The sequence below is a fragment of the Moschus berezovskii genome, chromosome 6, assembly GCF_049115385.1.
Source record: "Moschus berezovskii isolate FMDL1 chromosome 6, NW_MosBer_1.0, whole genome shotgun sequence".
NCBI lineage: Eukaryota > Metazoa > Chordata > Mammalia > Artiodactyla > Moschidae > Moschus > Moschus berezovskii.
The window spans coordinates 106,279,739-106,351,155 of record NC_142465.1 but is presented as its reverse complement, the minus strand read 5'-3'; the positions used below and the strand labels follow the sequence as shown (position 1 = coordinate 106,351,155).

General features: G+C 43.9%; 4 protein-coding genes and 1 pseudogene across 4 annotated transcripts in view; 2 read left to right on the top strand and 3 right to left on the bottom strand.

Moving 5' to 3' along the window:
- NECAP1 (NECAP endocytosis associated 1) overlaps positions 1-7,399 on the bottom strand; it is a 12,151-nt gene extending 4,752 nt beyond the window's left edge. Inside the window, exons 1-4 of the mRNA XM_055395828.2 lie at positions 7,282-7,399; positions 1,684-1,784; positions 1,423-1,527; positions 565-646 (exon numbers count right to left, since the gene is read on the bottom strand). Coding sequence (XP_055251803.2) covers positions 565-646; positions 1,423-1,527; positions 1,684-1,784; positions 7,282-7,376 — 383 coding nt within the window. The 5' untranslated portion in view covers positions 7,377-7,399. The remainder of the gene's footprint in view (positions 1-564; positions 647-1,422; positions 1,528-1,683; positions 1,785-7,281) is intronic.
- A 13,992-nt stretch (positions 7,400-21,391) lies between these two features.
- On the bottom strand, positions 21,392-22,584 carry LOC148777718 (high mobility group protein B1). Its single transcript, XM_088837369.1, has one exon. It carries the CDS (start codon positions 22,496-22,498, stop codon positions 21,881-21,883), a length of 618 nt encoding a protein of 205 aa, XP_088693495.1. The 5' UTR covers positions 22,499-22,584; the 3' UTR covers positions 21,392-21,880.
- Positions 22,585-27,425: 4,841 nt separating this feature from the next.
- C3AR1 (complement C3a receptor 1) lies at positions 27,426-35,699 on the top strand. Its single transcript, XM_055395164.2, has 2 exons — positions 27,426-27,618; positions 33,699-35,699. Exon 2 carries the CDS (start codon positions 33,710-33,712, stop codon positions 35,159-35,161), a length of 1,452 nt encoding a protein of 483 aa, XP_055251139.2. The 5' UTR covers positions 27,426-27,618; positions 33,699-33,709; the 3' UTR covers positions 35,162-35,699.
- A 2,426-nt stretch (positions 35,700-38,125) lies between these two features.
- On the bottom strand, positions 38,126-59,170 carry FOXJ2 (forkhead box J2). Its single transcript, XM_055395163.2, has 11 exons — positions 58,669-59,170; positions 51,425-51,771; positions 49,186-49,260; positions 48,179-48,247; positions 47,867-48,007; positions 47,186-47,381; positions 45,727-46,098; positions 45,084-45,185; positions 43,099-43,308; positions 42,122-42,223; positions 38,126-41,102 (listed from the first exon to the last, which is right to left on the bottom strand). Exons 2-11 carry the CDS (start codon positions 51,755-51,757, stop codon positions 41,014-41,016), a joined length of 1,689 nt encoding a protein of 562 aa, XP_055251138.1. The 5' UTR covers positions 51,758-51,771; positions 58,669-59,170; the 3' UTR covers positions 38,126-41,013.
- Positions 59,171-67,572: 8,402 nt separating this feature from the next.
- LOC148777717 (acylphosphatase-1 pseudogene) lies at positions 67,573-68,414 on the top strand (annotated as a pseudogene).
- Positions 68,415-71,417: the final 3,003 nt, after the last annotated feature.

The following is a 71,417-nucleotide window of genomic DNA, read 5'->3' as shown; positions in this document are numbered from 1 at the left end:
CCAATTCTCACCCCGTGATTGAGGACCACCCCTGACAGGGCAGGCCGGTTGCCCCCCTCACTGACTGAGTGGCTTTCCACAACTTCAGAAAGTTCTGAGGCAGAAAAATCTGCCCTTTTCTAACAGTGTGCATGGTGCTACTCACCACAGCTAACCCAAAAGCAAATGGGCTGAAGAAATACCGCAAAAGAACATGTCAAAAGAACAGAACATGTCAGTTACATGGTGACAAATCTGGCAGGTAACTCCCCACTATCTCACAGAAAGCCCTGCCATTACTGTTATGCCCCTCCTCAGCCCCCTGTGAGCTACGGGCAACTTCCCCAGAGGCATAAACAGCAGCATCTTCCCAAACCAGTGTACAGTGGATCAAAAACCTATTCCAGCTATAAGGACAGAATAGATACAAAGATAATGGAAGAAAACAGTGAACAGGACGATCCATAGTAACAAGATCTAGTCTACCAAGTAAAGAAAGCAGGAGTTAAGAGACAGTGCCCACTCAATGGAGGGGCAGCATTCCCCACACACTCAACCTGGTAACTCAGGACACGCTTCACTCACTTGAAGTGATCTTGCAGAGAGACATTGAAGTCAAAGGCATCACCCCGATCTGAGAAGCCAATGCCAATGAAAGCACTTCGCCCTGTGAAAAAGATAAGAATTCTCCCAACAGAAAGCATGCCTGGGGCAAATGCTACCCAATGAAAATATAATAGACACAACTAGACAACCTCTGTGAAAGTGAAAGATTCTCTCAGGATTGGCAAACTGTATGCAGCCCATGGGCCAAACGCTGCCAGAGCTTGTTTTTGTAAATAAAATTTCACTAAAACAAAGCCATGCCAGTTTGTCTACATATTATCCACAGCAGCTTTCACACCATGGTGACAGAACTGAGTAGCTGCGAGAGACCATGTGGCCCAGAAATGTTTATTATCTTGTGTCTTTAGAAAAAAGTCTGCCAGCCTCTGACTGGAGAAAAGATGCCTGCCACAAACACAGATGACGTAAAGTAGTCCCACAAAAAACCCTGCAACAATGAACAGACAGTATTTGCCAGTTCTTTGGTTAGACATATATTCTGATTTATTTACGTCTACTTTTAATCACTTATTGAACTTGTGTTTATAATTATTACAAATAACAGGTTAATCTTTCTCCTCTAGCAACTGCAATTAACTTTGGACAAAGAGAAGAAAAATTTTAGTAAACTGAAGTAAGATAATGAGTTTGAGTGAACTCCGGGAGTTGGTGATGGACAGGGAGGCCTGGCGTGCTGTGATTCATGGGGTCGCAAAGAGTCGGACATGACTGAGCGACTGAACTGAACTAATATAAATGCACTGGAACACACTTAAACGTTGATGTGCATTAACTATTTTCCGAATCTCAATTCATTCAAAATCCCCAATCCCTTACCAGTTCCATCCTGGATCCGGATTACAAAGTAGCGGCTGGAATCAGTCACTGTCTCCACGGCAATACCAGGATATTGTTCTACTGGTGCCTGAGCAAAGAGTTCCCCTGACAGGTAAAAAAAAAGATTTCTTTAAGCAAAGGAAGCAAAAAGTCTAAAATTCAATTAGCAAGTATTTCCACTCCAATCCCCAATTTGAAGATATTTATAAAAGAATACCAAATCAATATCCTTAATATGGTAGAGGGTCACCAGTAGATTACCTGAAACTTTATCCTCGAGTTTGATATAAGCAACCTTCCCTTTTGAGGTGATTCGGAGGCGACCAGTCCAATCAGGTTGATCTAATTTCCAGTCAGATGCCCTAGCATAGAAAAATGGAAAGTCTCACGCCTCGGGTCTATGTCTTTAATTTACCGAAAACCGACACACAATCATTTGCCATATTTCTATTTCCCTGTTCTGAATTACTTTTTCTGCCTATTAAATAGTCAAAAGACTAATTCATGATTCTCTCTACAAAGATGCCTCAGGTTACACACAGTCCAAAGCAAATAGAAGAAATGTTACTACTGAAGTACAATAAGTATCAATAAAAATATGTAAAATTACAAAAAAAAAGCAACTTAAAAATTTATCACAATGACACTATTTTCATACTGAGGATAGTACTTTATATAATAGTATTTTGCTGATCAGGGAACAACAAAGCCTACTAAATGAAATATACTGGGTAACAGAAGCCTCCCAAATCCCTAAATGTATTATCTTTCACTGATTTCAAACAATATTTACAGAGTGTGTATTAAGTCACAGGCAACATTCTAAGTATTTGGGATACAAGAGGGAACAAAGTTTAAAGCCATCAGGAAGCTTACAGTCTAACAGGAGATAGATAATAAGAAACAGTAAATATGTAAAATCATTAATAGCTCAGAAGGTGCTAAATGCTAAGGTAAAAAGAAAATGCCAGGGCAGAAAAAGGAGCTCAGGAAGATAGTGAGAGAATGAATAGGTTGCAGCTTTCAAAAGGGTGGTCAGGGCAAGCCTGACTAACAAGGTGAAATGTGAGCAAAATGTGAAGGAAGTAACAGTTACCCATGCAGATATCTGGAGAAAAAGCATTCCAGGTGTAGGAAACAGCTGGTGCAAAGATACTAAGATGGGAGCAGGCCTGCTATATTGCCCTCAAGCAAGGAAGCCGCTGTGATTAGAATACAGAAAGAGATGAGGTGGGAGAACTAACTGAGGGACAGATCATGGAGGGTCTCACAGGCCACTCTAAGAACTCTAGCTTTTAGTCTGAGTGAAGGAGAAGCCATTAAAGCAGAGATGTGACATGATCTCCCTTTTATTTCAAAAGGATTACTTTGCTGCACAGAGCAGAGATGCAGCAATATGAACGCTAAAGCTGGGAATTAGCTAAGAGACTAGTGTAGTAATCTGGGGGAGTCACCATGGTGACTAGGAAGAGAAAGGAGCAGAAGTGACTAGACGATGGATATATTTAAAGCAAAGGCAGCAGGATTTTCTAATGAATGGATGCAAGGTAGAAGAGAAAGAGAGACACCAAAGATGAAGTCAAGGATGACGCCAAGGTTTTTAGTCTGAACAGAGGAGTTGCCAATAACTGAGATAAGAAAGACTACTAGTACATCTCTGGAAAGAAAGATCAGTAGCTCGGCATTGGCTCTGTTAAGTCTGAGACGTCTAATAGATTTTCAAGAGGAGATACAGAGTATACATGTGAATATATGAAGCTGGACTTCAGGAAGACATGTAGATTTAGAGATACAAATGGAAACATTACAAAACACTGAATACTTATAATCTACGTTCTAGATGAATCTGAATGAAATCTAAGACATTATTTAAACATGAACCAATTTTACAAAACACTGCATTTGTGATTCTGTTTTGCAAACAGTGTGGAAAAGGAAGGGCAAGGTAAAAGTTAATAACTCATCCCCTGGGAACCTAGAGACTAGAACCTGCAGTTAAGAATGTAACAGTAAAGGATATCTGGGTAAACGTATGTTTAACAAGATGGTAAGCAAATGGTAGACAGAGAGACATGAAAATTTAAATTAGGACATATTCTGAACAGGACTTTACAACATACATCTTTGTCATGCCCTTCTCTCTTCATGTCCTGTCTCAAAGACCCCCAAGTACCTGAATCTGACCCAGTTCAGAATGTGCTCTAGAAGTCCTTGTCTATTAATTTTTTTTAAGAAGTCGTTACTCACTCCACTCTTCTGTCATGAGGCAGACATAGTGTGAATGGGCTACTGAAAATACTAGGAACAAGTTTACCAGATGCGCTTCTTTGGACAGGTTCCTTGATTCATTTGTATATCTGGCGGCCAATATTTAACAAATCCTCAGTAAGTGAATGGATATTCACACAGCAGTTTCCCTCAGCCCTGAACCTTAACTCCTCTCCAACTTCCCAGACCTAGCCAGGGGTACTCTTGGTTTTTACTGATCTTCGAAACTGACTTCACATATTTTCATCTACCTTGGCAACGAATCTGACAGCAGCTATATGGAATAGGCATGAAAGCTACTGTGTTGTTGCTGTTCACTCACTCAGTCGTGTCTGACTCTTTTGGGACTCCATAGACTGTAGCCCGACAGGCTCCTCTGTCCATGGGACTTCCCAAGCAAGAATATTAGAGTGGGTTACCATTTCCTTCTCCAGGGGATCTTTCCAACCCAGGTATCAAACTCGCATCTCCTGTACTGGCAGGGGGATTCTTTACCACTGAGACACCAGGGAAACTCAGTAAGAAGGCTGGAGGTTGAAAAAACTACTCTCTCTCTCTCTAAATGAAGAAAAGAACAATAGCACAGTAACAATCCTTAACTTCAAAGTCCAGTATTCTTTTCATTACGTTAAAACACGGTGTAGGGTTAGTACTGATTTAGTTGAGGAGATGGGTAATGATAAATAAAAAAAGATTTTACAGGTGATGAAACATTTTCTAATCATTTATAAGTTTCCCATCAACACAAATTCTCCTTCCATATGTCTGATCAGTGAAAGTCCAAGAAGTGACAGCTTTACAGGTGAATCGACAGTTTATACAGGTGAATCAAAGTCAATTATTCCCTCTCATCGCAAAGAAAGCATTTCTCCTGCTTCCTATAAAGTCCAGTTTTTCCTTTAACAGCAGCCTAAAGAATAAATCATGCTCATAATATAAAATGAGTTCTGGTAAACAACAAAAAAGATTACACAAAGACAGAAAAGCACTATATATCAAGCACCTGTTCCAGGAGTTATTATGCCCATTCTTGTGAAAACTGAAAGAATCTCACAAAGTGAATAATATTATATCCATCTCTATAGATGAGAAAACTAAAGTTCAGAAGATTTAAGTGACTTGCCAGAGGTAACCCAGCAAATAAATGAGACTCACAATTCAAATTTAATTCTGCTCTCTTCACTAAGAGTGGTTGATATAACAAGCCTCTTGTAGATAAAATGTCAGTAACAAGCATGGAAAACACAGAATGACGAGTAAAAGAGGAAAAGTAAGAAATTGCTTTGATGGCTCAGTGCAGTTAACTGACAATAAAGTAAAAGTGAAGAATGCAGATGGGTAAAAGCTGTTTTTAAAAGCATGAGGCAAAACAAAAAGGCTTCCCTGGTGGCTCAGTCGGTAAAGAATCTGTCTGCAATGCAGGAGACACAGGTTCAATCCCTGGGTAGGGAAGATCCACTGGAGAAGGGAATGGCAACCCACTCCAGCATTCTTGCCTGGAGAATTCCATGGACAGAGGAGCCTGGCAGGTTCATGGGGTCACAAAGAGTCGGACTGAAAAGAACTGAAACCCACTTCAATGTCTATCATAACTTTTGCTGCTGCTGCTGCTAAGTCACTTCAGTCGTGTCCGACTCTGTGTGACCCCATAGACGGAAGCCCACCAGACTCCCCTGTCCCTGGGATTCTCCAGGCAAGAACACTGGAGTGGGTTGCCATTTCCTTCTCCAATGTGTGAAAGTGAAGTTGCTCAGTCGTGTCCGACCCTTAGCGACGCCATGGACTGCAGCCTACCAGGCTCCTCCATTTATTTTCTAGGCAAGAGTACTGGAGTGGCTTGCCATTGCCTTCTCCGATCATATCTTTTAGAAGTCTTAATACCTAAGGTTAGAGGTCATTAGCTATTTTACCTTACTTAACAGATCAATCAATGCTAATTTAAGTGTAACCTATTAATTCTTTTCAGTCAACATTTACAGTGTCTCCACTATGTGCAGGAAACTGTGCTAGATCCTACAAAATGTTTAAAAGATCTTCCAAGTTTAAGAAGACCTCAAGTTGTTCATGGTCTCGTCTGGAGAACTGGGAGAACAACCAACCAATTAGAACACAGAAGGAAGGCAAGTGATAGAGTCAAAAACAGGTACTATGGAGGCACACAGAGCACACCTAAGCCAGAACAGAAAGGTCAAGGAAGGCTGGCCAAAGGAGGAGAGGTCTCAGCTGACTCACAGGTATTAGTCTCTGTGACTATCATCAAAAAGCATGTAGAGTCTTATTCACAGTCAGCTAGGGTCTGACTGAAAGCTTGAAATTAGGATTACCTTTTAAGGTACAATCCACAGGATCTAGTGCACAGGTCAGCAAGCACAAAGATACTGATTCAGGATGAATGAACCTCTGATAAGGAAATACAACATAAGACACAGGGAGAGGGTAATCTTTAAACCGAGGTAACAAATGCCAAGAGGAAAATCATGCTGGTGATGTGCGTCAGAGAGAGAAATCAAAATACTAATTTATAGACTGCTTTACTGTTTACTAAATTCTTTTTAGGAAATTCATTTTTAATTATTTTTCACATTTATTATGATTTCATTTAACCCTCCAAAGACTTCTAAAGGTACATAGCTAGAGCAGGTTTTATTATCACCCCTTCCCTTTTTTTTTTTTCCCTATCTTACAGATGAGAAAACTTAGGCTTGGAGAGGCTAAAAGATTTGTCCAAATTAAACAGCTGTTAAATTGCCAGGGCTCACACTCATATTTTTTAACAGGTAACCCAGTGAGTTGTATGTTAATTCTTTGGACTGCATGACCGTAACTTTTGACAGCATCCTCAGGCCCTCACAGTCACTGGATTACAAGGTGATTAGTTAGCCCTCCAGATAAAATGCTGCGTTAACTCTAAGTAAAAGCGATATGAGAAGTTAAGAGGGAAGAAAGGCTTGAAAATACTATAGTATCCCCTGGACTATAGTATCTTTAATACACAGAAAATACATTGAAGAGAAACAGACTAGACGACCACTGTAAAACTCACCATCATCTGCCCACTGACAAAAGAGCTGAAGGGAAAAATCATACGGTTGACGGTGGTACTTGGTGGCAAGACTGAACGGCACAAAAGATAAATGATCTCATCCGGAGAGGGGCCTAAGACACAATAATCACCAACAAATGCGCACGAGGTATTGGAAATGGGGGGTGCGGGGGTAGGGAGGTAGGGATGGGACGATAAGGGTGACAACCTGAAGGACGCAGGGAGAAGCGAAGGAAAGGTGACTGGCCAAGGCGCAGACACGACAGGAGGAGGATAATGGGGAGCAGATGGGTAATCTAGAGCGGTCCGGGGGAGAGGGGTGGGAGGGTACAGGATGGTACTTTTTTTTTTAAGAGGCGGAAACAAGGATGTGGGCAGTCCAGAGTGGGGGAACAGCAGGGGGAAAGGGTGACAAAAACCCAGATGGCCAGGCTAGGAAGGTAACAATCCAGAGGCGGCAATGGCAGGGACGGGCGGCCTGCTACCTGAGAAACAAAGTGTCAAGCCCGACCGTGTGCACGCGTGCCGCAGTGACTCGAAGTTAGTACCTGTAACCGCGGTTGGAGGCCCGAGGCGGAATCCGGTAGACGCTGACGTCAGGCTTTACACACAGTACAGACTCGTAATCCAACTCAGACGCCATCTTGGCTGTGCTCGCCAGGCCGCTGGGGGCGGGGCGTCAGCGCGGGGGCGGAACGTAGAGCCGGGGGGGGGGGGTGAGTTCTAAAACAACTTCCGCTTACGTACTTCCGCTGGCGCTACTTCCGCGAGAGTTCGGGTGGCTTCCTGAGATTAACCTCCTCTGGCGGGGGTTGCGGAAGCCATGTTGAAACCTGGAAACCGTGAGGTTGCGTGAATCACCATCTTGGGTAATGGCAAGGATGCCCTCCAAGTGCGTGTTTCACGTTAAGGATATCTCCATCCCCGAAAAGCGAGGAGGGAAAGCGCCATCTTGCTCTCGGCAGGTACCAGCAGTGCTTTGGGAGAACGACAACCATCTTGAAGCCTGGAGAATTTTTTTTCTTCCAAGAGTCACTTCTTAACCATAGCTTCCAAGCAGAAAAGAGGTATCCGCGGGTCCGTAATCCCAAATTGGATAACCTAAAGAAAGTGTATGACCCAGGTCAAACATGGTGGATTTTAATCTTCCAGAGTCCAAACTTCAAAAATGCCGGGCCTGATCCATTGCCTTATAATAACTCCTTTTTATCTCAGAGTTTCGAGAATGGCACCTGTTGAAGTAGTCTGCCACACTTTCAGTGTGTACTTTGATTATCTTGTTTGGAAATTTTGACCATTCAGTTCAGTTCAGTTTGGGCTTCCTTGGTGGCTCAGATGGTAAAGAATCTGCCTTTAATGCAGAAGACTTGAGCTCTATCCTTGGGTCCAGAAGATACCTTGGAGAAGGAAATGGCAACCCATTTCAGTATTCTTGTCTGGAAAATCCCATGAACAGAGGAGCCTGACGGGATACAGTCCATGGGGTCACAAAAGTCAGACACGACTGAGTGACTTAGACACTAAGCTGTAAATGGGATCAGTTCAATTCCTGACCAGTTGGGAAGCATTATGAATTGTTTAATAGCCACTATTTGTTCTCAGTTTTATTATAATGGTAAATTCTACTGCAGTGTCTCCACAAACATCTGCCTAGTATATTCCAAATTTAAACTTGTCACAACAGTCACCTAATTGATTTAATTAGCACAGAGGGCAAGTGTAAAACCAAGATACCAACTCAAGTCTGTCTGACTACAACAGTGGTCTAGTCACCACTTCATCATGTTGACTGGTTGGAAACCTATCTGTCTGCCCTGCATAACAAAGTGATATCTTAAAACTCAAAAATGAACCATAATAGCTAGCCATTATAAGGATGTGGAGAATCAACTACTCACTGTTTGGTGGAAGATAATGGTATAGCATTTCTGAAGGTAAATTGAGCGATTGAACTGAACTAAACAATCCACTAATAGCTATTTTAGGGCAATAATTTTATGTGTGCAAAATAATATATACAATGATGTTTATTACAGCATTGTTTGTAATAATGGAAACTAAATGAATATCAACAGAAAATGGTTATTGGCATATCTATTACTATAGGATGCTTTGAGGTGTGTGTGTGTGTGTGTGTGCTGTGCTCAGTCATGTCTGACTCTTTGCTGCCCCCGTGGACTGTAGCCGGTCAGGCTCATTTGTCCATGGGATTTTCCAGGCAGGGAAATTGGAGTGGGGTGCCTCATACTCCAGGGAATCTTCCCCACTCAGGGATCAAACTCAGGTCTCCTGGATTACAGGCAGATTCTTTACCATCTAAGCCACCAGGGAAGTCCTTGTGAGTATATAATACAGGCTTCCCTCGTAGCTGAGTTGGTAAAGAATCTGCCTGCAATTCAGGAGGCCCCAGTTCGATTCCTGGGTTGGGAAGATCCCCTGGAGAAGGAAATGGCAACCCACTCCAGTACTCTTGCCTGGAAAATCCCATAGATGGAGTAGCCTGGTAGGCTACAGTCCATGGGGTCGTGAGGAGTTGGAAACGACCGAGCAACTTCACTTTCACTTTTCACTCTCATGCATTGGAGAAGGAAATGGCAACCCACTCCAGTATTCTTTCTTGGAGAATCCCAGGGACAGAGGAGCCTGGTGGGCTGCCATCTATGAGGCCGCACAGAGTCGGACATGACTGAAGCGACTTAGCAGCAGCAGCAGGGTGTTATTATTCTTCAAATATCTCCCACTAAACCATCAGCTACATAAGGCAAGAACTTTGCCTTTTCAGCACCTAGCACGATGCCCTTCACACAGTAGGTAATAATAGTTGAATAATACAAGATTTCTACTTAAGTACAGTCATTTAGCTTATTTAACTTGGCCATTTCTCCCAAATCCCCCAATTTCAGGGTCCTACGTATACTTTGCAAAACATTCAAAGAATATGAAAGAGGCTTTTAGGGGGAAGGGAATGATGGAGATACGCTGTATCTTGATTGTGGTGTTAGTTGCACAAAATGTATATATTAGTCAAGACTAAAGAAAATGTGCACTTAAAATACACACATTATGTTATATGTAAATTAATAAATAAAATGTATTTTTAAAACTTTAAAGTCCATCTCCGTGCTTCTCAAGATCCATCCTTCTGTTGTTCTCCATTGAGTTGACTACTATAAACAATTTTTTGTATGTCCTTTCTGGTGTTTTCTATGCACTATGCATTTATAAGTGTATGTGAGTCTATGAATTTTCACAAACGGAATCATACATGCTGTCCACGTGTTTATTTTTACCTGACAATACATCAAGATACCGTTTTAAAAAATCAGTACATATAGGTAGACCTCAAACTTTTTAACATTTCATACATTCCATTGAAAGACTGCCTATAGATTCTTTCCAAACTACCTGTGAATTAGATGAATGAGATTTACTTTCAAAGAATCAGCCTATTATTAGAAGGTAGAAGTACATGCGTGCATGCGTGCTAAGTCACTTCAGTCATGTCTGACTCTTTGCAACACTATGGACTGTAGCCTGCCAGGCTTCTCTATCCATGGGATTCTCCAGGCAAGAATACTGAACTGGGTTACTATGCGCTCCTCCAGGGGATCTTCCCGATACAGGGATTGAACCCAGGTCTCCTGCATTGCAGAAGATTCTTTACTCTCTGAGCCACCAGGGAAGCCTCAGTAGAAGTGTAGGAACTTTAAATTAGGATAGACCTTTAGACATACTGCCCTCGGTCGGGAAGTTCCCCTGGAGGAGGGACTGGCTACCCACTCCAGTATTCTTACCTGGAAAATTCCATGGACAAAGAGGTTACAGTCCATAGGGACACAAAGAGTCAGACACAACTGACTAACACTTTTAGACATATTTGCTAGTCTTTTCCAAACCATTTTTTTTTAAATATGAGAACCCAAAGCACCCATACAAACTCAAATAAATATGCCTGAAACAAAGGTTTCCCAAAATGCTTCTCTTACGAAACCTTTGCCAACAAAGGTCCATCTAGTCAAAGCTATGGTTTTTCCAGTAGTCATGTATGGATGTGAGAGCTGAACTATAAAGAAAGCTGAGCACTGAAGAATTGATGCTTTTGAACGGTGGTGTTGGAGAAGACTCTTGAGAGTCCCTTGGACAGCAAGGAGATCAACCAATCCATTCTAAAGGAAATCAGTCCTGAATAGTCATTGAAAGGACTGATGCTGAAGCTGAAACTCCAATACTTTGGCCACCTGATGCAAAGAACTGACTCATTTGAAAAGACCCTGATGCTGGCAAAGATTGAAGGTGGCGACAGAGGCTGAGATGATTGGATGGCATCACCAACTCGATGGACATGAGTTTGAGTAAACTCCGCGAGTTGGTGATGGACAGGGAGGCCTGGTGTCTGCAGTCCATGGGGTCCCAAAGAGTCGGACACGACTGAGCGACTGAACTAAACTGAACTGAACTAAACCTAATGGCAGTTTATAGTTTCTATTGTATTTTATTCCATTTTCTGTTGTTCTCAAAACAGAATTGATTTCAATACCCATTAGTACATCTGAACTTACAGTGAAAAGGTAAAAAGGGGTCTAACATTGCTCAACATTTAACAGGTTGAAAAAAAAACCTACTAAAGAAAGACCAAGAGTATATCTGATGATTAGATCATTTATTTAGGCCCTTATGTGCATTGAACTCTGCTTTTTGAAAGACATAAACTCTCCACTGGCTGTAAAAATGAAGTCTGATGTCCTTAGTCAGATGCGTGCTCACCGTCTTGCCCCAGGTTTTCCTTCCAGACTCATGCAAAGCCACTTCTTCTCAGCCTTCCTTCCTCATTCGAACCCCCAATGTCCTCTCTAACGTACCTGCTCCTGTGCTATAATTTCCCAATGCATTACCTTTATTCATGCTGAACGTATTTGCAAAGACTGAAGTGCCCTGCCCATTCATTCTTTGGTAAAATGGCTTCAGATTCAAATTAAATGTCAATTTGGGAAGCTTTCTTCAAATTCCTTAAATAGAACTAGTAACACTCTTCTCTGTGCTCTCACAACATTTGTTTAATACTTCGGTTTTAGTTCTTAGACCATTGCATGCAACTATTTATAAGTATGTTTATTTTCCAAAAGAAAGAAGCATGTTTGTATTTCCCCAGAATCTATCATAGTTTCCAGAATATAATAAAAGCTCCACACATTTTTTTGTTTGTTAAATGAATGATCATTTCTGTCCATCTTTACGGGGGTGATTTGTCCTTTCTCAATCAAGAAAATTTCTAATGTCTTGGCTGGAATTCACCTCTGCCCACCACTAGAGGGTAGTAGCTACACAATTCAAAAATTCTAGACTGTCTATGGGAGAAGGCAATGGCACCCCACTCCAGTACTCTTGCCTGAAAAATCCCATGGATGGAGGAGCCTGGTAGGCTGCAGTCCATGGGGTCGCTAAGAGTCGGACACGACTGAGAGACTTCACTTTCCCTTTTCACTTTCATGCATTGGAGAAGGAAATGGCAACCCACTCCAGTGTTCTTGCCTGGAGAATCCCAGGGACAGGGGAGCCTGGTGGGCTGCCGTCTATGGGGTCGCACGACTGAAGCAACTTAGCAGCAGCAGACTGTCTATAGTGACTGTCCTAGAAATCAAGCCAATTTTCTCACTATTTGTGACTTTTTAAGTATATGTGATTTAACCAAGCTCAACAAAAGCACTTTTGTTGGAAAAGATGAAGGCCTTATCCATCTCAAATCTTAATTCCTCTTAGATGTGATAAACATGAAAATAGAGGTTGTGGTTTTCTTGCCTTATACCAGTAACATATTTCTCAGCTCTTTCTTCTTTTCCCATACACAAAAAGTTGTTTATCATAGGCTTTTAAATTCTGGTTTACTTTTGCTCAGTCCACTATTATTTATCATGAAATCATACTTGTTAAAGTACAATTTTCCTAAATCCTGTAGTTGCGACAAATGCAGTTATAAAATTCTCATGCAACCTGAATCATAGTTTATGGATCTTTGGATCTTGCTTACTTAGAAGTGATCCTAGGGACCATGTAGTTGAAATCCCACATTAAAAATTTTGTTATTTTGTATTGGGATATAGCCGATTAAAAATGTGATAGTTTCAGGTGAACAGTGAAGAGGCTCAGTCATACATATACATGTATCCATTCTCTCCCAAACTCCCCTCCCATCAAAGCTGCTCCATAACACTGAGCAGAGTTTCCTATGCCATCAAGTAGGTCCTTGTTGGTGTTGGTTATCCACTTTAAATAGAGTAGTGTGTACATGTCAATCCCAAATTCCCTGACTATCCCTTCTCCCCATCCTTCCTCCCCTCCCACCCAGCAACCATTAAGTTCCTTCTCTAAGTCTGTGAGTCTGTTTCTGCTTTATAAATTCCTTCATTTGTATCATTTTGTAAATTACTTCATTTGTTTCATTTCTTTTTAGATTTCAGGTGTAAAAGATGTCATAGGTTTTTCTCCTTCTCTGTCTCCTTCTCAGTATGACAGTCTCTAGTTCCATCCATGTTGCTGCAAATGATATTATTTTATCCTTTTTAATGAGAAATCCCACATTTTATACATGAGAGACTGGAATACTAGACTTATTAAAGGATTTGTCTAAAGACACAGGTGGTGATGCAGTGAGGACTGGAACCTCATGTCTCATGATCAGTTCAGTTCAGCCACTCAGTCGTGTCCGACTCTTTGCGATCCTATGAATCACAGCACGCCAGGCCTCCCTGTCCATCACCAAATCCCGGAGTTCACTCAAACTCATGTCCATCGAGTCGGTGATGCCATCCAGCCATCTCATTCTCTGTCCTCCCCTTCTCCTCCTGCCCCCAATCGTTCCCAGCATCAGACTCTTTTCCAAGGAGTCAGCTCGTCACATGAGGTGGCCAAAGTATTGGAGTTTCAGCTTTAGCATCAGTCCTTCCAATGAACACCCAGGATTGATCTCCTTTAGAATGGACTGGTTGGATCTCCTTGCAGTACAAGGGACTCTCAAGAGTCTTCTCCGGCACCACAGTTTAAAAGCATCAATTCTTCGGTGCTCAGCTTTCTTCACAGTCCAACTCTCACATCCATACCTGACTACTGGAAAAACTATAGCCTTGACTAGACGGACCTTTGTTGGCAAAGTAATGTCTCTGCTTTTTAATATGCTGTCTAGGTTGGTCATAACTTTCCTTCCAATGAGTTCAGTTCAGTTCAGTTCAGTTGCTCAGTCGTGTCCGACTCTCCGTGACCCCATGAATCACAGCACACCAGGCCTCCCTGTCCATCACCAACTCCCGGAGCTCACTCAAACTCATGTCCACAGAGTCGGTAAGTGTCTTTTAATTTCATGGCAGCAATCAGCATCCGCAGTGATTTTGGAGCCCCCAAAAATAAAGTCTGACACTGTTTCCACTGTTTCCCCATCTATTTCCCATGAAGTGATGGGACCAGATGCCATGATCTTTGTTTTCTGAATGTTGAGCTTCAAGCCAACCTTTTCACTCTCCTCTTCACTTTCATCAAGAGGCTTTTGAGTTCCTCTTCACTTTCTGCTATAAGGGTGGTGTCATCTGCATATCTGAGGTTATCGATATTTCTCCCAGCAATCTTGATTCCAGCTCGTGCTTCTTCCAGTCTCATGATCTGGAAATTTATTTTTTACCACCTCACATTATGCAAGAAACACACAACATACTGGTTCAAAAATAGTACATGTGTAATTTTGTGCACACATTTGTTTTTTATTTATTATAAGCCATAAAGATAGCTTCCCAAGTACACAAAAATACATGAGATATTTATTACAGTACTTTTGCAGTTAAAAAATAGAAATAATTTAAATGTCCATCTGTCTGGAGTTGATCAATTCTGTAAATAAATTATGGTACATCTATCAATTAAGCACTATTTGTGTCTGTGAAAAATTGCAATTAATCTGTATGTTGTGATCTGAAAAGGTAAACTGATAAGGGAAAACTGCAAGAAACAGAAGAAAAAGTATAATATTAAGTCATTTGTAGAAAACTGTGTTAAAAGTAGTTAGGTTTGATAGGCATAAAATAATTACAGAATTATAGCTGAGACATTTAACAAGGACTGTTATTTCTGGGAAATGAAAAAGGGGGAAAAGGTAAATTCTTTCCCATTTTATACCCTTCTTATAATGGTTATAATAACTTATCAAAGTAAATCAAAAACTATTCACACAAATTTTTAAAATGTAAAAGTATAACCACATATTACTTACAGAGTCATACATACATAGAAAAAGTGTAAAAGCACACACAGAAAGAAAGATCATTACATCTGGGGAAAAAGGAAGATAAAAGATTTGGGATAGGAATATATATATCTTTTAAAAATGAGTAAATATTTCAAAATATTTAAGATCTTAATAAAGCTGATTAGTTGCAACTTGATAAAGCTGATGTTAATGATATTTTTTTGTATACTCATTTGTCTGTTATAAGTATTTCATTATAATAAAATGAAGAGTCCAAAAAGTAAAAATTAAATAATGAAGAGCTGCAGAATTACATGTATACTTTTACATGTATACATGTGCAATGTTCAAAAATACACATATACTTACACATACATAGAATAATATTGAAAATTATATAAAACTCACATTTAATATCCTAGGTGATAAGATAGCATCTTTTGTTCTAACACTTGATCACTGATCCCAGTTTCTGACATGAGGGAAACTCTTGTGCTGACTCTAGGTGGGTTCTTGAATGGCTCCTGGATTAGGGCTCTGGAAAGACCAAGCCATGATTCTGTGAGTGCTCATTCTTTCCATAATGTCCAACTCTTTGTGACCCCATGGACTGTAGCTCACCAGGCTCCTTTGCCCATGGGATTCTCCAGGCAAGAATACTGGACTGAGTTGCCATGTCCTCCTCCAGGGTATCTTCCCAACCCAGGAATCAAACCCAAGTCTCCTGTGTCTCCTGCATCACAGGCAGATTCTTGGCTGCTGAGTCACCAGAAAAGCCCAAACCTTGATTAGAAGCTTGGAATTTTCAGCCCCGCCCTGCACGCTCTTGAAAAGGGAAAATGGCTAGAAATAGTTAATAATTGAACATGCCTGTGTGATGAAGCCTCCAAAAAATTGCAATAACATGGGGTTGAGAGAATTTTCAGGTTGGTGAAAAGCTGATCGCCGAAGAATTGATGCTTTTGAACTGTGGTGTTGGAGAAGACTCTTGAGAGTCCCTTGTACCACAAGGAGATCCAACCAGTCCATTCTAAGGGAGATCGATCCTGGGTGTTCATTGGAAGCACTGATGCTAAAGCTGAAACTGCAATACTTTGGCCACCTCATGCGACGAGTTGACTCACTGGAAAAGACTCTGATGCTGGGAAGGGTTGGGGGCGGGAAGAGAAGGGGACGACCGAGAATGAGATGGCTGGATGACATCACCGACTCTGTAGACATGAGTTTGAGTGAACTCCGGGAGTTGGTGATGGACAGAGAGGCCTGGCGTGCTGTGATTCATGGGGTCGCGGAGAGTCGGACACGACTGAGCGACTGAAATGAACTGAACTGAACTGAAAGGGTGACACACCCCAAGTCTACTGGAGACAGAAGCTCCTGCACTAAGGACACTCCCAGACCTCACCTTATGGATCCCTTCATCTAGCTGTTCATCTGTGTCCTTTATCATGTCCTTTAATAAGTATTGGGTAAACCTAAATATTTTTTCCCAGGGGCTTCTCAGGTGGAGCTAGTAGTAAAGAACCTGCCTGCCCACGCAGGAGATGTAAGACATGCAGGTTCAGTCTCTGGATCGGGAAGATCCCCTGGAGAAGGAAATGGCAACCCACTCCAGTATTCTTACCTGGAGAGTATCATGGACAGAGGAGCCTGGAGGGCTGCAGTCCATCCATTAAACAAATTGCTGCCAAATAACTGTTTGCTTGAGTCTGTGAGCCACTCTAGCAGATAATCGAACACAAAGGGAAGAAAATCATGAGAACCGCTAATTTGTAGCCAAGACAGAATTTGTGGGTAACATGGGGAACCTACAACTTGTGATTGGCATCTGAAGTTGGGAACAGTCTTATGGAATTACATGCATGCTCAGTCATGTCTGACTCTTTGTGACCCCATGGACTGTAGCCCACCAGGCTCTTCTGTCCATTGGATTCTCCAGGCAAGAACACCAGAGTGGGTTGTCATTTTCTCCTCCAGGGGGATCTTCCCAAACCAGAGATGGACCCCAGGTGTCTTGTGTCTCCTGCATTGGCAGGCGGATTCTTCACCACTCTGCCACCTGGGATGTTCAGCCCTTAACCTGTAGAATGTGATGCTATCTCCAGGTAGATAGTGTCAGAATTTAGTTAAATTGTAGGACAGCCAGCTGGTGTTGCAGAATTATTTGATGTGGGGGAAGAACACACACACATCTGGGGACTTCCTTAGTGGTCCAGGGGTTAAAACTCCATGCTTCCACTGCAGGGGTAGAGCGGGTTTGATCCCTCATCAGTTAAGTTTTGCACAGTGCAGCAAAAAAAGAAAAAAAAAAAAAAACACACACACACCTTGGGTGACCAGAAGCATCCAAAGTGAAATTTCCTGTGTGAAAGTAAAAGAGACATATGGGAGCTAGAGACCTGGTGTTTTCCCTGCACAGAGAAAAAAAACTGGGTGGTTTTTCAAACCAGTATCATTTTGTATCACCACCTTTCCCACATTCTAGTGGAAATAAACTGGGGAAGAAAAGGCAAAAGGAGAAAGGAAACAGAGGACATTTTCTAAATAGTGCACAAATAAGATAGATAACCTAAAACACCCATCAAAATTTACTCAAAAATTTATCTACACTTCAAACATTTGTGAGAGCCATCTACCCCTCAATAATCCTGAATCCTGTCCCACCTCCACCAATTTTCTTATGGCCTCTCATTAGACTAGATGAACATAAACTAAAGCCTTATTTCTTGTCCATTGTGGGTTTCATGGAACTAAAGTCACAAAGGATGTTGAAGAAACACTGTTTACTTCCCTTTCGATCTCTCTTCCTTGGGTGGCTACCAACATCTAAAACAAAGCAAACTTTCATTTCCACCAACCTGACCTGTTTATTGGCTTTTGAGCAGCAAGTAACTGGACCCCACACCTTTCAGTAACAAAACTAGCAATCCTGGCCAGAGCCCACAGCCACTAGCAGCTGCCAAGGTCCCCTGCCATCTTCATTGCAGAAGCCCACCAGAGTTGTCTGCGGCTGCAGAAGTCGGAAACTAAATAATTCCTCTTTCAGTCTCTCTTTTATATTTTAATATTTTTAATGTTTATGTTATAGGTTTTGTTCTTTTATTTTAAAAGCATATTTGCAAACTTTGCGCACATACTAAATGTCCATAGATGGACAAATGGATAAAGAAAATGTGGTACATATATACAACACACTCTACTCACCATAAAAAAAAAGATAAAGTCATTTGCAGCAACATGGATGGACCTAGAGATTTTCACACTGAGTGAAAAATAAGTCAGACAGAGAAAGATAAATATGCCATCGCTTATATATGGAATCTAAAAATAATGGTACAGACAACTTATTTGCAAAGCAGAAAGAGACACAGATTTAGAGAACAAGCTTATGGGCACTAAGGGGGAAAGGGGCATGGGATAAACTGGGAGACTGGATAAAATAAACAACTCATAAGCTACTGTATAGCACAGGGAACTCTACTAAAGACTCTGTAATGACCTATACGGGAATAGCATCTGAAAGAGAGTGAATATATGTATATGTGTAACTGATTCACTTTGCTGTACTGCAGAAACTAGCATGACATTGTAAATCAACTACACTAAAATAAAAATTAATTTTTAAAAAATGCAATCATTCCCTTTTGTCTTCACTTCCCAAGAGCATATGAACATACCCCTCTGGCAGAGCCTATTCAGATCCTACCAAAGTGAAGGTCCAGGTCAAGCTTCTCATAGAGAAATAACAAGAAAGAATGGAAATGGGCTTGAGTACCAATAAATAAAAATCTGAAAAAATCCCTGTTTTGCAGGCAAGGAAGTGAAAACACAGAGACTAAATAACTCCTGTGTATTCCTGCTAAGTCGCTTCAGTCGTGTCTGACTCTGTGTGGCCCCGTGGACTATAGCCTGCCAGGCTCCTCTGTCCATGGAATTCTCCAGGCAAGAATACTGGAGTGGGTTGCCATGCCCTCTTCCAGGGGATCTTCCCGACCCAGGGATCCAACCCATGTCTCTTTTGTCTCCTGCATTGACACGTGGGTTCTTTATCACTGGGGTCACCTGGAAAGCCAGAATAACTCCTGAATGATCACGCATTTAGTAGGTGGCAGAACTAGGGTTCAAACTCGGGCTCTCTCCGTAGCTTCTATAACTCCCATATATGCTGTTTGCTCAAGGCAACCCACTTGATTTGAATCAACCACTCGTGCTGGTCTTACTTTCACCTTAATGTGTGTTTTGCCCCTGCTTGAAATGGGAGAATTATGGGTTGTTAGATGTAAAATAAATGTTGAAGATCATTCAGTCCAATCCTTTAATTTTATATCTAAGAAAAAAAAATTCTAGGTCAAACATCCAGCCCAAGGTCAAGTAGTTAAAGCCAAAACTAGAACTCACTGTGCTGATTATGCATTTATTACCCTCTGTTCTAGCTGCGTTTGGCTAGTGGGTCTTCCCACTGCGTATTTGTCCTTAGTCAACTGTACCACCGAAGGCAACTGGGTGCAAAAATGCATTCTGTCCACTCACAGTCTGGGCCTTCCCACTCTAGTCTTGGTGCATTCCTTCAAGAACGTCCTTACCATCTGGTAAGATGTCAGTGAAATGTGAGGAGACAGGAATACACATCAGACTAGGCTTCGGTTTGCCACAAGTAGCAGCTGCCTAGATCAATTACAATTACAGTTATTAATTTTGCTTTTCATTTTCCCAGTTCCTCTTAGCTCCCCTCTTGAAACGTTGAAATTTGGCTATCAGAGGCAACTGCAACATTGCCTCAGGGATCTGTGGAGGAGGGGAATTGCTCAGTGTAGCATTTCCATTTTCAGAACGAAGTAATCTAGTCACTCATATAAAAGTGTGCTAGAACTGATAAAGGATTAATCTCCAAAATATACAAGCAGCTCCTGTAGCTCAATTCCAGAAAAATAAATGACCCAATCAAAAAAACGGGCCAAAGAACTAAACAGACATTTCTCCAAAGAAGACATAAAGATGGCTAACAAACACATGAAAAAATGCTCAACATCCCTCATAATCAGAGAAATGCAAATCAAAACCACAATGAGATACCATTTCACACCAGTCAGAATGGCTGCTATCCAAAAGTCTACATGCAATAAATGCTGGAGAGGGTGTGGAGAAAAGGGAACCCTCTTACACTGTTGGTGGGAATGCAAACTAGTACAGCCACTATGGAGAACAGTGTGGAGATTCCTCAAAAAACTGGAAATAGAACTGCCATATGATCCAACAATCGCACTCCTGGGCGTACACACAGAGGAAACCAGAATTGAAAGAGACACATGTACTCCAATGTTCATTGCAGCACTGTTTATAATAGCCAGGACATGGAAGCAACCTAGATGTCCATCTGCAGACGAATGGATAAGAAAGTTTTGGTACATATACACAATGGAGTATTACTCAGCCATTAAAAAGAAGGCATTTTAATCAGTTCTAATGAGGTGGATGAAACTGGAGCCTATTATACAGAGTGAAGTAAGCCAGAAAGAAAAACACCAATACAGTATACTAACGCATAAATATGGAATTTAGAAAGATGCAAATGATAACCCTGTATACGAGACAGCAAAAGAAACACAGATGTATAGAACAGTCTTTGGGACTCTGTGGGAGAGGGTGAGGGTGGGATGATTTGGGAGAATGCATTGAAACACGTATGTTGTCATATGTGAAATGAATCACCAGTTCAGGGTCGATGCATGTTACAGGATGCTTGGGGCTGGTGTGCGGGGATGACCCAGAGGGAGGATAAAGGTGGGAGGGGGGTTCAGGAAGGGGAACTCATGTACACCCGGGGCGGATTCATGTCAATGTATGGCAAAACCAACCAATATAATATTGTAAAATAATTAGCCTCCAATAAAAAAAGAGAGAGAGAGAAAATAAAACAATAGCAAAAAATAAAAAAATTAAAAAAAAAAAAGTGTGCTAGTCACTCAGTCATGTCTGACTCTTTGCCACCCCGTGGACGGTAGTCTGCCAGGCTCCTCTGTCCATGGGATTCTCCAGGCAAGAATACTGGAGTGGGTTGCCATGCCCTTCTCCAAGGGATCTTCCTGATTTAGGATCGGACCCAGTCTCCCCACATTGCAGGCAGATTCTTTACCATAAAAGTTTGTTAGTCTAACTAAGAAAAATCCAAACTCCAACAGCTTTTGATACCATCTTGGATTTTGAAATAACTTCGATCTGTCACTGGCATTCAATGCCCTTGGCATGTCAGTCTGTGATGGCAGTAAAAACCTGTTAAAACACTTGAGCCAAACTTTATTAACCAAAACGGATACCACCAGCTTTATCAGGATTTCCCAAGCCAGGAACCAAACCTGAGTCTCCTGCATTGCAGACAGATTCTTTACCGACTGAGCTACAAGGGAAGCCCCTATCTTCTAAATAAAGCTTGCTTTATTTTTATTTTCTTTTTTTTTTAATAAAAAAAATTGTATTTACTTAGAAGCATTCAGAATGTCAACAAAACAGCTGCAACTTTTTTTTTCTTTTTTTGCAATTACAGAGTGGTATTCAGTTAACAGAACAACAATTATTCGTATAAGCTGCATCAGAGACAACTGAAGATGAAAAAACTACCATCCCCATATATAACTAATTTGTGCTGTGCACCAACAAGAACCTGCTTTAAATTTCCATGCCAATTTACAACCCCCATACTGTACCAGGCAAGGTTAGTGGCTATTGAAAATACCACCAGGACAGGGCTATCTAAAGACACATTCGGTAGTGTGTTAACTATACAAAAAAGGACACTGTACAGTTTAAAAACAAATCTTACACAGCCTTACATTTCAATTTTTTTTCTTTAAAAGGAGTGAGTTGTGTACAGGGGGGTTAAATGCTTTATAGACAAGAAAGAAAAAAACTGCGCTAGAACCAACTTATTCATCATCATCATCATCATCTTCTTCTTCCTCCTCATCCTCTTCATCTTCCTCCTCTTCCTTCTTTTTCTTGCTTTTTTCAGCCTTGACAACTCCCTTTTTTGCTGCATCAGGCTTCCCTTTAGCTCGGTATGCAGCAATATCCTTTTCATACTTTTCCTTCAGCTTAGCAGCCTTCTTCTCATAAGGCTGCTTGTCATCCGCAGCAGTGTTATTCCACATCTCTCCCAGTTTCTTTGCAACATCACCAATGGACAGGCCAGGATGTTCACCTTTGATTTTTGGATGATACTCAGAACAAAACAAGAAAAAGGCCGAAGGAGGCCTCTTGGGTGCATTGGGATCCTTGAACTTCTTTTTTGTTTCCCCTTTAGGAGGGATATAAGTTTTCATTTCTCTTTCGTAACGGGCCTTGTCCGCCTTTGCCATGTCTTCAAATTTTCCTTTCTCTTTAGCAGACATGGTCTTCCACCTCTCTGAGCACTTCTTAGAAAACTCTGAGAAGTTGACTGAAGCCTCTGGGTGCTTCTTCTTGTGCTCCTCCCGGCAAGTTTGCACAAAGAATGCATATGATGACATTTTGCCTCTCGGCTTCTTAGGATCTCCTTTGCCCATGTTTAATTATTTTTCCTCCGCGAGGCACAGAGTCGCCCAGTGCCCGTCCGGCTCTCACTTGCCCCGGCGCTGTCTCTATGGAGCTAAATCTATTTTTATTTTCAAAAAATGAAAAATAAACTAGAATTCAGATTCCTAATCTAGAGCATTTTTCACCTCAAGGATTTTCATCCATGAAAAAATTTCCAGCTAATTCTAAACTCAACCAGTCGTCATCGGTTTCATCCTTTGCTAACTAACCATAGCATTTGTCTACATTATCATAGTATTTAGCATTTGGTTATTTTTCATTTAGAGTATAATTATATATGGTCTAATGGGTTTCCCGGGTGACTCTAGTAGTAAAGAACTTCCTTGCCAATGCAGGAGACATATGAGACTCGGGTTCAATCCCTGGGTCAGGAAGATCCCCTGGAGGAGGGCAAAGCAACCCACTCCAGTATTCTTGCCTGGAGAATCCCATGGACAGAAGAGCCTGATAGGCTACAGTCCATGGGGTCGCAAAGAATCAGACACGACTGAATCGACTTAGCAAGCAAGCCTGCACATATATGGTCTAATAATGAATCTAATCATTTTTCATTAAAGAGAGAAAATTTGTCATATATTCAATTTTAATTCTCTCAGACAGAGCAAGACAGAGAGTCTACAATTCTAAAACTTTTATTTTGACCAAGTGAATACAGATTTCTGTTTTGAAAATGTAGAATTAATCAGTGACTTATAAAAGGTTTTAATATGACTGTGTTTCAACATATATTCAAATTTTCAGTCTTTCCAAAACACCTGATCTCTGCTTAGAAGTTTATAATTAGATACCAAAAAGGAACAAAACAAGAGAATCACATACATTGCCCCCAATTTTTCCATAGTACACCATGAAAGTGAAAGTCAGTCAGTCATGTCTAACTCTTTGCAACCCCATGGACTATCCAGTCCACGTAATTCTCCAGGCCAGAATACTGGAGTGAGTAGCCTTTCCCTTCTCCAGGGGATCTTCCCAACCCAGGGATCAAACCCAGGTCTTCAGCATTGCAGACAGACTCTTAACCAGCTGGGCCATAAGGGAAGCCCATCAGTTCAGTCAGTTCAGTTCAGTTCAGTCGCTCAGTCGTGTCCAACTCTTTGCGACCCCATGAATCACAGCACGCCAGGCCTCCCTGTCCATCACCAACTCCCAGAGTTCACTCAAACTCATGTCCATCAAGTCGGTGATGCCATCCAGCCATCTCATTCTCTGTCCTCCCCTTCTCCTCCTGCCCCCAATCCCTCCCAGCATCAGAGTCTTTTCCAGTGAGTCAACTCTTTGCATGAGGTGGCCAAAGTATCAGAGTTTCAGCTTTAGCATCGGTCCTTCCAAAGAACACCCAGGACTGATCTCCTTTAGAATGGACTGGTTGGATCTCCTTGCAGTCCAAGGGACTTTCAAGAGTCTTCTCCAACACCACAGTTCAAAGGCATCAATTCTTTGGCGAGCAGCTTTCTTCACAGTCCAACTCTCACATCCATACATGACCACAGGAAAAACCATAGCCTTGACTAAACGGACCTTTGTTGGCAAAGTAATGTCTCTGCTTTTTAATGCTATCTAGGTTGGTCATAACTTTCCTTCCAAGGAGTAAGCGTCTTTTAATTTCATGGCTGCAATCAGCATCTGCAGTGATTTTGGAGCCCAAAAAAATAAAGTCTGACACTGTTTCCACTGTTTCTCCATCTATTTCCCATGAAGTGATGGGACCAGATGCCATGATCTTAGTTTTCTGAATGTTGAGCTTTAAGTCAACTTTTTCACTCTCCTCTTTCACTTTCGTCAAGAGGCTTTTTAGTTCTTCTTCACTTTCTGCCATAAGGGTGGTGTTATCTGCATATCTGAGGTTATTGATACTGCTCCTGGCAATCTTGATTCCAGCTTGTGCTTCTTCCAGCCCAGCGTTCCTCATGATGTACTCTGCATATACGTTAAATAAGCAGGGTGACAATATACAGCCTTGACGTATTCCTTTTCCTATTTGGAACCAGTCTGTTGTTCCATGTCCAGTTCTAACTGTTGTCTCCTGACCTGCATGTAGGTTTCTCAAGAGGCAGGTCAGGTGGTCTGGTATTCCCATCTCTTGCAGAATTTTCCACAGTTTATTGTGATCCACACAGTCAAAGGCTTTGGCATAGTCAATTATGCAGAAATAGATGTGTTTTTGGAACTATCTTGCTTTCTCCATGATCCAGCAGATGTTGGCAATTTGATCTCTGGTGCCTCTGTCTTTTCTAAAACCAGCTTGAACATCTGGAAGTTCACGGTTCACGTATTGCTGAAGCCTGGCTTGGAGAATTTTGAGCATGACTTTACTAGTGTGTGAGATGAGTACAATTGTGCAGTAGTTTGAGCATTCTTTGGCATTGCCTTTCTTTGGGATTGGAATGAAAACTGACCTTTTCCAGTCCTGTGGCCCATATTACACCATAAGACAACTAATACTCTATAAGAAAGGACAGAAACCCTCCAGAAATAAAAGCCCTATTCACAAGGTGCTTTCATTCATTTCCTGCTTGATCTGCAAATCTAAGGAATACACTGGAAGTTCTCCAGCTGGCTTTTGCTTTTAATTTTTATCTGTTTGGGTGCTCTGGGTCTTAGTTGTGACATGTGGTACCCTCAATCTTCCTTACAATATGCAGACTCTTAGTTGTGGCAGGTGGGATCTAGTTCCCTGACCCAGCTCCCCTGCATTGGGAGAGAGGAGTCTTAGCCACTGGACCACCAGGGAAGTCCCTCCAACTGGTTTTAATTGCTGTATAATCTTTTGAGAAAAAGGAATCAGTAAAACTGGATCCACACCAGAAACAACTTTAAAGACCCGAATTAACTTTTGGATTATATATTCAAAAGCCAGCATCCTTTTCAACTAAACATTCATTTTTTCATTTATTCCTTTATTGGTTCTCCAGACACAGGTTATTCCAAGCATGGCAGCAGGCACTGGAGATAGGAGCAAACTCTTGGTCTAGCAGGGTACAGAAATAAATTCTTTACAGCACTATTATGTACATACGTATGCGTATGCTCACTCACTCAGTTGGGTCCAACTCTTTTTGCAATCTCATGGACTGTAGCACTCCAGAGGATTTTCCAGGCAAGAATACTGGAGTGGGTTGCCATTTTCTACTCCAAGGGATCTTCCCAACTCAGGGATAAATTAATTTGTAGCACTATTAGTGTCTGTCAATTTTCTACCCGTTGCTAAAGCTCAGCTCTTCAGTGCATTATCTTCCTGTTTGCTTCAGTGAGAATTAGTCGTTCCCTCTTCCTGTTCCCAGAGTTACTCTGCTAACAGCCCTTACTGTATTATTATCATTGTATATACACAGCTCTTTGTTTTTTCAATCTCCCACAGTGTAAACTACATAATGTTTATAGTAAGAGCGGAGTAATTGTTATGGTACTGAACTTAGTGATAAAGGCCCTACCTTTTGCAAGGGGAAGAGTTACCCTCTCCACTGTTGGTAGGCATATAACCCGGTAGAGTCTCCTTAGTGGGAAATGACATAGCTTTCAAAACTGTTGATCAGTTCAGTTCAGTTCAGTTGCTCAGTTGTGTCCAACTCTTTGCAACCCCATGAATCACAGCACGCCAGGCCTCCCTGTCCATCACCAACTCCCGGAGTTCACTCAAACTCATGTCCATTGAGTCGGTGATGCCATCCAACCATCTCATTCTGTCGTCCCCTTCTCCTCCTGCCCTCAGTCTTTCCCAGCATCAGGGTCTTTTCAAATGAGTCAGCTCTTCACATCAGGTGGCCAAAGTATTGGAGTTTCAGCTTCAACATCAGTCCTTCCAATGAACACCCAAGACTGATCTCCTTTAGGATGGACTGGTTGGACCTCCTTGCAATCCAAGGGACTCTCAAGAGTCTTCTCCAGCACCACAGTTCAAAAACATCAATTCTTCGGTGATCAGCTTTCTTTATAGTCCAACTCCCACATCCATACATGACCACTGGAAAAACCATAGCCTTGACTAGACGGACCTTTGTTGACAAAGTAATGTCTCTGCTTTTTAATATGCTATCTAGGTTGGTCATAACTTTCCTTCCAACGAGTAAGCGTCTTTTAATTTCATGGCAGTAGTCACCATCTGCAGTGATTTTGGAGCCCAAAAAGATAAAATCAGCCACTGTTTCCACTGTTTCCCCATCTATTTCCCATGAAGTGATGGGGCCAGATGCCACTATGTGCCATTTAAACATTCTAAACAGCTTGTCACTAGGAATTCCCTAGTGGCTCAGTAGTTAAGACTTGGAGCTTCCACTGCAGGGGTCGCAGGTTCGATCCCTGGTTGGAGTACTAAGAGCTCACATGCCACAGCGCCATCAAATAAATAAGTAACATAGTTTGTCTTTTGAGAGAAGTCCCATAATTCTTGAAGGACCTGCCCAGATCTTATTTCTACTTTCCTAGATTGCCGCAGTCTAAATACACCCCTGTTACTTTCTACTATTCAGTATTTAACTTCTGCTGCGATGTCTGTCATTATAGTCTGGATTGTATCACAGCAATTTCTGGTGTTGTTGTATAGGTGCATATTCGCACCAGACTGTGACTCTCTAGAAATATGAATACAGTTTAATCCCCCTGATTTTTGCATGATACATTCCTCAACACAGACAGCTTATAAGAGATGTTGGTTGAGATTTATTACATGGGCTGTGAGGGTCATTCCCCCTAGCTACTCCTCACCCACATTCATATACCACAGGACCATTTTCTAAAACAAAACAAAAGCAAAAGCCTATCAAGTGGGAAGCTCATACAAAAGTGCTTTCTCTAACCATACTCTGTACTGCTGAAAACTTCTGAGAACCATGCTCTTCCGCTTCTGTTAACTTTTCTTATCTGAGACATTTAGAAATGACTCACTTTGAAACTCTTCCTGTGGAGTCAGATGGTAGTGGAAAGTGTTGGGCTTGGTTTATCACCAGAAACGAAGAGAGAGAGGAAAGAGGAGGCGCTCATCAAAGTTCCTAAGCGTACTTCAGGACTTGACTGTGGTCAAGGACAGGCACCAGACAGGACAAGTGGGGACCTCCAGACCTGTACAGAAGCCTTCAGCTATCTCGAGTTCTTGGTAAGGAAACCTAGATGCACCTGGTGACTTATGCCCAGCTTGTTCTCTTCATTGTAGATAATGGTTTGAAGGTCATTATTTTCTATTTCCCCTTCCTTCCCCAACTATTATTTCTTTTGCTTTATTCCCATGTCCACCTTTTTCTTTTTCTAACTATTCCATGTTCTATTTATCTTTGCTGTTTACATTTCATTCTGGAACTAATATTGAATTTTTACATCATTTTCACCTTTCTTCAGAGAAGGCAATGGCAAGCCACTCCAGTACTCTTGCCTAGAAAATCCCATGGATGGAGAAACCTGATAGGCTGCAATCCGTGGGGTCGCTAAGGGTCGGACACGACTGAGCGACTTCACTTTCACTTTTAACTTTCACACATTGGAGAAGGAAATGGCAACCCACTCCAGTGTTCTTGCCTGGAGAATCCCAGGGACAGGGGAGCCTGGTGGGCTTCCGTCTATGGGGTCACACAGAGTCAGACACGACTGAAGTGACTTAGCAGCAGCACCTCTATTAAATTGGCTGTTTCACCTTCTGATCTTTGATTCCAACTTTTCCCAATAGTTCCATTTTCCAAATCATTGATTATCTCTTTTTTATATATATATTTTTTTTTCCATTTCATTTTGCTCTTTTCCACTTTTATTTTTTTCCGCATTTTTTATTGGTAATGATTCTGTCATCCTGTCATTAGTATTTGATTCCGGTATCTAGTTTTCTTTCCCTATTATAGCTGAATTTTAGTTTTGGGATTTTACTTATCTTTTTAATTCTGATCGGTCGATTCAGTATTGAAAATTTTAAAATATATAGAGAGTTACTTTTCAACCAAAACCAATTCAGTATTGAAAACTTAAAAAAATATAAAAAGAGAGGTACTTTTCACCCAAACACTTGGAGAAATATAAAAAGTTACCTTGAACTGAAAGATTTTTAAGATTCTGATTCAGATACACTTTCATGTCAAAATGTGATATTTAAAGTATAGCTCATGCCAGATGATTCCCTTTCTTTGCATTGGAATTTTTCTCTTTTCAATCTTTATTACTTTCTTATTATTCTTTATTATTGTGCTGCTCTTGATGCCTTTCTCTATTAGCAGTACCAAAGGCTTTTACATTACGTGATTATTTGCAGTAAAAAGAGTTTTGGCCTGATAGCCACTGGACCTAGGATTTGAGAACACTCCTAGTTGTGACTATGTAAAAGCCCCCGAATTTGTTGAGTTTCAGTGTCCAAAACTACAAAATAAAAATAGAAACAAGAAGAAATAAATACTAACTTTCTTTTCAGCCTTGAATTTGATGACTCTCTCCATCTCTCTATATTTTCTGAATCGAGGCATGAACATGTGTGTAGGACAAGTGATCAAGGTATCTGCCACGCACAACAGCCAAGGAAGTGAACCTGACAGGACTGCAATATTAGAATAAGCAAAGCTACGTAATGGAGAATGAGAAGCACTTCTTCTTTTTTGTTATTTTGTTTTCTTAGTTATTTTAACTTCTGCTAATCCCTATGATAGCCTTTTGTCAACTCAGCAGAACAAGTCATATGGTATTCTGGGTTTCTACGAAAGGAAACATAAAATGCTGTTATAGCCAGTAAGAAATTAGGAACTAGAAAACAAAAAAAGGAAGTTAGAAGAGATAGCATCCTTACTGGATTAACCGAATAAGAATTAAAATTTTTAATTTAATAGAAAAAGAAAATAAACCCCAAGTATGAGCATTCATCCATTCAAGTAATCTTTAATCCTTACATCTTACAAAGCATTGTGCTAAATTCTGTGGAGCAAGCATTTAGAAATAAGATTTTTTTACCATTATGAAACTTAAGGCTAGAATAATAGACAAGACAGCCATGAAAATAATTGTAATGCAGAACAAAATGCACCATTGCACAGATAATACAAAAAGTGGTTCAAACCCCACCGCACACACACAAAATTTAGGAGGCTGAAGAACTAAATTATTTGGGATTATAAGAGAGGTTTCAAGGAAAATATATTTGAGCTTGATCTTGAAGAATGACTAGGATTTCAACATAACTAGGATTTCAACAGACAGTGATTAAGAATGGAGGGAAGAGGAGGTTAAGGTAAAGAATATCATTCTAGACAGAAGTAAACAGCAGTCCCAAGGAATAGAAAATGGCATTGACTTGGAATAGTGAGTTGTTCAGGAAAGCTATAAAGTAGGGTATGTTTAGGGGAATGTTAAAAATTATAGGAATTTCCCTGGCAGTCCAGTGGTTAAGAATCTGCCTTCCAATGCAGGGTAGGTGGGTGTAATCACTGGTCGCAAAACTAAGATCCCATGTGCCACAGGGCAGCTAAGCCCATGAACCACAACCAGAGAGTCCATGTGATTCAGTGAAGACCCAGCATAGCCAAAAAAAAGAAAAAAAAAATTAGGGGAGGGTTATGTCACAGAGGCCAAAAGAAAGAGAGTGATAAGAAGCCAGTGTAAAGTAATAGTGATATTGTGGAGGGTAAAGATGGAGAAAAAGATGCTTATATTTGTTCTCTAGAGGTAGTTTTAGCAGAGTGATGGGATAGAAGACTAATTACAAAGGGTTAAGAAGTGACTGGTGAGAACAACAGACCCCAAAACAAGCCAGTATACTTGAAAAAGAAAAGCTGCTAAATTAAAAGACTTAAGAATTATCCTGATGCAAAGTGGGATCCTTAACTGGATACAATTGTTGGCAAATCAGCTATAAGGGATATTTTGGGGATAGCAGGAAAAAATGGATAAAGTCTGAATATTCATCAAGGTAAGTCTTACTGTAAATATGGAGACTGCTAAATGATAAAAGTGATCAAAGAAAGCAGTTTATATAAAACAATATGCATTTCCACCCATGTTCATAGCAACAGCATCCACAATAGCAAAAATGTGAAAGCAACTCCAATGTCCATCGACAGATGAGTGGATAAATAAAATGTGGTACACACATACAGTGGAATATTATTGTTTTAAAAAGGAAGAGAATTCTGACACACACTACAACATGCATGAACCTTGAGGACATTTTGCCAAGTGAAATAAGCCAGTCACAAAAAGACAAATGCTGTAGGAGTCCATCTGTACAAAGGATCTACAGTAATCAATCCTAAAAGATGATGCTGTTAAAGTGCTGCACTCAATATGCCAGTAAATTTGGAAAATTCAGCAGTGGCCACAGGACTGGAAAAGGTCAGTTTTCATTCCAATTTCAAACAAGGGCAATGCCAAAGAATGTTCAGGCTACAGCATAATTGCACTCACTTCACATGCTTGCACGGTAATACTCAAAATCCTTCAAGCTAGGCTTCAACAGTATGTGAACAGAGAACTTCCAGATGTTCAAGCTGGATTTAGAAAAGGCAGAGGAACCAGAGATCAAATTGCTAACATCCATTAGATCACAGAAAAAGCAAGAGAATTCCAGAAAAACATCTACTTCTCCTTTATCGACTATGCCAAAGCCTTTGACTGTGTGGATCACAAGAAACTGTGGAAAATTCTTCAAGAGCTGGGACTACCAGACCACATTACCTGCCTCCTGTGTGCAGGTCAAGAAGAAGCGGTTAGAACTGGACATGGAACAACAGACTGGTTCCAAATTGGGAACAGAGTATGTCAAGGCTGTATATTGTCACCCTGCTTATTTAACTTATATGCAAAGTACATTATGCAAAAAGCCGGGCTGGGTGAAGCACAAGCTGGAATCAGAATTACCGGGACAAATATCAATAACTCCAGGTATGAAGATGATATCACCCTTATGGCAGAAAACAAAGAGGAACTAAAGCACCTCTTAATGAAAGTGAGAGAGGAGAGTGGAAAAGCTGGCTTAAAACTCAACTTTCAAAAAAATGAAGATTATGGCATCCGGTTCCATCACTTCTTGGCAAATAGATGGGGAAATAATGGAAACAGTGACAGACTTAATTTTCTTGGGTTTCAAAATCACTTCGATCATTGACTGCAGCCATGAAATTAAAAGACGCTTGCCATGACCAACCTAGACAGCATATTAAAAAGCAGAGAGATTACTTTGCCAACAAAGGTCCATCTAGTCAAAGCTATGATTTTTCCAGTAGTCATGTATAGATGTGAGAGTTGGACCATAAAGAAAGCTGAGCACCGAAGACTTGATGCTTTTGAACTGTGGTGTTGGAGAAGACTCTTGAGAATCCCTTGGACTGCAAGGAGATCAAACCAGTCAATCCTAAAGGAAATGAATCCTGAATATTCATTGGAAGGACTGATGCTGAAGCTGAAGCTCCAGTACATCGGCCACCTGATGCTAAGAACTGAGTCACTGGAAAAGACTCTGATGCTGGGAAAAATTGAAGGCAGGAGGAGAAGGGGATGACAGGGGATGAGATGGTTGGATGACATTACCAACTCAATGGAAGTGAGTTTGAGCAGGCTCTGGGAGATGGTGAAGGACAGGGAAGCCTGGCATGCTGTAGTCCATGGGGTTGCAAAGAGTTGCATAGGACTGAACAACTAAGAGTAGTCAAAGGCACAGAAACCAAAAGTAGGCTGGCGATTGCCATGGACTTCAGGGAAAGGGAAGTGAGGAGCTGTTTTTTAAAAGATAGAGAATTTCAGCTTTACAAGATGAGAAAGTTCTAGAAATTGTACAATAATGTAAAAAACCCAACACTACTGAGCTGTACCCTTAAAAATGGTTAAGATGGTAAATTTTGTTACATGTGGTGGTGGCAGTTTAGTCACTCAGTCATGTCCGACTCACTGCAAGCCAACTGTAGCCCTCCAGGCTCCTCTGTCCATGGGATTTTCCAGGCAACAATACTGGAGTGGGTTGCCATTCCCTTCTCCAGGGGAACCTTCCTGACCCAGTGATCAAATTCACATCCCCTGCATTGGAGATGGATTCTTTACCAACTGAGCCACTATATTTCACCACAATTAAAACAATTTAAATACCAGTATGCACAGTGTTATCTAATTTCATTAAATTTTTCTTAATAAAAAATATACATACATATAGTACACACATATGAATGTGAATAAAGATCCAGAAAAATGTAAATTAAGATACTAAAAGTGTGGGAATTCCCTGGTGGTCCAGTGGATAAGACTTTTCCCTCCCAATGCAGGGGGCCCGGGGTTCAATTCCTGGTCAGGGAACTAGATCCCACATGCTGCAACTAAAGATCCCACATGCAACTAAAACCTGACATAGCCAAATAAATTAAAATATTTTTTTAAAAAGATATTTAAGAGTAATCACTGACTAGTGGTATATAATATTTTTATTTTCTTATTTTTGCTTGTTTATGTTTTCTAATTTTCTTCATGAATGATTTCTGTTTCTGTAATAATCAGGTATTTTACCCAAGGTATATTCATAAAAAACAAATAAGAAAGCAATGATGGGTGGTAAAGAAATCAAGGGCTTCTCAGGTGGCTCTAGTGGTAAAGAACCCACCTACCTACACCTACCTATGCAGGAAACTTAAGGACATGGGTTTGATAGCTGGGTCGGGAAGATTCCCAGGAGAAGAGCATGACAATCTGGAGGACATGACAACCCACTCCAATATTCTTCGATGGAGAATCCCATGGACAGACGCAGCCTGGCAGGCTAACAGTCCATAGGGTCACAAAGAGTCAGGCACAACTGAAGCAACTTAGCATAGCACATAGTTGATTTACCATGTTGTGTTAATTTCTGCTGTAAAGCAAAGTGAGCCAGTTATACACTTAAACTTTCTTTTTCATATTCTGTTCCATTATGGTTTATCACAGGATACTGGATACAGTTCCGTGTGCTATACAGTAGGACCTTGTTAACCAATCCTATATATACTGGTTTGCATCTGCTAATCCCAAACTCCCAATACTTCCCTTTCCCTTGGCAACCACAATCTGTTCTCTATGTCAGTACAGTAGATTTTACATTGTCTTTCAGAGTATGTTTTTAAGTAATCCAATGTGAAGTTAAGGAATATAAAATAAACCAGTGTTAGGGTCTTTGTGGCTCTATATCTTAAAGTTAGAATTCTATGAATATGCATTTTTTTGTTAGTTTTAATATTTTTGTTTATATTTTTACAGAAGTTTGAGCAATGGAGTCTTTCTCTGCTGAGACCAATTCAACTGACCTACACTCACAGCCCTGGGATCAACCCCACGTAATTCTCTCCATGGTCATCCTCAGCGTCACTTTCCTACTGGGGTTGCCAGGCAACGGGCTGGTGCTGTGGGTGGCTGGCCTAAAGATGCAACGGACAGTGAACACAGTTTGGTTTCTCCATCTCACCTTGGCTGACTTCATCTGCTGCCTCTCCCTGCCCTTCTCCCTGGTCCACCTGGTTCTCCAAGGACACTGGCCCTACGGCTGGTTCCTATGCAAGCTCATCCCCTCCATCATCGTCCTCAACATGTTTGCCAGCGTCTTCTTGCTGACCGTCATTAGCCTGGACCGCTGTCTGTTGGTACTCAGGCCAATCTGGTGCCAGAATCATCGCAACGTGGGAACAGCTTGCACTATCTGTGGTTGTGTCTGGGTGGTGGCTTTGGTAATGTGCATCCCTGTATTTGTATACCGGGAAACGTTCACGATAGACAACCAGAGTATGTGTGGCTACAATTTTGGTCTCTATGGTTCATTAGATTATCCAGACTTCACCTTTGATCTACTGGAAAACGGGTCTTTTGACAACTCCATTGCTGATCCGCCTGGAGAAATACATGACAGTTTAGATTCCTTCTCTTCGCAAACCAAGGATTGGCCTTGGGCAGCCACCACTGGCCTCCATTCCCAAGAATTTCAAAGAACTTCTAGAGACTCACTCCCTATGGATTCAGCTAGATTATCTGGTCAACAACCACATTATGATTTATTTCAGTCTGCTGATGAAGTCTCAGCTACACTCTCCAGTGACTTTCCTATTGAAGATCACAGAACTCACCCCCTGGAGAACTCGGATTCTTTTCTCCCTGCTGATTTAGAGTTTTTTTCTAACACCTCCAGTGATTCCTTATACACATCTGAGCAATCAAAAGGTTTCCAGGATGATTATTTCGGCCAATTTGCATATAATCAAGTGCCAACACCCCAGGTAGCCATAACCATCAGTAGGCTAGTGGTGGGTTTCCTGTTGCCCTTTATCATCATGGTGGCTTGTTACAGTCTCATTATCTTCAAAATGCTTCGGAGCCGCTTCACCAAGTCTCGGAGCAAACTCTTGAGAGTGGCTATGGTGGTGGTGATTGTCTTCCTTGTCTGCTGGGCTCCGTACCACATTGTTGGAGTCCTCTTATTGTTTACTGACCCAGACACTCCCTTTAGGGAATCTCTGTTGTCCTGGGACCATGTGTCTCTTGCTCTAGCATCTGCCAATAGTTGCTTCAATCCATTCCTTTATGCTCTTCTGGGAAAGGACTTTAGGAGAAAAGCAAGACAGTCCATGCAGGAAATTCTGGAGGCAGCTTTCAGTGAGGACGTGACACACTCTACCAGCTGCCCCCAAAACAAAACCTCTTTAGAAAGAAACAGTATCAGTACAGTTGTATGAAAACATAGAGCCATTGACCTAAGCAGAGGTTCTTAGGCAAATGCAACTTGTTTCTTAAAAGATGGGAGAGATGGGGAGCAGGGGGGTTCTTGAAGAGACCATCAGAGAATCCATCTGGAGGTTCTCAAAGCATGGTCCCAGACTAGCAGCATGAGCATCACCTGGAAAGTTGTCAGAAGTACAAATTCTCCAGCCCCTCCCCCTGCTGCTGCTGCTGCTGCTAAGTCGCTTCAGTCATGTCCGACTCTGTGTGACCCCATAGACAGAAGCCCACCAGGCTCCCCCTTCCCTGGGATTCTCCAGGCAAGAACACTGGAGTGGGTTGCCATTTCCTTCTCCAATGTGTGAAAGTGAAAAGTGAAAGTGAAGTCGCTCAGTCGTGTCCGACCCTTAGCGACCCCTCGGACTGCAGCCCACCAGGCTCCTCCATCCATAGGGTTTTCTAGGCAAGAGTACTGGAGTGGCTTGCCATTGCCTTCTCTGCCTCCCCCTGCAGGCTGGCTGAATCCGAATCTCTAGGGGTGGGGTCCTAAGAGTGTTTGCACAAGCTCTCTTGTTTCTGATGAATGCTAAACTTGGGAATCACTGTAAAGATAGTCTATTTCAATCCCAAACAAAAGCATGTGAAATAAATGAGAAAGCAGTCTGCTTAAAAATGATGTTTCAAAAAAAAAATAATGTTTCCATTGTCAAATATTTTCTAAATTTCCTTCCAGATTCAATTTAAAACCATTTCTTCTAGTGCTCCCTGAGTGAAAGATGATCTTTTATTCAATGGCTTTGTTGGGGTGATGGCAGTGGTGATGGTTTTAAATAGAAAAAAAAAAGTGCAAAAAGAAAAAGTCTATAAAAACAAGGAACAGCTCTAAAAGGACTGTTTCTGAATAAAGTTGGTGCAACATGTAAAAAACAAACAAGGAGTTATGAAACTGAGTTGGGAGCGGAGCACAATGCCAGATGCCTGCTACTTGGAATATTTTTGGATGCAGGATACAGGAATTCTGAATTGCCTTCATTACAGCTGGATAAGCATCTATTGTGTGAAGACTACTTAGGGCACCTAAGAACTTTCTCATGAAATGGTATATAAGTCACAGTTTGGGCAGATGGCTCCTCTGTTTGCTCTAACTGCTTATTGATAGAATCATTTATCTTTCATTCCTTTTCGTAAGCTCTTTAATTCCCTTACTTCTCTCCTGCCTTGAAATCTTCTTCCAGGCTTTTTGCCTCTAATAACCAATACTTTCATAACACGCAAATGACTCGCTTGCTCTCACTACTTCCCAAGAAACGTATTTCAAACAAAAGGAGAAAGAGTAGAAGATGAGGCAACTATTCTTGAATTCACTGCAAAATAGCTGAGTACCCTCTGGGCTTGTTACCCATCCAGCTCCTAAAAACATGACTGTAGGTGTGTATTTTTCACACCAAAATTATCAGACATATCTGGGTTTTTTTAAATTAATCTTTATCTTTACCAATGTAATACATGCACACAGTTTTTTTCAAGAGAAACCAGTGCTCATGAAGAAATCTAAGAGGTTTCCTGTCCCACTCTGGCCAGCTTCTCCTTCCTCCCACTCCCACTTCCCAGAGATAACCCTTGAAACCACAATCTGAGATGTTCCTTCTGAAATTTGCCATGATATTTCTAAGTCATGACCTTATGATGCTAGTTTTTGTACATGATAAATGACGTTTTGTTTTAGAAGAGGAAGAATTTTTTCTAAACACCTTCATATTTTGTGTTTATGCAGCATCCCAATATTCATTAACCATCATCCTTTAATTTGTTCACAAGCACATGTTTTCTTCTACTTTGTTGATCCATTCCAACCACTCTTCTTTCATTTTTAAAAAAGCATTCTCCAACCCCATCACCTTTTCATTTTTTTCTGTATATGAAGTTTTATGTATGGATATTAAGCCTCTACATTTTCAGGTTTGTTTGTACTACAACTTAGCCTCATCTAAGCCCAGTGATTCAAGCTGAAATATAGAAAATACAATGTTTTAGACTTGCAAAGCACTGTTCTTTGTTAAGTGGTGGAGGGGAGGGTCTGGACTACAAATGAGTTATAAAGTGCTATGTGGAAAATTTTCAAATCATTAGGAATGCTCTCACTTGTGTGGTAATGATATCCAAGATGATGTGATTTGTCATGCTACTTTCCAATTTAATCTGCTCGTATATTTGATGTGAATAAATGCTTTCTTTCTCGATGGTTCCTTGCAAGGCTCAGAGATTCATGGATCCTTTTAATTGTTTGACACTTGGGCTATATCATAATCTCTAAACATACAGCAAATAAACCTCATAGTGGGTAGCTGTAGGCTTGCTGTAATGACGATTAGCTAGTTTCCTGGAAACCCCAATATTCTCATGGGACCCTGGATAGAAGTCTCAAACTCTTAGGGCTAGCGTACAGGATACCAGGGTGAACAATCTTGGCATAATTATCCCAAGTTGGCATACCTATTCAATAGTTGACATTTCTGGGCTCCTTTTGAGAGTTCTGTTTCCCTTGGAAATGTATTCTGAAGAAATCCCTAGAATTGGAATCCCCTCATTTTCAACATACAACTCTGGTGAGTACCTGTAAGCTTTACCCGAAGTCCCAGAGGGAGAGCCAAGTCCTTCTCAAACTGTAGTATTTTTAATCTTTAAAGTACCCCAGAATGCAAGCAAGGCTGTTTAGTCCACGCGAAAAAGCTGCAAGGCGGGACGGACTGCCCCTCCCAACAATATTTTGCAATAATTTTTAACAGCATTTAAAAAAAAAAATGCTAGAGCCATGCTTCTAATCTTCTTTTCTTATCAATATTACCAAAAACATCAGGGTCAGATCCTGTGGGGGAGCAAGGCGGAGGGGCAGTAGAAAACAAACGATTTCACATTTCCCTTTCCCCTACTCTGGCAAGAAAGAAATTCAAGACCAGCTCCAGGAAGATAAGACCAAAAACTTTCTTTTTGCTTTTTGTTTTTTTTATTAAGAAAGCATGCAAAAACAACAACCACCTGTGAGCCCATACACGTCCCCTTCCCAGCCTGCGCCAGTGCAAAGCATGATGGGTGGCATGAAGGGCTCACCAAACCAGAAACATGGGGGCTGAAGAGAGAAAGGCAGGGATGGATGGATGGATCCCCAAGAATTGCTCCTTCGGTCCCTCTCCCCCACACTCTCCTCTATTCCCTCTTTTGGCAGTGAGCTCCTGCAGTTTTGCACATGTCACCCAAGACGACAAGAATGACTAAACTTTCAAGGCTGGCAATGCTGGATCGACAAGAGAAAGGAGTATTCTTTCCCTTTCAGGGAGGGGAGAGGAAACTGAGGCCCAAAGAGAGTTGGGTTTGTCCTATGCCATTTAGCAAGGCTGGTTTTAGCGGAGTGGGGGGCTAAAGGCCCCAAAGGCCGGACAGCCCATCTCCAGCCCAAGCCCCAAACTTCAGTGACTTGCTGCCCGCCAGAGTTCTCGTTTTCAGAAGACACAGATGAACTATACAGGAGACATTTCCATGTCTGATTTAGTCTACCCTGGCAAATCTTGTGCGGATCTGGGTAAAAGAGGGGTTGAGAAAAGTGATGATTTGTAAGAGAGGAAATCTTAGGAAGAAGAGATGGGACGCTGTGTGGAGGAGGCACCCTGATTGGAAGGATAAGGAAGACACACCTCAGATGGGGACACTGGGCTAAGGCATGTCACCACCCTGGAAGAGGAATTCTCCTTTCCCCAGTGGGAAATCTTACACCATACTTCAACCCCACAAACTGCCCTCCAACATGACAGGGGGTTCAAGCCACTCACACCCCCACATCTTACTAAGAACTTCAAAGAAATAAAGTGCCGTTAACTGCCCTTTCTTGCCCCCCTGACTTCAGCCTCACTGGACTTCTTCAACAAACTCTCAATATAGAACCCTTTACGAAGAAAGGAAGGGGAGGATGAGGGGGAAAGCAGGAGAGCAGAAAGCATGAGTAAATAAAAGGACAGGAAAAAAACAAGAAATCACAGAGACAGTGGCCTTGTCCATTTCGCACATTTTGTCCTACAGCTTTGAGAAAGTGACCATTCGGTAAAATAAAAACGGAAATAAAACTGTTCTTCCTTCTCAGAACTAGATTTCAACAATTAATATCCAATATACGCTAAGTACTGTGCAGCCATAAACCATGGCCACTCCTTGATAAAGGAGGTAAGTTTTCCCTGTACCTTTTTCGGGGGCAAGGGGGCGCAGGGGTCCTTCCTTGGCCCTCATGGAGCTCTTTGTTTTCAGTTATTTATTACCCTCTCCCAAGTTCCTTCATCCCTCAAAAAGCCTGACTGCATAAGGTTCAGCCCCAGTGATCTGGATTCCAAGAGAAGCATTTGCCTATGTAGTTAAATAACTGAAATATTCCCTACGCATGTCTATACCAGTTCCCCTTTCCTCTCTCACCCTCCTGCCACCCGTACTGTAGGTTTGGTTCTGCTTTGATCCGTGGAAAACAGATTCCAGTCTTGCCCGAGGACATGGTGAGACTAAAAGGAATCCTGGGTTACTCTTCTTTCTTGAGAATCCGAGAAAACAGGAGAAGAAAATTTGATGGGTGGAAAAGTTGGGCAGACAACTGAAGGAGGATGAAATAATATCTGCCAAATGAGATAAGGGGATGAAAGGACAGCTAGTAAATGTAAATAAAACCCACAGTTAATTTCCAGAGAACATGATGTTTAAAAAGCCAGAATGGTTCAATAGAAACCCTCTCCAAAAAGCTGAGCCTATGCTGAAGGGTTGTCCTCATTTCCACCAGAGAACCAGCACGTCCATGATAAGTTGCTTCAGTTGTGTCCAACTCTGCAACCCTATGGACTGTAGCCCACCAGGCTCCTCTGTCCATGGGATTCTCCAGGCAAGAATACTGGAGTGGGTTGCCATGCCCTCCTCCAGGGGATCTTCCCTGCCCAGGGATGGAACTCACGTCTCCTGCCTTGGTGGGCGGGTTCTTTACCACCTCGCGCCACCTGGGAAGCCCTGAAGAGAAGCAGAGTTCTGGCTAGGGCTGACTCTATATCCTGTAGAGAACAGGCCAGGAATAAGTCAATGGCAGTTTATTTGACAAGAGGGGTAGAGACCCAATTTCTGACTGCTTTGTATTTCATCACCCCTCTACAGTGCTATACTCTACCCAACCCAGACCTCGTATTCCACTAGGATTAGGTCTCCACCACCATCCCTCTTACCCTTGATGGGGAAAGGGGACCAGCAGAAGCAGGACTGGAGATATAAAGGGACAAGGAAGAGCTCAGAGGACAAAATTAGCACCATTGAGTAAAACCTGCAAATTCATGGCTGCCAAGCAGCATTTCAAATCCCTTCTACTTGATAATGTGGCCTCTTCAGCCCTGGATTGAACTGATATCCACATAAAACAACATAGGGCTGAAAGGTGGGGTTAGCACTGAATTGCCCAAAGAGAAAGGTAAATCAAAATTTGAGACCTTTCGCTGTGGCTCTCATGGCTTCACCTTCCAGCCAGATGACTTTAAATTAGCAAGAGGTGGACGTGGACCATGGTGTGGGGACAGGAGACTGGAGACAGCATATAACCAATAATAATAATAATAATATAATAAGAATAATAATAAAAGAATTAGGGGAAAAAAAACAAGAAGGAGGAGGAAGAATGAGGCAGGAAAGAGGGGGTTATCTTCGGCAGCATCTTGCGGTGGCTTCTCTGGCAGAGAAAGAAAAAAAAAAGGGATATATATCTATATACAGGCAGGGGCGGAAGGCTGGGCAGGGGCTGGGCTTCCGCCACTGCCCTGTGTCACCACCCAGCCCTGGGCTGATGGCCAGGCTCTCAAATGCACTAGGTAATCAAGTCCCAATCGAAGTCATCTGGGATCTCCTCACTGGCCCCAGGAGGTGGGACCGGTGGCCGAGGGACCATGTGGTGTGCTGTGGAAAGAGAGAAGGAGATTAAGAGGAGAGGGCATGGGAGGCCATTCTGTCCGTCTCAATGGACAGTGGTCAACCCCAAGCACCACCAGGGGGAAGGTCTGGGGAAACTATCGTCCATATAAACCCAGAGTTATTTTTGCTGCCCGCCACCACTTCAGTGAGGTCCCAGGAAAGAAACTAGAGTAAATTACGCCATACGACAATGTAACTGCAGTAAAGGTAACAGCCATTAAAAATTATACTTATGGGGAATGCCCTGGTGGTCCAAGGGGCAAGGGGTTAGGACTCCTTGTTTTCACTGCCTAGGGCCTGGGGTTTGATCCCTGGTCAGGGAACTAAGATCCCACAAGCCATGCAGAGTAGCCAAAAAATATATATATATATTTGAAGACTATATAATAATAACAAAAAACATACAGAATATACTACTATTTGAAATAGCAATACAGAGATTTGTATATAAGAAGGAATACATGGACAAAGACCCCCTAAATTGAAAACACTGTGGTTAGGCAGGATGATAACAGTAGTTTTTCTAAAATGCATTTAAAGGTGAAGGATCTGTTCATTTTGCACTATTTATGACAATTTAGGGTATCCGTGCCTACTCCCACCAACAGAGATAGTTCAATCCCAGACCCCTGATACTAGAGGTCAGGTGACATGGGCACAAAGCAGGTGTATGTATATAACCTGTTCATTTCATTTGTCTGAGTGCATCTTCCATCCAGATTCCAAAGTGAGGCATACATGTTCTACTTGTCTATCTTTTGTTTATAATCATGCTTCTACTTTCTGTCATCACAGTAGGCGTGGGCTAATTTTAAAGCACGTTGATCTTCTCTTGTCTCCCATGACATACACCTCCCTAGCAGGTGGCCCACCCTCAGTCTCAGGAACCAGGAGGGCTCACCCGCTCTGGCAGGTGCAGGCAACAGGGCTGAGAATGCAGGCTCGGAGCCACAGGAAAGCCAAACAAACTCGCTGGTGCTTAACACAAGCCTCCTGGCTCTTACCTGGGCGACTGTATCCTGCTGAGTCCTGGGTGGGGAGTGGGTACATTGGTGATGGGCCAGGGTAGAGATGGGGGGCTTGAGGGTGCACGTAAGAGTTCACTGCTGTGAAAGCAAGACGAGAGTTAAGTGAGTGGGACCCCCGTACTCGAGGAAGCAGAGTCTGATAGAGCGGGTGACGTACTCCCCATCACCTTCAACTCTTCTCTCTTCTCCGCTCTGTTCTATAGCGCCTGTGGGCATCAGTGCTTTCTGCAGAAGTTCTCAGTCCTAGTCACTGAGGGTACAAAGGCACCCGATACTAGCACCTGCAATATCACAGCTATCAGCAGGGTGATAAACACAGAACCTTAATCACTGACTCTCCCTCACTTCACTGGTTTGCCGATCATGACCCTATACGATACGATCCAGGGAGGGGTTTCCTGAGACACGAATTTTGAACAGGGGCTTTCTCTTCCCTTTTCTTAAATAACCCTGACCTCCCAGACTCCCAGATCAAGATCTAAAAGGAAAGACTTCCCTTGGAGTCCAGTGGCTAAGAATCCACGTGTCAACGCAGGGGACATGGGTTCGATCCCTGCTCCAGGACGATCCCACAAGCCATGGGGCAACTAAGCCCGTGTGCCACAGCTACTGAAGCCCGTGAGCCCTAGAGTCTGCACTCCACATCAGGAGAATCACTCCACATCAATGAGGAGTGATCACGCCACATCAGGAGAAGCCACCACAATGAGAAGCCCGCCCACCTCGACCTGAAAGCAGCGCCCACTCACTGCAACTAGAGAGAAGTCTGTGTGCAACCAAGACTCGGAGCAACTTAAAATAAAAAAAAACCTAAAAGGAAATACAGTCTATTTCTTTGGCATTTGGATCAGTGCCCATAAGCTGATGTTTCTCAGTTCTCTTCCACCCTTCTCATCCCCCTTCCTTCACATCATCCAGTCTCCACCTCCTTGGCAACTGGCTTCATGCAGTACCTTGGTTCATGGCCGGCTCCTGCTTGCCACTGGTGAGGGCACAGGAGTCCGCGATGCGGGCAGGGGCGGGTGGCCGGTGGGAGCCCCCCTGGGGGGGCACGTGACCAGTCTGAGTGAGGAAGTGGTTGAGGGAGTCACACAGATTGGCAATGTGATGCTGGTCCAGGCTCCAGTTCTTCTGCTCTGCCTGCCGCAGGCTCTCCATCAGCTCTGCCAGTAAAGAAGCAAGAAATGCTAACTCCTGTTATTTTTGCAATGAGTGGTGAAATTTCAAATTTTAATTTTTGCTTTCTGAATTTATCTATTGCTTGACAGGCATTATAAAAAATAAACTGTCTAGTCCATTAAAAAAAAAAAAAAGAGAAATGCTAACCTTGCCGGAGCCCCAACACCCCTAGTGGTTCTATACGTAAGTCACTGCTCCAGTCACACTGTCAGTCAACACCACTGATTATATGCGCTAACAAGGAAATGGCAACCCACTCTAGCATTCTTACCTGGAAAACCCCAAGTATAGAGGAGTCTGGTGAGATCTACAGTCCATGTGGTAGCAAAGAGGCAGACACGACTTAGCAAATAACTCCCAGTAATTGACATCTACATTTTCAAACTCTCATTCTATTTCTTCCTTACCAAACTCATATAATTTCCATATTACTGGTGAATAAAAGTTTCAAAGTAACTGAGTGAATTAGCCGTGGTCATATTGTCAGTCACGAATTTTGCTGGGAAGAATACTGGAGTGGCTTGCCATTTCCTCCTCCAGGGCATCTTCCCGACCCAGGGATCGAACCCCATGTCTCCTGCATCTCCTGCATTGGCAGGTGGATTCTTTACCAGGTGCCACCTGGGAAGCCCCCATACTGTCCATAAATGGTGGCAAAACTATAAAAAGGTGATCCAGGGTTTCTGAATAAAGAGTCCTCCTTCTCCCAGAGATAAAACTAAGTAGAATAAACCACTGTCATTTTGAATAAAGGCAAAAATTAATCAAGATAAAAATCTGGCTTAAAACTCAACATTCAAAAAACAAATATCATGGCATCTGGTCCCATCACTTCATGGCAAATAGATGGTGAAAAAATGGAAACAGTGACAGACTTTATTTTCTTGGGCTCCAAAATCACTGTGGATGGTGACTGCAGCCATGAAATTAAAAGACGCTTGGTCCTTGGAAGAAAAGCTATGACCAACCTAGACAACATATTAAAAAGCTGAGACATGACTTTGCCAACAAAGGTCTGTCTAGTCAAAGCTACGTTTTTTCCAGTAGTCGTGTATGGATGTGAGAATTGGTCCATAAGGAAAGCTGAGTACTGAAGAATTGATGGTTTAGCACTGTGGTGTTGGAGAAGACTCTTGAGAGTCCCTTGGACTGCAAGGAGATCAAACCAGTCAGTCCTAAAGAAAATCAGTCCTGAATATTCATTGGAAGGACTGATGCTAAAGTTGAAGCTCCAATACTTTGGCCACCTGATGCGAAGAACTGACTCATTGGAAAAGACCCTGATGCTGGGAAAGATTGAAGGCAGGAGGATGAGATGGTTGGAGGCATCACCGACTCGATGGACATGAGTTTGAGACAGGGAAGCCTGCCATGCTGCAGTCCATGGGGTTGCAAAGAGTGGAACACACTGAGTGACTGAACTAAAGATTAACCTGAAGAAGGTATCAGTATCATCCACCTTGTGTGACATGAAATCCTCCATCCTCAAGCTTTACTTGGAGAAGGAAATGGCAACCCACTCCAGTATTCTTGCCTGGAAAATTACACGAACAGAAGAGCCTGGCGGGCTATAGTCCAAGTGGTCACAAAGAGTCGGACACGACCGAGCACACAAGCTTCACTTAACCATCCCCTCTGGTTCCAGTTTCCACTGGGTTTTTCCACTTAATGCTACATCCCTCAACCCCCGCAGGCACCATTGGTTCTTCAGTTTTGTTTTGCTTTTTCTTATTTCAGGCAGCATCACTCAGTCACCAACCTGAGAACTGCGACTGCTCGATGCTGGACCAGTTGAGCCGGTTCACCATCTTGAAGCTTTCCTTTAAGGAATCAATATTGGAGCACCAGTCTGGAGGAAAGGCTGCGAAGAGGAAGGGGATGGGGGAATGAGACAGAGTGAGGGGTGAGACAGCCACCAACTGCCAGCAGGCTGACTTATGAATGCAAGATTCTTGCATCAACAAGATGCAAGTTACGTTACCAAGATAACTTTGGACTCTCCCTCCCTGTAGATTTAGGACAAACCGAGCTATTGATGCTTTAATTACAAACAGCCCAGCTCACAGACAACAGAATAAGTAAAACAATCCAAATTTGTGTAAAAATTTTCTTAATATAGAGCTCCAATTTTCGACTTCTGTTGCCCACAGGAGCTCTGGTGGGAGAGTAAGGCTAAAAGAGCCACTATTGGGACTTTCCTGGTGGTCCAGTGGTTAAGACTGCAGGGCAGAGCAGGTTCGATCCCTCCTGGGGGAAGGAAGATCCCAAATACCAGTAGACGCGGAAACAAATAAACAAAAGACCCGCTGGTAATTTCCTAACCAATCCCATCTCCTTCTAGAGTCAGAACAGGGAGGTCAGCTGGCAGTTCTTCGGGGGCTCCGCGCACCTCATTTACTCACCAAAGCCAGTGCTGTTGATGGGTGCCTGGCCTTGTGCCTGTTGCTGTGGCGGCGGCTGCTGGGCGGGGTGGGAATGGGGGTGGTGCTGATGGGCGTGGTAGCCTCCGTGCTGCAGCGGGGGCGGGTGCATGGCCATCACCGGGGGCGGCCCGTAGCCCTCGGACCCCGCTGGCTTCCCCCCGGGTGGGGTACAGCCGTCGGGGCTGGGGGTGTGCAGTGGCGGCGCACCCCCGACGGCAGAGGTGCCCTGGGCGGGTGCCTGCGGCTGTGACTGCGGGGGCGGCGGCGGCGGCTGTGGCTGCGGCTGCTGCTGCTGCTGATACACGTAGTAGTTGTTGGAGGGCGGCAGGTCCCCCAGGAGAGACGAGAAGCCTGCGGGCGGGGGGTGGGGTGGGGGAGGCAAAGTGGGTCAGGATTTCCACGGGGTTGAGACCGGAGACCTCAGACCCAGAAAAGGCAGCCGACGAAGGGTAAGGACAGTCTGGACAGCAGGGTCCCCTCCAGCCCTGGTCCCCTCCCGCCCCTGGGCAGGTATAACCGACAGACAGACGGAGGGTCCTGACAGCAGGACAACTGCTGAAATTTTAGCCAAATGTCAGCATGCACTTTTTTATGCTATTTTTCAAGGATATTGATGTAGGAATCATAGTTTCCAAAGACCTTAGACATAAGATAGAGTTCCAAACATGTGCTGTGCTTAGTCGGTCAGTCGTGTCTGACACTTTGCGACCCCCTGGACTGCAGCCCACCAGGCTCCTCTGTCCATGAGGATTCTCCAGGCAAGAATACTGGAGTGGGTTGCCATTTCCTTTTCCAGGGGATCTTCCCAACCCAGGGATCGAACCCAAGTCTCCTGCTCAGCAGGCAGTTTCTTTACCACTGAATCATCTAGAAAGCCCCAAAATTAACATAAATATGCTAAAATTTAAAAAAATTAAGTTGTTCTCACAATCAAATGCAGAGAATCTTAAAAAAACGGAAACTGCTGTCCCCTAGTGGCCATCCTCATAATGACTTGGAACAGCCATTAAATCACAGCCCTTAGTTCTAGAAGGGGGATCCCTCCAGCTCACTTACTGCAGCTAAGGAGCCAGGCCACTGCCTCTTAAGACAGCTGTCCTTCAGCACTAAGTCAGAAGAGATCTGACTCCAGACAGTTTTGGCTCATGACACACTTTCTTCCCTGACCAGTGATCACTCTCTCCTCGTGTTACACGTAGGAAAGAGGAAGAAAAGAGAATGTCACCATCTGTTCAAAAATACAAGGACAGGGACTTTTCTGGTGGTCCACGGGCTAAGACTCCCCACTCCAGTGCAGGGAACCTGGGTTCAATGCCTGGTCAGGGAACTAGATCCCACATGCCACAACTAAGACCTGGTACAGCCAAATATATATTTAAAAAAAAAAAGAAAAGAAAATACAAGGACATCCCAGCTCCCCTCCCCAGCGCAGACTCACCGTGCTGAGACGAGGAGGACTTCTCCAGCATGGACTTGTAGAGGTTGCGGAAGGACCAGCTTAGATCCTGAAAATTGATCTCTGAGTAGGAGAATTTGAAGTCATGGTTGGTGTTGTACAGGGGAGGGGGCCCCTCAGTGCTCTCTCGACCTGGACCCGCCGCTGCCACTGCTCCGCCGTCCACAGACCCTGTGCCCTGCAGAAAGAGCCAAGAAAGATGTGGTCCATGTCCTACGTGAGGGACCCATACAACACTTTAGTGGATGCCAAGCTCTCCTGCCTATCCTTTTCATCCTCTCCCATCCTTTCAGTGAATAAGCATCATTTTTCTCCTTTTCTCCTTCCTATCTGATGTAGTCTCTTGCCCTTTCCCTGTGTGTTGCATCCATGCTCGTCTCCTTTCTCAGAACCTTTCTTGGCCCCCTTTCTTGTCTTCTCACCATTTTTATTCTTCTGATCTTTCTTAAAATTTTGTTGTCTCTCTCTGCCTTTTGCTCTCTCCCTCTCTCAGCTTCCCTGTTTCCTTCTTTTGCTTTCTCCTTCTTTCCCAATTTACCTGCCTGCTACAGCACAGGCACTCAATACATAATTTTGAACTGACAGACACATCAGTCTATTCAATCACCCACCCATCCACCCGTCCATCCACCCCTCATGCTTCCTGCCACCTCCACCTCCCACCTGGCTGTAGCTGGCAATCGATGTGGGGCTCTGAAGTGGCATCTGAGGATTCCCCTCAGGAGGCAGTGAGGCTTCTCCACTCCCTGGAACCCCTCCCCGTGGACTCTTGCTGGCCTCCTGTTCTGGCGAATCCTGGGACAGCTGAGGGTTATGAAAAAAGAGCAGTCTATAAGCAGATGCTAAACCTCCCCACAAGACCCATGGTTCCATCCTTGCTGGTGTCTGACCTTTGCCCCACGTTTAGGAAATGACTGGGAGACGTGGGAGTAGCAGTGGGCTCAGAAATGGCATCTCATTGAGGTGGAGACTTACATCATCATCTGGAGGGTGTCGTCTCTTCCGGGAGATGTCAGGGCAGGTATCAATTGTCCAATAAGAGCCCTAGAAGAACCCACCGCCAAAGAGAAAAAAAAAATCATTATATATGGAAATACCGCCCACTGGAAAAATAGATATTTGAGAGGATTTTCATATAAAATAGGGCTTCCCTGGTGGCTTGGATGGTAACGAATCCACCTGCAATGCAGGAGGCATAGGTTTGATCCCTGAGTTGGCAAGATCCCCCGGAGAAGGGAATGGCTACCCATTCTAGTATTCTTGCCTGGAGAACTCCATTGACAGTGAAACTTGGTGGGTTTGCAAAGAGTCTATGGGCTCACACGACTGAGCAACTATCACTTCTTCATATAAAATAAGAGCTATATTAAGAAAAATGACTGGCAATTAACATAGAATCCTGAGAGTAACAGCTATTTTTGAGTACTCAATCTGTCCTAACAGCTCACAGAGTATGTCAGAGGTACCCACTGTGGTCCAAACACAGGTCTCAATCATACTGAAGATGCAGAACACAGCATCCACCTCAAAGAGCTGCAAATGCCCTAACCAACCTACCCCGTCCATGTGATCTAAGGCAAAACTCTCTAAGACTTTAGCATCCATGGCTGTCCAACAAAGAGGATGATCTATCACTTCTCCCCTTCGAAGATAAAAACCATGAGATTTTTCTAGAGAAAAATGCCTCCAAAGCTTATTTTACATATAGAAAGAGCCTGATACACCAAAAGAGGGCATCGAAGTCAACTTTTTCATAAATATTTCTATCAAGAAAAAATTTCACAGCTTTCCTGAGTCATTCATTCTTGTGAGGACCCATAAGTTTGATAACCAAGCTCTTCCTCTGAAAGAAAAATAAAGCTGCTTCTCTAATTAATACGAGTTCCTCTTCTGGGTAATTAAAACAGCCACAGGACTCTGAGCTGTCAACTGCTCTCCTTTCCTTCTTGGCCCTCCCCTCTCCAATTACAGCTGAACCTCACCTTTCCAGGGTCATCCCGTGGTCTGGGCACCTTCCGGAAACACTTGTTGAGAGAAAGGTTGTGCCGAATTGAATTCTGAGGAAGCAGAGAAGCAAGTCAGATTTGAGTATCGTGCAAAGCAGGAAATTTTCCAATAGTTCGCAACAGGACACAAAGGGATATAACACACGCTGAAGTGCAAGTGTCAGGGTAAACTGAGTACCTCATAACCATACTGATGGAGGAAATCACCTATCAGATAGCAAGAGCAATGAGATAAGAAAAAGCAATTAAATTGATGAGAGATAACTGCTGTAAATTTGACTACCTGGTGCTTCTAGAGAGCTTATTATATAGTTTTTTCAATCTTTCCACCCAAATCACACCCAACTGACGACAGGTATAGAAATGCCTCAAAATCACATTTGCACAAACCTAAGTGCATGGGGTCGCAAACAGTCGGACACGACTGAGCGACTGAACTGAACTGAAGTGCCCATCCACAGTTGAATGGATAAAGAAGATGTGGCATATAGATATATGGCATATACACATATACATACAATGGAATACTGCTCGGCCATTAAAGAGTGAAATTTTGCCATCTGCAGCAATATGGACCGATTTGGAGGGCATTATGCTTAGTGAAGTAAGTCAGACAAAGAAAGACAAACATTACATGATATCATTTACCCATGCTATCTAAAAAATAGAACAGACTAGTAAATACAACAAAGAAGCAGCAGACTCACAGATACAGAGAACAAACCAGTGGTTACCAGTGAGGAGAGGGAAGGAAGTAGAGGCAACACATGGGTACAGGATTAAGAGGTACAGACTATTATATATAAAATCAGCTGCAAGGATATATTGTATTGATACAATATGGAGAATAAATACAGATTTTATATTAACTATAAATGAAAGTATAACCTTTAAACTGTGAATCACTATACTGTACACCTTAACTTAATAATATTGTATAGCAACTATACGTCAATTAAAAAAGAATCACATCTGCTCAGCTCCTTAATTCATTCTATCAGTAGTGAAAGAACGTCTTAAAACTAATGATGTGGGAATTCCCCGCAGGTCCACTGGTTAGGACTCCGAGCTTGCACTGCCGAGGACACAGGTTCGAACCCTAGTCAGGGAACTGGGATCACATAAGCCACAGTGGCGCAGCCATGAAAAACAAACCTGATGATGTAATGATGTAAATGATAACAAGATATAAATTATAAGTGAAACCAGGTACAATTCACCTTTTTGTCTTCTCAAGAGCCCATGGAATGGTCACATTTGGAGGAAAGAAATATTGTTGCGTACATGCCTTGGGTGAAGTTGGTGGGGGCTGTGGCAGCTAGCAGGAACATATTTATAAGGAAAAACTGAATGCTTTCAACAGTCTCCAGCTCATCATCTGGCTTGTATGTGAGCTGATGATTTACAGAGTGACACAGCTACATTAAATCCCCGTTTCTATTCAACAACTGGCAAGTAAGTGATTGCTCCCAAGGACTGAGAACATCAGCCTTCCTTCCATGCGTGGAAGAGGAGGCCCCTTTTTCCTTCATCTCCAGCCAAACCACTTATCCTCTCCTTCCTTGCTTGGTGAATGAGCTGCTGGGGAAGGACCTAATTACATTATTTTTTTCCTTGGTACATAGTTTTTAAAAAGATAATGACTGTGTGCAATGGAGCTCTGCAAACCAGATGAGGTTCGATCTCTAGGTAGAATGGCGTGATGCCATGCCTTGCATGTGACTTCAACAGAGCAGAATGGCAATAAATATCTGTGAAATTAACCAAGGGACAAGAGGATAGGATGAGGGGCTTCCCTGGTGGCCCAGTGGCTAAGACTCTGTGCTCCCAATGCAGGGGGCCTGAGTTCAATTCCTGGTCAGGGAACTAGATGTTGCATACCATCACTGAGGATTCACATGGCACAACTAAGACCTGACACATTCAAATAAACAAACAATTTTTTCTTTTCAAAGAGAGTATGGTGAGCATCAGCATCCTGCCATACCGTAACTATACTCAGAGGTTTGGTATCACTGGAATTTCCCACATACACCTTATGAAAGTTGTTCAACTCTGAAAAAAAAAAAGTAAGGGATGGGAGATTTGAGATTTTTAAGTTCACTAATCTCTGAGACAGCTCAGAGTGAAGTGGACCAGGTTACAGGAAGACACAAAGGTAGAGGAAAGTGTTGTTGAGGCTAAGAACCATCTCAGGGCATAGAAGCTGTCCCACCTTCCAACCAATGCCTGCATTCTTGTAATAGGGGAAGTTGTCACAGATCCAGCGGTAAATCTCACTGAGGGTCATCTTCTTGGCTGGAGAGGAGTTGATGGCATAGGTGATGAGGGTGGCATAGCTGTACCGGGGTTTGCCATCCTGGTGAACGGCAGCCTCGTCTTTGCTCAGGGTGGCGTTCGGATCTGTGGGGGAGCCTGGTGGACATTTGCGGCTCCCACCGGGAGGCCCAGCCTGGGAGGCGCTTCCCAGCTTCTCAATGGTGGCCCGGAGGGTCAGCTGGGGAAGCCAGTCTATGGAGGTGAGGCTGCTCTCTAGGTCAGAAGCCATGGTATTTTTGGATTCTGCAGAGAAGAGGAAAACAGAATAGACAAGTGTTACCTGTGGTCACTTGTGGCAAGTAATACCAAATCTTAGGGCTTTCGGGGAAGGAGAGTTTCTTCTGACTCTAATTCCTTTAGAAGACTCCACTCACGAGATAACCAGGTTCCCAGGACCCTCAAATGCATACGTCACCAATCACCTGCCAGATGACAGACTGGCACTTATCCTGCACCTTCGCATGGAACATGGCTGAGGCCATGAAAAGGGAGATCAAACCACCCAGCAAGTTGAGCTGTTCCTCATTTCTCCTTACTTAAAGCCCTACAACATAATATTTTAAAGTTTCGTGGAGGGTTTTGCTGGTGGTCCAGCGGTTAAGAATCCGCTTTGCAATGCAAGGGAGACCAGTTCAATCCCTGATCTGGGAAGATCCCACAGGCAGCAGAGCAACTAAGCCCGTGCACCACAACTATTAACCCTGCACTCTGGAACCCTGGAGTCACAACTGCGCACACACGCTGCAATTACTGAAGCTAGAGCCAGTGCTCGGCAGCTCGTGCACCGAAACTAGAGAAAGCCTGAGTGCAGCCAGGAAGACCCAGCAAAGTCAAAAAATAAAATAAATCTTAAAAAAACAAAAACACCTGTGTCGAATTGATTTCTTAAAAAACCACTTAGACAGCTGGTAAAACCCGCCAAAGTCTATTCTCCAATTATGTGTCACCTGTTATATTTACATTCAGCATCCACAGAGAGACAGCACAAGCGAACGTGTAAAGAAAAACAATCAGAGTAAACACAAGTATACCCTAATGAAGCACACATCAACACCTTCAAAAGTATTTCGCATCAGTTCCATCCCCAGTGCTCGCCCTTGGATCACACACCCATATGCACAAGAGGAGTATCAGATACATAAGTGTGACAACCAGCCAAACAGGGATGCCAGACAGACAGCGGCCCATGACCAGAGACCACAAGGAGATACACGGCATACGTTACCCACGGGGCACAGACTCACAACACAGAGGGCACGGGCCGGAGCACGGCTGCCCTCGCACCTTTAAAGCACCGCCCCCTCGCGCGTTCCCGCCCACAGACGGCGACACCAGGAAGAAGTCCCCGGCGAGGCCCTCCCACCGCTCGGCCTGCCCGGCTGCACCGAGCCAGGGAGACACCCAGCTGTGCGCGCACCGGTAACAATCAGATAGGCGGCTAAAAATAGCCACTCTGGGGCTCAGGGTTGGCTCCCCTTCTGCCGCCTCCTCCTCCTCTCTCTTGCCCTCCTGGCCAGGCACGCACGCTCACGGCACCTCCATGCAAACTCCTGGCGCTGCCAACCCGCCCACGCCGGCTGTCTGCACGCCCTGCCGCCACCCACACGGCCTGGGCGCTCTCTCAGGCAGAGGGGTGCAGCCGGAGTGACGTCTGGGTGGGGGAAGGTGAAGATTTGCATCGCAGGGGCTGGAAAGAGTGGCAGGATCCACTTGGTAGCCACTGGCACTTCCCTAGGGTGGAAGCCAGTACCACCCTACCCGCTCCACCACCACCCCCACTCTACCCCACCCCCCTTCCCCTACCCCCTCACCCTCCCAACCCCATCCCCTTACCCCCCCCAACCACGCCCAGACACACAAACATACATCAATCGTGCCTGCATGCTCAATCCATAAGTCGTGTCTTTGCGACCCCATGGGCTGTATAGCCCACCAAGGTCCTCTGTCCACGGGATTCTCCTGGCAAGAATACTGGAGTGGGTTGCCATTTCCTCCACCATTGAACCTCCCGACGCAGGAATCCAACCGCCTCTCCTGCACTGGCAGGCAGATTCTTTACCACAGAGCCACCAGGGAAGCCCTCCTGGGAAGTGCCCTGCCCCTCCCCCCGCACCCCCATGATTGCTGCCAAACCACCTTGTGCCTGCACTGTTGGCCAGGTTCCAGCTAGGGTTTCTTCCTCGGACCCCTGCTGAAGGGGTAATCTCTCTTGAGCAGCCAAGGCTAACAAGTCTCAGAATCCTGGACAGAAAACATATTGGTGTGTAACCCCTAAATCCACACTCACATAATGTGTACCAGCGTTACATACAACTACTCGCAGATCCACACACTGTAGTTAGCAGCTGCTCATCACAGGTATGGGTCCAGTCTCCTGCCTCCAACACATCTTTCCAGCTATCGGCTCACTCTCCTAGTTCATAAGTAGGCCTGGAGTTGTGAACTAGCCTGGAGACCCTCCCAAGGGTCAGCATGCTCACTCATCCCCTAATCTTTCAGTTCCCCACCCACACAGTCTCTGCATGCAGTTGCAAGTCCTGGGGCTCCTCACCAGCAACACATCAGCTCCGCCCACCCTGTACTCAAGGAAACACCTTAGTGCCTCCGGGGCCTGGGCAGCCTGAGACCCAACAGCAACCCAGGCTGTGTTTATAAATAGCATCACGAAGGGGATTCCCCTTTATCCTGAGCTCCTCTCCCCACCATCCTCCTTTCCCACCCCACCACCACCATTTTGCCCTAACACCGTGGAAACTTGGAGACTAACAGGGACACTGAATCATTCCAGGAAGCCTCAGAGCTCCTGGCAATTTACTAAGGCAGAGCAGAGCAGCTACTAGGGTAAAGAAGGGTGTATTCCGCAGCCATCTGGTTCTGGAGCTACGTTAGCCCAGCTGAACAGGTACATGGTAATGAGCAGGTTCACAATGATCAGGGTTCTCCTGGGTTTCTAAGGAAATTTTACCCTATTATCTCCTGCTAAAGATCCTGGGAAGTTTCACCTTAAGATCACGGCAGGGGCTTCCCTGGAAGCACAGTGGATAAGAGTCTGCCTGCCACCACTGGGGACACAGGTTCAATCCCTGATCTGGGAAGAGATTCCACATGCCACGGAGCAGCTGGGTCCATGAACCACAACTACTGAGCCCTCATTCTAGAGCCTGTGAGCCGCAACTACTGCAGCCAGTGCTCCGCGACAGGAGGGGCCATTGCAGTGAGAGGCCGGCAGTGTGCCCCTGCAGCCAAGAGTAGCCTCCACTCAATGCAACTGGAGAAAAAGCCCGTGCAAAGCACTGAAGACCCTGCCCAGCCAGAAAGAAAAATAAAAAAAGAAGGAAAGAACACAGAAGCCTTCAGGGGACATTTCATTTGCAACCCTCCTGACACTGGACAGGGAGGAACAGGAGAATACAATCAAAGCGGTTTACAGAACCCACTTGGCAGGTGCCAATCACTGTGAATTCCATAAAGGGAAGCACCCTCAGCCTTTTGCTGGTTCTGTGCCCCTCCCTAGTCTTTCTCCAGCACCAGGTTAGGACACTGAGGTTAAATTTAACCTTTCTCCAGCACCCTCCCAGCCAGCCCTCCAGCTACCGCCCCAGCACTCAAAATATCTTCCAATCTTACCAGCTACAAGCCACTTACAGCAAAAGATCCTCCTGATTTCTCAGCACCATTCTCCCTAAACCCATCCCACTTCCTTACCCGCATCACTTCCCCATTCTTGAAGGGCAGCCCAGAGTGTAGAACCTCAGAGAATGAGGTTCCCTTGTTCTATTATGAACCTTGATACTACGCGCTGAGTCTCCCTAACCACCCCTTGCTCCCTGAAGTCTTCCTGCCTCAGTTTCCCTCTTCAATAAAAGGGACGCCGCCATAAACACTGTCAAAGCTTCATTCCTGGAGGGACATGAATGAAGCTTAAAGAGCTCGTGGCTGCCACACATTCCACATTCCCCAAAAATAATGGCACCAGGCTAGTGTTCGGGCTATTATTAGAAAGGTACACAAAAGGGACTTCCATTTCTCAGTCCAACCAACCCAGTTACCCAGACCTCTCCCTCCAGGTGGGCCTTGTGCCACGGGGCTGGGGCAGAACCTGAGTCAGGCTGCATTCTTCTCTGCAAGCTGGAAGACTGAAAGGAAATACCCATAGAAACTGGGAAAGGCAGCCAAAGGGCAGGCTCCATCACATCCATGGAACGTCGAGTGAAGACTACACTACTCAGAGAAAGAGAAAAACAGAAAGAGATTCTGGTGGAGGGGAAGACTGATCCCACGTGAGACATTTAAGACCCCAGATAACAGGCACAGTTTTCTTCCCATTTTCTCTGAAAGGCCAGTAATTGTTCTCTGTACAGTGCCAAGGTCAGGCATTAAGGAATGATAACTTCCTGCTCTGTACCTAATGCAGAAACTAACAGAGCAGTGGCTAAGTTTGCCACCTTGCTGATTACCAGCCCGGCTGTCTGGGTTTCAGTCCTGGCACCACAGCCTACCTACTGGCTGTGCAACCTCAGGCAAGTTACTTAACTTCTCTGTGTTGCAGTTTCTTCACTGGAAAATGGAGATGATAACTTGTATATACATAGGGTTGTTGGGAGGATTACCTTGAGTTAAAATTTTTAAAGCACTTAGTGAGTGTTATGTAAGTGTGGCAATGACTATTTTTGAATGAGAAAAAAAAGAGAGAGAGAATAATAGACATTGAAAATTAGAAAAATGGACAGACCATACAGGTAGGCCTGGAAGAAGGAGAAAACCTACAGTGAGTTCACAATAGTTTTCAGGATGTCAGAATCTCAAACTTTCCTTTGGGGAGAGTGTCACCCCCCACAAAGGACTGACCAATGCCAGGACTAGTAAACTCCCAAGAATGAAGGAATGGGGGAATATCATCTCTTATTTTCCAGGGGGGATTAGGTCGAGTCATAAGATGTGATCTGGAAAATAGCACCCTCTAAGTCGGGAGGCCTGGCGTGCTGTGATTCATGGGGTCGCAGAGAGTCGGACACGACTGAGTGACTGAACTGAACTGAAGTCATAGTTAATCCGACCCAGTAGCTGTCTGCCCCTAACTGATTCCACCGAGGCAAGGAGAATCAGGGAGACTCAGTCCCAGCACAGCCACTTAGGCTGTGTGGCAGTGGGTCACCTGGACATGCTCTGGTCCCGTTGGCTCTGGGCCATTCAACAAGTAGCCTTCCGGCATCTGGTAAAGTGCTTTGTGGGAAATAGGCTGCTTTTCTCCAGAGCCAGCTCTTTTCAAACAAAAATGGGGGAGGGAGCTCTAGAGTAAACAGCCAAGGATCCTCATGCTTATTAGACCAGAGATGTCAGAGTTGACACTCTCTTATCAGTCCTAGCAGAAGTGGTCCCAGCCCGAGATCAGGCTGCAGCCAATCATGAGGGCTCCCGCTGGCCGGAGCAGACCATCCTTACCTCCCAGCTGGGCATCCTTACCAGCATTCTCCCCACTTCCCTGCACAGGCGCACCTGTTTTTAGCAGCCTACCAGAAACACACAATTCTAGATAATTGGAGCCTAGTCTGAAAAGCACACGTAGACTTGGCCTTGCACCCCTCATGGGGTGCATGATGGAGTCAGAGTCACGTCCATGTGAAGTAAGAAACATGCACGTTGTTTTACAGTGCAGCCCCACAAACCCGGATTACAGCTCTATCTCATGGACCACGACCAACAGGTAGCTTACAGGACACAGCAGATGTACTTAGAGATCCAGGCAGTTCACCCAATGGCCGAAGGAGGAAACATAAAAACCCAAATAAGTTGAAGCGTCCAGGACTTCCCTGGTGGTCCCATGGCTAAGACTCTGTGCTCCCTACACAGGGGGCCTGGGTTGAATCCCTGGTCTGGAAACTAGATCCCACATGCTGCAAGTAAGCCCCAGAGCAGCCAAATAAAAATAAGAGAGAGAAGGAAAAAAAAAAAAAGATGAAGCCTCTCACTTGGATTCGCTGTGGGGTCTAATGCTCCTTACAGGAGACAAAGTATTTCCTAGTAGGGAGGCAGAAACACAGGCACCTAGATGGGGACCCCAGGTTGACAGGCAGAGCGCTACTAAACCCACAGCCCAGGCTCCACCAAAAGGATGTCCTGGCACCTTTTTCTTGCCTTTTCTGAAAATCCTGGGCTTTGATGGTTCCTGCTGTTTTCGTATGAAAGATAACATACATTCAAGGTTCCAGAGACCCAGAACTTGCCCATGAAACAGGAAGAGATAGGATGAAGCTATCAGGTGATTTTCTGAAAAGAAATTCCTCGGGGGTCACATCTCCCTGGCAGTCAGCTTATTTCCATGGAAGACTGGAAGTAGGCTGAGCATCACCCCTCCCCTCCTCCTCTCCAGGGTCTGCCTTTTCCTGGGGAACTGTCAGCAAAGGACAGGAGCAGTGTAGGGCCCTGGGACAGTGGGACCCGGCCAGCATTAGGGAGAAACTTCAACCCAGGAGCTGGCATTCCCTGCAGACTTTCTTCTTGCCTTGGGACATATGATCTCCATTTTCCCTATGGATGTTATGCTTCCAGCCAGGAATGGAGATGTCATGAGGGGAGGCTGGGAAGCAGAGTGAGTGGAAACAGACCGCTGTTCTTATAAAGGAAGCAGTAATCACAGTGGGCTGGGGAGAATAGTTCTGGTGGATGTTAAATGACCTAGGGTCACAGGTAAGAAAATGTAATACCAATGGAAGCCCCAGACAAGGCCAAGCCACAAGATGCCACCATGACTTCAGTGAGAGCCCATTCTCGGTGTGACAAGGCCCAAGGATGGAGGGTGGTGTGGCAATCCGGTTGGGGTGTGTCTCATCATGACACCGTGGGGATGGAGTGCTGGAGATGCAGAGGTTTTCTAATGTCCCTTGCCCTCGGCATGGAAACATTTCCCTAGGGACCTCCAATGTACCCCATCCCATCAGTCCCCCCAACACTAAGAAACCCATTTCTCATAGCCTCTGCAGCAAGATGAGGGTTTGAATCCAAAAGCTTCGGAACATATTTCCCAGAAGAGTCTCTGAGTTGTTGCTCTGCAATCCCAGTAATGAAACCCAAGAGGCACCATCGCAGGCCCCTACACCCACCAGTGCCTAAAGAAGACAGAAGATGAAAGAAAGCACTAACCTGTCTCCACGTCGGCTGCAGCAGAGGGCGGGGACCACCTGGTAGTAGAGTCTGGAGCTGGAAGGACCCCTCTCTTCAAAGGCAGACGCAGAGCCTCATCCTCAGTGGCTCTTCCCGTTCTTGGCTGAGCCTCCCAAGCTGGGGAGGGGAACTGGGTCCCCCGAGGATGAGGAGTGGAGGGAGGGCGAGGCGGAGGAGAAGGAGGTCCCACCTGGGGAAGGTGGCACACCCCCCACACTCGGCCGGCGACCCTGGGGAGGAGGGGAGGAGCCTCGTCCAACCCGGAGTTGTCTCCTCCCCCCCAAACTGAATCTGTCGGGAGTGGAGGGCTCTTTCCGTCGGCTGGAGATCGGAGCGGAGGGGCTCTGCCCTGTTCCACCGTCCGGGTACAGGGAAGTTGGGGGGACTTCTTCCCCTCTCCTGGAAGGCTGGAAGCCGAGTCGTCTTCTCTCCCTGGGGTGTCCTCTGCTTCTGAACGTGAGCAGTCCTCGCCCCCGTGAGCACGGGCTGGGCGGCAGGGTGCCTACTCCAGAGGCATACCCCCTTCTCTCCGCCCCCCAAAAGTCCAGAACTGCGGAGAGTGCGTTTGCAGGAGTGGAGGCACGCGGGGCTGCTCACTCGCTTCCTCGGTAAGGATCACCCCTCTACTTTGGGGGCTCCATTCCCGGGCCGGTGCGGGGATCCTCCTCGCCTCTAGGAAGGAGAGACTCGCCCCCTAGCGGGGTCTCCTCGGTCCCTCGCCCGCGCGCGAAGGGTCTTCTCCCGACTCCCTCCCGCCTCCGCTCCCGGGGCGCCCCCGAGGGTGGGGTTTGCTTGCTCCCCGCTCTCCCGGAGCTGGCCTGGGCAGCCGGGGCCGGGAGGCCGCGGCTCCGGACGCGCGTCCCTGCGGCGGCCGCGCCTCCTCTCGTCCCGTTCGAGTCCGCTCCGCTCCCGCCGGCGCGTGGGGCTCCCCGCGCCGCCGCCGCTCGGGCTCCGGCCAGTCCGGACTCCCCCGGGCAGCCAGGCGGCGGACGGAAGGTGGCCGGGCTCGGCCGGGGCTCGGGCTCGGCGCGGCTCCGCTGCAGGCCCCGGCTCCTCCCCGGCCTCCGCGCCGCGCTCGGCGCCCCTCCCCCGCCCCCGCCCGCCGGGCCGCCGCCGCCGCCGCCTCCCCGCGCGGGTTAAGGAGGAGCGGGCGGCGCAGAGCCTCGGGTGCGCTGCGCCCGGGGAGCCGCGCCGCCGCCCCCCGCCCCGCGAGCTCCCGGGGGGACCCGACGCGCGCCGCCCGCGGCCCTGGGGACGCGCGCCCTCCGCGCTCCCCTCCGGCCGCCACTGGACCCCGTGCAGCTCGCCATCCGCCCGAGATGACACCCACTGCTGTCTGTCGGGAGAGTCCCTCGTTCGCGCTGCAGGAACTGTCAATTTCAGTTCCACGCTAATTCTGCCATACTGATTTTTTTTTTTTTAGTTCATTGTCTTCCGTACATAGATGAACATCGGTTTTCTCAGGAGTGCCTTTGATGGGTTTCCTCTTTTCCCTGAGATAGCTTTTAAAGGGGTATGGGATTGGGCCGAAGTTAGTGTATTACACTGATACCTCCCGGAGTTCAGGAAATGCTTGTTGAACGACTGAATGTAGAAGGTGGTCAATGACCGTGCAACCGAGAAAACTCTGGACCAAACATCGGAAAATCTAGCAGAATCTAAACTTGTGCAAGGCCAAGTTCTATGGCATCCTGGGCGGCGAAGAGGAGGTCCTTATACTCGCCTCACCCACCCAATAAGGCTCCTGCAAGAATCTAATGATCTCATTTATGTGGAAATGCTTTTTAAGCCACTGTACACAAATGTGTAAAGAATACTGTTCAGTTCACTTGGCAGTTCTATAACGTATCTTATCCGGGTCACAGTATAGAATGTTCATATCCTCTGCCTTTAACAGAATAATCCCCACCCAAAGACAGAAAACACCACCAGATGACTACCTCCATTTTTCCTCTTGAACTCATTATTCTTCTGCAAATTCTTCTGCAAATTCTTATGTGTTTCATCATCTGGCCTCTTGAACTTTTCCCAAACTACTCTACTTTCTGTTAAATAAGAAGAAAACAATATTATCCGTGAAATATTTTAATTGCTCAAAAAATAAAAAGGCAGAATACTCCAGGATTACAGCTTGTTCATTACATTTCATATTTAGATATTAAAGTTTTTTTTTCCTCTTCTGGTTAAATATATAATACTGTATTTTATATTTACAATGTGCCAAGCATTGATTGAGCTATGCATGTATTATCACATTTAATTCTTCCCAATCCCATAAGGCACTATTATTAAGCCTATTTTACAGATGAGAAAGCTGAAATAGAGCCATAGATTGTGTCTGAGTTCAAATTATTAGTAAAATGCAAAATCAGGACTTAAATTAACAAATTCACAATCCAAATGATTCTTCTATCCCATTTTCCTGAGCTGTCAGAATTAAAAGTCATTCCTTTAATTGTAATTAAAGACAGTCAACTCCAGCTGAGCCTTCTCTTCCTTTCCTCTTCCAACATCCAGAATTAAAATTGTATTTTTCTCTCCTCTTTGAAACATTGATTCATTCTCCCACACACAGATAATTTGGCATCAGATGTTTCTTACTTTGTGTTACATGTTTTGTTATGTTTCTTTTTTCAATCCTTTTTTGACTTTTTTTATGTATATGAAATTTGAGGATCAGGGGTAGAGAGGTCAAAGTACTAAAAGTGAGAAAGTTAGGGAAGGCTTAGAATATCTTCTAGAAATTGAGAAAAGTAAAAAGCTCAAGAAATTATTTGACATATACAAGACATTTGCTGCAGCATTATATAGAGCTGTTGGAAATTAGCTAAACATCTATAATAAGGCAACTGTTAAATACCTTATGGTACTGCTATATAATAGAATACTACTTAGCTTTTAAATGAGTAAATATATTTAACTCTGGAATGGAGAATTAGTGAGTAATTGTTTTAATTCTTATGTCTTTACCATTTAGCTATTTTGCAATAGTCATGTTATTATTTTAAAGAACTAATTTTTTTCATACATCTAAATATTTTTCAGTGAGAATATGTTTAAAAAAAGTTTGTATAATATGATTACGTAGTTGATTTTTGTAATATATATGTATTGATGTCTGTATGTATATATTTGTGTATGTACACATACACACACACACACACACATAGATGGATATATACCAAAAATGTAAGCTTAAAGATTATTATAATTTCTCATTTTCCACTGTATCTATAATTACTATTTGTATGGTTTTTGCTTTTGCAGTTTTTTTTTTAATTAAAAAAAGAACCTGAAAAGCTAGTTTTGTTTTGTTTTGTTTTTCCCCTGAGACAGGAAGAAGCACTTACATTCATTCTCCATATACTTTCTATTAAGGAAGGTGATATGGAACAGAAGCAAAATGTAAAGGATCCACCCTTCTCAATAATAGAAGCTAGTATCTAATTATTCATGTGTGCTATTCTACCTTGAGCAAAATGATTCTTCTAATATTGGTGACCAATATACCACGATACATATTTTGGAAGAATTTTTGAAACACTTGTGTGTTACATGAAACATGGTATAGTGGATAAAATTCATGTATTCAAATCTCAGCTTTGACACTCAATAACTGAGAACTTAAGTCATTTAACTGCTCTGGTAGTCAGTTTCCTCATCAGTAAAATAGGGATAATAATATCACCTACTTCATAGTGCTGGGGAGGGACTGTGATTCCATGCAAGGAATGCACTTAGATATGTGCATGGAGGAAGAGGAACCTAGAAGTTCAAAGAGGCTTAAAAGACATAGCAACCAAATGCAATGTATACAGATCAAGAGACAGGACACACCTGTCAAATACAATATATGGCCATTTCAGGGGATCCTGATTTGAACAAAGGAACTGGGAAAGACACCAATTTCTCAATCAAAATTTCAATCCTGACTTTGGTGATATAAAAGAATTATTGCTATATTTTAGATGTGTTAAAGAATTATGCTATTTTTTAAAAGATATTTATCTTTTTAAGATTCATACTAAAGAATTTAGTCATGGAATGCCTGAAATTTGCTTCAAAATAATCAAGTGATAAAGGGAAGAGGTATAGATAATAAGAAACTAGCCAAATGTTGCTTATGACAACATGGGCTTTTTTTCATGTATCTGTTTTTTATTCTACTTCTGCATGTGTTTGAAATTTTACAAGATAAATAGTTTTTTTAATACTGTTTAAAAAGCTATCGAAAATTAAAAAAAAAAAAGCTATGGAACAACTGTCAATATTTGCGTGTGCTTAGTAGCTCAGTCGTGTCCGACTCTTTGCAACCCCATGGACTGCAACCCACCAGGCTCCTCTGTCCGTGGGATTCTCCGGGCAAGAATACTAGAGTGGGTTGCCATGCCCTCCTCCAAGGGATCTTCCCAACCCAGGCCTCCCGCATTGTAGGGCGATTCTTTTACCGATTGAGCCACTAGGGAAGCCCTTTAAATATTTACTATATGCTTTATATTTGTAATGTTATCTGATGTTTGTTTACACCTTTCAGATCACAATGTGTTTTTATTTACACGAAGTCTTTTAGTACTCACACTGAACGTATATGGTAGCTATTATTATTCCCATTTTACAAATGATAAGACTGAATTAGAGGCAAGACTGGCAGGAGGCCCAATATACCACCTCCGCTCTTCCAGCTTCCAGCGGACCCTCCGTAAGAGTAGTAGGCGGTAACCCACAGCCACTAAGCAACCGGCTCTTGCTTCCTTTAGCGACTGTCCGCAGACTTAGTGGGGAGACAAAAAGCAAACACACAAATGATTCACTTAGAAATATTTATCAGACAAAATTGGAGCCCTCATTTGCACATCTAGCCGCTACTTTAAAAGGAACTCTCAGGGAGAAAACACAAAAGATGAGATTACTCGTAAAAGTTCTCTCCATGGTTTGGTTTTCTTTTACGTAACTTTATTGTTGTAAATTTCATTCGTTTCTATTCTCTACCTAACCTGTTTATTCTTCCTGAAAATAAAATCAGGCGTAAGGTGAGGGGACCAGAGATGAGAAACTGCATGGGAAGCGAAGCTGGGAGGCAGGAGGATGTCACATCCCAGTCGCTTGGAGGCCCAGGCACCTCACAGCTCGGCGCCACCTTAAGAAGCGTTAGCATCTCCGCCGGCCCTGCTGGCCTTCGGCTCCTCCCACTCCCGTGTCAGCTCCTACCCGGGAACGTGGGGAAAGGGAGGAGAGACGCACTGAATGGAAAGATTGGCGCGGGAGTCTGCGGGGTCTCTCCTTCCCCCGGCTCTGCGGCGCGGGGAGGAGCGTGGACAGCTCGGCCCTTTGGGGTTTGGTCCTGTTCCTGAAGACTCGGGATGGGAACGTGTTCTACTGACCTGAGGGTTCGGGGGAGATATACAGGGGTGGGGGGCTCATCTTGGGGTGCGGCCGAGGGGGGACAGAACTGGGGCGTCTGAGACATACAGTAGGCAGTGATCGTTGGTCGCAAATTGTAAGTTTCAGAGGTCCGTACGCGTCTCCTTCAAACCATTTCCAAAAGTGGGGGCAAGTTTTCCATTCTCCGCCCAATTCCCCTTCTTCATTTTAATTGATTGGGTTTAAGGTAGGCCGGGCCCCAGGTTGCTTGCTGGTTGGCTCCCCAAGTAATCTATCAGGATGACTCAGGCGCGGGGCGGCTGTTTGGGAAGGAAGTGAAGTTTATTTTGGTACCTCCCATCCCAACTACTGATTGGTTGAGATTCGCAGTGATGTAAAACAAGGCATAAAAATGTCCACTAAAGGGAAGGGCCAATTGGCCACTCTCGCAGGGGCGCTGTCTAGGCTGGGACTGGGAAGAGCTAGACGGAGTCGGCTGTTGTGGTGAAGGACCAAATGGATTGAAACCCGGAAATGAGTTTAGTAGGGAGCTGAAGGGAAAGGGAAATCTGCGAAATCTTCCCTGCCCTCAATCAAGGTCATTTCCTGCGTGAGATCGATAGTTTCCTGTTTACTCAGCGAAGTCAGCGGGTACCGTGGTTTTCTGGAATACATGTGATAGTTGAATTCGTATGAGCCTCTGGTCCTAGACTTCCCATTTACTTATATTACCCAAAAGGATGAATGAGACAGAGGAAAGGAAAAACGTGGAGTTTAACCATGTCTTTAGGGAAGGATGGGGAAACCGAGGTTCTTGTATAGAAAGCTAAGGACTGACTGGATGACGGGATCCAAGCAGGTGGGTTCCTAAAGAAACCATTCACAAAGTAATTGGAGAGGCTGGGTGGAGGTGAAGGAAACTATAAAAGTTTGTCTGAAGGAAGGACATTGATCAAATTACAGAAACCTACTTGGATCAGTACAGTCGCTCAGTTGTGTCCGACTCGTTGCGTCCCCATGGACTGCAGCACGCCAGGCTTCCCTGGCTATCACAAACCCCCGGAGCCTGCTCAAACTCCCGTCCATCGAGTTGGTGATGCCAGCCAACCATCTCATCCTCTGTCGTCCCCTTCTCCTAGGATATGAATGTATTTTATGCATCGTTGCATATCCGGTGCCTAGCAGTATCTCATACATAGCAGGTTGAGAACCCAAAAAATAAGACGATTACAAAGTATGTGACACACATTCTAAATACTGCAGACATTGAAATATGTTTTTAAAGGTATCTATGGCAATCTGGCTCCAAAATCACTGCAGATGCTGATTGCAGCCAGGAAATTAAAAGACGCTTACACCTTGGAAGGAAAGTTATGACCAACCTAGATAGCATATTAAAAAGCAGAGACATTACTTTGCCAACCAAGGTCCGTCTAGTCAAGGCTATGGTTTTTCCCGTGGTCATGTATGGATGTGAAAGTTGGACTGTGAAGAAAGCTGATCGCCGAAGAATTGATGCTTTTGAACTGTGGTGCTGGAGAAGACTCTTGAGAGTCCCTTGGACTGCAAGGAGATCCAACCAGTCCACTCTAAAGGAGATCAGTCCTGGGTGTTCATTGGAAGGACTGATGCTGAAGCTGAAACTCCAATACTTTGGCCACCTCATGCGTCGAGTTGACTCACTGGAAGAGTCTGATGCTAGGAAGGATTGGGGGTGGTAGGAGACGGGGACGACAGAGAATGAGATGGCTGGATGGCATCCCCGACTGGATGGACATGAGTTTGAGTGAACTCCGGGAGTTGGTGATGGACAGGGAGGCCTGGCGTGCTGTGATTCATGGGGTCGCAAAGAGTCGGACATGACTGAACTGAACTGAACTGATGCCAATCAGTCCAGAATATTCATTGGAAGGACTAATGCTGAAGCTGAAACTCCAATACTTTGGCCACCTGATGCGAAGAACTGACTCGTTGAAAAAGACCCTGATGCTGGGAAAGATTGAAGGCAGGAGGAAAAGGGGACGACAGAGGATGAGATGGCTGGATGGCATCACGGACTCGATGGACATGAGTCTGAGCAAGCTCTGGGAATTGGTGATGGAGGGAAGCCTGGTGTGGTGCAGTCCATGGGATTCCAGAGTCAAACACAGCTGAGTGACTGAACTGAAGTGATGGCAGTTTTATGATCCTGGAAAAATGTATCACATTTACCACCTGGATTGTTCTAGCCATAAATTGAAAGATAAGTCTGCTCCCTGAATCTACCTGGGAGAAGCTACCTACCTGTGAAAAGCTACCAGTGAAAATGCTGCCATTTTCTCCCTAACACCCTGAGAAGTTTAAAATTTGGAAGCAGATTTCCCCTTAAGGTGCGTGTGTGTTAGTCGCTCAGTCGTGTCTGACTCTTTGTGACCCCATGGACTGTAGCCTACCAGGCTCCTTTGTCCGTGGGATTCTCCAGGCAAGACTACTGGAGTGGGTTGCCATTTTCTTCTCCAAAAAGGCTGGTGAAAGTGTGTAAAATCAAGATGATAACTGTACTTAGCAGCACAGTCGCAATAAAGCATCACTGAGATCTGAGGAAGTATTATCTTCTTAGGATTTCCTGCTTTGGACTGAGTTAGCTTGAGACAGTGAATCACCCCAGTGTCCTAAATCCATCAACAAGAACACAGATGCTCTGTTTGTCATAAATATCTATTAAACCTTTTAAACTTGAAAAGATAGATGGTATTAGTGAAAAGATAGCTCTACATCCATAAGGTGTTTAACCTACAATCAGCAATTCCATAATAGGAAGAACTATTTGAATTGAGAGATGTCCTCTATACTGTAAATTATGCAATACCTTTGCTTCCCAGCATTAATAGACCTTTTTTATTTTTTTCCTAGTCCAGACTTTTTCTTAGAGCTAAATTTCAGCAATGCTTTAACACTGTCTAAATATTGTGCTTTGGAAATTGAGGGACCAGTGTAAGGACTTCCCATTAGTATTATAACTATCCCCACTGCAGAGCCTGCAAGGGCTCTGGGTCAAGATTCAGTAACAGGTACGTTCTGTTTGTCCTAGGTGATCCCATCTTTTTATGATCATCCAGGATATCCTAGGCCAGATAGTTTAAAAGGGAGTCTATCATATTGGCCTTTCAGTATCACTATGGCTGTAGTTTAAAGATAGGAGAAGGAACAAGAGGCAGCTGTATTTGCAATAGTAAGAGTACCATGGGAAAATTATTATGAAGGCAATGGCAAGCCACTCCAGTACTCTTGCCTAGAAAATCCCATGGACGGAGGAGCCTGGTAGGCTGCAGTCCATGGGGTCGCTATGAGTCAGACATGACTGAGCGATTTCACTTTCACTTTTCACTTTCACACGTTGGAGAAGGAAATGGCAACCCACTCCAATGTTCTTACCTGGAGAATCCCAGGGATGGGGGAGCCTGGTGGACTGCCGTCTATGGGGTCACACAGAGTCGGACACGACTGAAGTGACTTAGCAGCAGTAGCAGTAACATACACAATTCTAGCATAATAAGGTATTGTTATATGTTGCTTATACCAAAGTGGCAGTAGGGGTGGGACAGGGAAGGAAGGAGATTTTCCAAATTTTTTTGGAGAATTGTTTGTCTAAGCTTTCTGGGCACAGAGGTTGTGCACCTGGGAGAACCGTTGGCTCAGTGGTTGCAGAGGCAGTTCTGGCTGCATGAGAGGAGGACAATGCGGGGTGAGCATCAGCATGGCAGAATAGGACACGCTGGTATCAGTGGATTAGGAAACATTGGGGAAGGCGCAAGGAGTGTTCTTCTGCAAATATGCTCAGGCGGAGGGTAAAAAGCTGGGATTGAGAGGCCAGGTCCAGAACACTGACCAAGGCACAGGGCAAGGGCGATTGCAAGGTCCCGTCCCCAAAGTGCGTCATTTGCAAGAATGGCTTGAGACAAGAGGAAATCCCAAAACAAACGTTCGCCAACAGAGCAAACTTCTACAGTGAGACAGTCATCTCAAAGTTGGATTACTCAGATTCCCAACTTGTAAAATAATGGCCAGAATTTAAATTTCCCGAGATAAACTCAGTGGTTTTTTATTGTTAAGAGAGATGGAACTACTCTGTGTTCAATCTTAGAATTTATCAGTAAGTTACTTTAGTATCAGATATTTGATTATGACTGTATATTATAGGTATGATGGAATGATTACACTGTAAACAATTCTAATCAATGAAAACACATTACAGCCTTCAAAAAAAAAAGAATTGTGTTTATGAGAGAAAAGCGTTTTGCTCCTAGAAATGTTAAAAGAATATGGAAACATATAATATTAGTTTTAGGTTAATAATTCATACACGTAAAGCACTGTCACTTTCCCAATGATGATGCCCAATGAGTCAAACTAGAAATTGTGTCTCAGGGGGTCTAGAATGCAAGGAATAAGCTACTATTGTTCCTCATCAAAGACCCAAGCCCTCCAGCGAGTAGAGGTAAACCGCTGGCATCTTGATTAGTGAGAACCTGAGACACTGAGTCAGATAGCCTCTCGGGTGTCAGGGAAAACCTCAAACTCCAGGAGACTAGCTGCTTCCACCTCCCACCCACCTCGTGAAATACCGTGATCATGAGTTTCTTTTTTTAAAAAATTATTTATTTATTTATGTTTCAAGAGCCAGCACAGTCACTACTAAAGTAGTGTCAGGTTGGGCTTACAAGATGGCTCAGTGGTAAAGAATCTGCCTTCTAATGCAGGCGACACAGGCTGCATCTATGAAATTAAAAGACACTTGCTCCTTGGAAGAAAAGCTATGACAGACCTAGATATTGACAGGCAGAGACATCACTTTGCCCACAAGCGTCGGTCTAGTCAAAGCCATGGTTTTTTCCAGTAGTCATGTATGGATGTGAGAGTTGGACTATAAAGAAGACTGAGCACTGAAGAACTGATGCGTTTGAACTGTGGTGCTGGAGAAGCCTAAAGAGCCCCTTGGACAGCAAGAAGATCAAACCAGTCATTCCTAAAAACTCAACCCTGAATATTCACTGGAAGGACTGATGCTGAAGCTGAAGCTCCAATACTTGGGCCAGCTGATGCAAAGAGCCGACTCATTGGAAAAGACCCGGATGCTGGGAAAGACTGAAGGCAGGAGGAGAAGGGGACGACAGAGGATGAGACAGTTGGATGGCATCACCAACTCGATGGATATGGGTTTGAGCAAGCTCTGGAAGATAGTGAAGGACAGGGAAGACTGCCGTGCTGCGATTCATGAAGTCACAAAGAATCAGACACAACTTAGTGACTAAACAACAACAGCAGGTGTAAGGTCACTACCCCTTGCCAGGAAAAAAGAAAAACAAAGCAGCTTCTTAGCCAGTCCTGCTTAAGATGTGCTGAATGAACCTTACTGCTGGGCCTTCATTTCTTGCTAACTAAAATTAGTATTATATATAAATACTAACATTTAAGAAAGGAGGGGAAAGAAAGGTATGGAAGAAACAGTTTCTAAAAAGAACATGTACAGTAGCTTCTCTTATTGGCAGTTTCACTTTCTGAGATTTCACTTACCCATGGTCAATCACTGCCTGAAAATATATTAAATGGAAAATTCCAGAAGTAATCGGTCCACAAGTTTTAAATTGTGCACCATTCTAAGTAGCATCATGAAATCTCAAGCCATCCCACCTGGGCAGAAAACATCCCATTGTTCTGTGTATATATGAATCCTTGCTGAATTCTCTGCCCATTAGTCTCTTAGCAGCTGCTGCTTTATCAGCTATATTGTCACAATGGTATATTCACATAACTTTTATTATGGTATATTGTCACAACTGTTCCTTTTTATTAATAGTTACTATTGTTAATCTCTTACTGTGTCTAATTTATAAGTTAAACTTTATCATAGGTGTATATGTATCATATATGTAATTTATATGTAATTACATATATGTATCATATGCATAATTTATACATTAAACTATATCATAGGTGTATATTTATGTATAGGAAATATAGAGTTTGGTACAATCTGTGGTTTCAGGCATCCACTGAGGGTCTTGGAAAGTATCCCCTATGAATAAGAGGGAACTACTATAATAAGAAAATGCCAATTTAAATATAAGATAGATTAGTGAAGCTCTTAGTTCCCTTAATGGTTCTGAAGGTCTATTATTTCACTTTTTAATCTGGACTCCTAATAAACTTCCACCTGAACTTCAACTTGTAGACTCTACAACTGTCCCATTCAGCGATTCAGATTTAATAAGGAAAAACAGATTTTATCATGTCACTCTATTTGTTTGAAAATATTCTGTGGATACCAATTATCAGTAAACTATAATACATGCTATTCAGCTTGACATTCAAGATTGTCTTCAACCTAATCCTAACCAATATTGCCCCCAATTTCTGCCCCCAAAATGACTAGCATCACCTAAGTAGGTGCCTTTACTTACGTTACCATTTTCCCTCATTTCAACAGATATCCATTGAGCTTATTAATTATCTCCTAGGTGCCAGACTTTGTGTTAGAAACATTAACAAATTCAATGATGAAACAGGCTCAGCCCCTGCTAGAGTGACCACCCATCCAGGTTGCCCAAGACTGTCTTGGGTTTAGTGCTAAAACACCCCTGTCCTGAGAAACCCCTGAGTCTAGGAAAGCTGAGACAGTTGATCATGCTGATCCCTATCTACAGGAAATTATGAGGTTCTTCAGGTACTTTCTGGGGCTTCCTCAGTGGCTCAGTGGTAAAGAATCTGCCTGCAGTGCAGGAGGTGGAAGAGACACAAGTTCGATCCCTGCCTGGGTCAAAATATCCCCTGGAGAAGGAAATGGCAACACATTCCAGTATTCTTGTCTGGTAAATCCCATGGACAGAGGAGCCTGGCCATGGGGTTGCAAAGTGTTGGACACAACTGAGCACACACACACTAAGATCCCTTCTAACTTAGAAACTGAGTAGATGGACATTCCATTTTTTTCCATTTATTTTTTAAAGTTTTTTTCAATTGGAGGATAATTCCTTTACAATACTGTACTGGTTTCTGCCCAACAACAACGTGAATCAGTTGTAAGTATGCATATATCCCCCTTCCTCTTGAACCTCACCCCCATACCCACACCATCCCACCCCTCTAGGATGTCACAGAGCACCGGGTTGAGCTTCCCATTCAGTTCAGTTCAGTTGGTCAGTCATGTCTGACTCTGCGACACCATGGATTGTAGCACGCCAGGCTTCCCAGTCCATCACAAACTTCCAGAGCTTGCTCAAACTCATGTCCTTCAAGTCGGTGATGCTGTCCAACCGTCTCATTCTCTGTTGTTCCCTTCTCCTCCCTCCTTCAATCTTTCTCAGCATGAGGGTCTTTTCAAATAAGTC

Coding starts and splice junctions, on each gene's coding strand:
- LOC148777718 (XM_088837369.1), bottom strand. CDS start 22,498: ATGGGCAAAGGAGATCCTAAGAAGCCGAGAGGCAAAATGTCATCATAT.
- C3AR1 (XM_055395164.2), top strand. CDS start 33,710: ATGGAGTCTTTCTCTGCTGAGACCAATTCAACTGACCTACACTCACAG.
- FOXJ2 (XM_055395163.2), bottom strand. CDS start 51,757: ATGGCTTCTGACCTAGAGAGCAGCCTCACCTCCATAGACTGGCTTCCC. Junction 48,008..48,178: donor GACACCCTCCAGATGATGAT/GTAAGTCTCCAC, acceptor CATAACCCTCAG/CTGTCCCAGGATTCGCCAGA. Junction 43,309..45,083: donor CGAGCAGTCGCAGTTCTCAG/GTTGGTGACTGA, acceptor CTTTACTGGCAG/AGCTGATGGAGAGCCTGCGG.